Raw genomic sequence first — 72089 nt, forward strand, 5'->3', positions numbered from 1 at the left:
CTGTCAGGCACATTGCGCCTGAACTCAGCAATTCCAATATATCGCCTGACGAAATCTTAACTGGCTTTAGTGTAAGATAATTGATTATTATCTAGTTATTTTCAATTCATACTATATTTAATGCGAAGAGAACCCAAGTAACAAAGGAATATGTTCGTTCATAATTTTCATTAATACATACTTTCATGTCCGTACCTTTTTTCTTCATGTCTTTGGTGTATTCTTTTAAAAACAGAGGCCGAGGGACAACGATGCAATATAGGCTAATTAAATCACGTTGTGGTTTAAGTAGATAAAAATGGTCTTTAGCAAATTGAAAACACAAAAATGAAAAAAATATACATGGCAGCAAAAAGTACAGATTACTCAACTTAAATAAAATGACCTGAGATTTATTTGTCAATGTGATTAATTGGATCTAAGCTGCCATTCCTTCGAACCTGAGACCATTTATGTTTTCCAAATCCGTGAAATAACTTGGGAAAATTTTCAGGAGAGGAAACGATTACATCAATGTAGACGGTTATTTTTCTCCAAATATTTCATCCAGTCCCTTTCCGACTTCGGAAAATACCATTTCCTTTCATTTGACTGCATTAATTCCAATTTCATGGCCCCGCCCGTCCACTCTTCCCAACTCCCGCCTTCAGTCGTATCCACACGTCGCTTCCTCTCCGTATTTCTCGCTTAGTCTCCGTGTTTCTCAGACTCTCCTTCATCTGTCCATAGCAACCCTTCCCCTATCCCTTTCTCTCTCCCCCTTACCCCAATTTCCAATTATCACCGTCATAAAATAATCAATCCTTCTATATAATCTGGCCTGTAAGACCATGCTCACTCTGACACAACTCCAAGGAAAATATTGCGTATAGCAATTTTTGCTAAAACACTTCGTGTGCAGTTGTTCTTATTATCATGCATATCTAAACCATACCATATAATTACAATCGTTTTCATCGTGTTCCTTATGTTCATCGGAAAAATTGTTCCATTCTCTTTGAGTATATACGCAAATGTATATATTTTATTATTTTGTATATTTATTTGTTTACTATTTCAATATAAAATGGGATGACTTTAAAACAGTATTGTTACCTGTTAGGTGAAAATCATAAACTCGTTTAAAGTGTTTTTGAAATAGACAAACAGTAGTTTCTGTTAAAGTGAATAATTTAATGCTAACTTAGGTAACATCTCTATAATCTTAGTATGATGCTTCTATGGCCATTTAATATTATTTAGTCGATGCGATCTGCTGTGTTAGTTATTTTTGAGATTAACGCATTTCTAATGCTTAAACGGATAATTAAATCTATTATTGCCCCTATTTTTTTTATTCTGGAACCAATTTAGATTTCAGTCGCATGCAAGTGCCTATGCGATTCGATAAAAATTGGAAAGCCATAAAATCACAATTAAAAATATCATGTGCTATTCAAAGTAGTAACTGATACATGCGCCAGGTGAAGGAAAATCATACGTACTCAGGACAAAAATATCGCAAATACCCTTAGGAAGCACCTTAAAAAAGGCTGTCCTCCATTGATTATGCCATACCTCTTTATACTTTGTTCTGGTAATACTTGAAATTCAGTTTTCAAGTTCCATAAGTACCTATGAATTAAGCAACGGCCATAAAATAGATAATTTTGAAAGTCAATGCAGTATATTGTTGTAGTTAACCGATAACATTTTTAAAATAGCGGAACAGAAATTCTAAAATATTGTTAAATTTTGTGCACTAGTGTCATTAAATAATCATTAAGTAATCATTAGCTACTCTCGAAAATGCTGTAGTTTTCAGCAGAAAACCTATTATTCAATGCATAATACCTTTTTCCGTCGGAGATATGCATCTATATATACTTTTTCATGTAAAATCCCATCAAGGCACTATAAATTACGGATGAAACTTGTTCCCTGGTTGTCTTTCAAACTTATTTATTAATATAACCAACCATATAATATTTTAATGCAACCTGTGATTTGTGCTATGCCTATATGCTAAAAATTGAAACGCAATTGCTTTCACGAAGATTCATATGCACTCCCTTCCTCTCTTTAAGCAAAGAATCAAATGTGCTCTGTTTACCTAAATCATTGATTGGATTCTAATCAGCCATCAGCGGAGAAACATTTTATCCATTTAATCACGTTAAAGACCATTTAATTCTCATCTTTTTGTACTGTTTTTAAAATGCTCAAATCGTTTCTCTCACGCAGACAGATGGCAGCCATAATTTTTTTGCCGCCCAACCTCTACCCGAAGAATGGATTTTGTGGTGATGGGTGAATGCACGACTTCCTACCACGAATTTTCAATGATAGCAAAATCATTACTTTCCCCGAAATATATTCCTGTTTCAAGGTTTCAAAAGGTAATCCGCTCCGGTCCTCTAATTCCCTCGCTCTGCCGTCCTCTCCTTCATTTTGGAAATCTCCGCTCCCTCCGGTCAGACCAGTTCAAGCAGTCGCATTACACTTCATTCAAATCAGTCCCCCACTTTTCTTTTCATTCCTTCTTCAGCTACACTTCCACGAATCTCTTATCTATCGTTTTCTCTCTTACCCTTCAATATCACCCTCTCTAATACATCTCCCTTCCCCCCTTTCGAGTTTCTTATTAGATTTCACCCCAGACCCTTGCAGCACCTTCCTCCGACCACTTGTACCCTGCCACTTATACCCTTTCCCTAACTACCACCCCCTCACCCTGCCCACAAATCTCATTCTTATTCCCATTCTCCTTCATCCCCCCTCCTCCCCTCCCCAATCTTATGTAGCCGCCTCGCCAATATTCCCCTATCACCTCGCGCCCGTAAAAATTCTTCTTCCCCCTCCCAACTTTGTAATGCCTACCTTCCCACCGTCCTAACCTTACTTCCTTTTCGACTTGATGATCGCAGGCGGCACCCTTGTCTCCCTCAAACCCTTTTCTCCGAGGGAGAGAAAATCTTCTTTCCTTTCTCGTTCCTTTAATCAATGCCACGCGAGTATTGATTATTTTACAATTTTTGGAACTTACCCACTGTTCCTTGTCCGTCCAAGAAAGAGAAAACGAATGATAGGATGAATTTTTGTGCCATTTCTTCTTCAAGAAAAATAAACCGAACGAAACCTTGGGATTGAGGGGTTCCGAGGCTCAAAAATTGTGAAAATTTGTCTAAGATTTAGTCGGCGCAAAATACTTCCTATCCCTTATTTGCAGAGTATTCTATGGTTTGGACTACACTGTATTAATCTTTTCACCTCTCCCATCCCTTGCGATCTTACTTATAGAAATTATTCTTTTACATAGTCAAGTTGTTGCTACCGCGTGCAGTTTATGGAAAAAATCGTCGATAATTTTGTCTGTATGACGATGTGACTAATGTTGTAAAGAGTCTTTTGCACTTTTTTTTTGTTCAATGCGAATAAATAAATAAATAAATGTTGACTGCACTCAAAGGTTTTGACATACTGGTCTGGCTTTTTGGATAATTGCTATCGTTTGGACGTACCGTTTCACCACACCGATGATTTTTTGCATCGAAAGGGGAAACTGAATTTTGGAAATAAAATACGTGGAAAGGGGTAAATAAAGCGAGCACAAACAAAGATTAAATCCAATCTCGCACACCCCTCTCGCTCTTCTGTGGTCATCCCAACCCCTTTGCACCTCTCTCTCCACAAACATTTCAATACCCGCATCCCGTGGCAAAAACCACCCTCTCTATTGTAACTACTCGGATCATCCCATCCCCCTTTCCGTGTCCATCAGCCGGGTGTCCCTTTCTCCAGAACATCCCTCCCACTACTTTTTGAGGTGAGCGCGTTGACTGGCTGCCACCGTGCTCACCTCATACTCCCTTGTCTTTCAACTTTGCTTCCGACCATCCCACACCCTATCTTCCTCTGCCTCCGTCGCCTTCCCTCGGCTAACCATCTTCTATGCTCTTCCTTTATGAGTCAATGAGTTTATTTCCATCTCATAACATTTATACAATAATAATTAAATCTGAGAATATTTGACAACTTTTTCCAGTATTGTGGTCCATGTTACCAGAGTTAAAATAAAAAAATACTAACCATCAACAACATGGAAAGTTAAAAAGACACGAGTGAGTTCACTCTTTATGCAAATAATCCCGCTTCCTGCAGCGGATTTGAATATATTTGATGACATATCTTACATTTTTCCTGATAACACTGAAAAAAATAATTTATGATTAGAGTTGTCATCAAGTTGTCACTTTTATTACAATTTAGTCAGTTAAAAAAATAATTTTAGGAGCAATAGGTTTTCCGAAGATTTACTTTGCTTATCTAAATTTTTCCATCTTAAAAATTATCATGAACATTATACTGAGATACCAAGAAAGGATTTTACTGGTATTACGTAATTTACTGATATCATCATTTGGTCTCTTGCCGCCTCAAATTCTCGCCTTCCCACTCTTTCTCCCTCTCTAGGCCCCATATTCCCCTCCTATCCTACTTATAGCCTGTTTCTATCTCTTATTCTCCGTTTCCCTCTCACCGCGGTCCCTCCTCGCTGACTCCGAGGCGAATATTCTCCACACGCACTCTTGCATTCCTCCACCCCTCCGATCCATAATATAAGACATCCACCCCTTGCACTATCATCCCCTGTGGGTTTGTGCGTCATCCGTGCGTGTGCCCTGCCTTCCTGATATGCGTGTTATCTCATTCCTCTGCAACACTCGCTCCCATCCCACCCTCAACCCCTCTTTCATCCCTTTAACAATTTCTCTCCCGTTCTCATCCCTCTTTGACCACGTACTCACACGCGTGGTTGAAATTCTCTTCGGATTTTCCACAAAGGCGCACGCATTCCTCTGTAATATCGCGCGGCTTGGTCAAAAGAGTGGACGGGGTTTTGTGGCGGGGATAGTTATTCGCTGATAATTGATATCACCTGTGCTCTCGGGTCGAATCGGAAACAATTATATCATTGTGAGTAATGCATGAGGTTAATTTAGGGTGAATACAATGGGCGAGAGGGTTAAATTTAATCGCGAACACTAATAGCACCATGTGCCATCCGCTTGATCGATTTTCACGGGTGAACGAATAGCAATTCACCCAACACTGACTGATCTTCCATAAGATTACCTTTCTGGAAGTTCTATAATCGTGATTTTGAATGAATTTCATATATTTTGTTCTGCAGTTATTTTAATTCATCATATCCGTTTTCTATTGCTCAATAAAATATCGAATGTACCTAACACATTCTGTCCATCCTATCGCAGTATTTATTATTCTGTTAAATGGTGATAACAATATGTTCTTCATGATTTCTCATTCGTGTATAATGCTACATTATTATTATTATATGAGCAGAATAAATATTGAGTTCGTAAACATATTAACGTGGGATATTCTTATGCTGTATGACCCTAACCCCGAGGATATAGATTATCATTTTGAGAAGCAAGAGAGGTTTTAATATGACTTTTTTGACATTGCAAATTCGGGGAAGAGAATCATTTCCAGATGAAACATGATAGCGAACGCTAACCGATGGAATGCAGACAGAGATACGAAAGGGTTTGAAAATCATAGTTTTATTGCAATGGCAGCGAGTAAATGAAACAGCACGAGCCTGGAAGATATTTTTTTTGGAGGGTATGGAGACTAGATTGGAAGTCAAAGGAACGTGATTTCTAAAGAAACACCGTCGAACAGAATTCCTGTAATCAAACATGTGCATGTCTGCCTTAGGAAAAACTAAATTCCGCATATTTCTACCAAGAACTCCACACTTTGTATTTTATCTTTGTGGAGTTGTGGGAGCGGGCATTTTGTCACAATTGCATCGAAATATCCAATGCAAAATTGTGCAGAAGGTTACCTTTATTTATTACTTAAATATCAGAGCATTTATTTAATTTTTTTACGCATTACAGTTTTATATTTCTTCCAATCTATGGTCAGCTAATTTTTCATAAATATGTATACTTTCCTTTTGAAAGTTAATGCGTTTGAAATATTTTATTTTCACCTGTGGGTCAAAATGTCTCGAGTTTTTTTTATGTAGTCGTCTTATGACTGCTGGGTAAATCGCTTGCAATCACAATGTTTGTGCCTTTAAAACAAGATCCACCCGTATCCCAACCGCGTTTCGATCGTCCTGCATTCTGAGCGTACATGCAAGCAATAACGACTTGCACCTACTCTTCATGAAGATGCACGCGCATTTTGCGGAGGTGGGGATATAGGAGGCAGTTATCAATTTGGAGCGCAGAATGGCCAAAGGGTGGCGGTGGGAAGAAGAGAGGCATTTCGTAAAATTTCTGTTTGTGCATGAATTTGGAATATTTTGAATTACATAACTTTATTATGTTTAGTGTACTTTTGCAATGGTTGTATGAATATTCAATTTCATTATCTAATTTCATATTTTAAAAACTAGTTCATGTGCAAAATATGTATTTTTCCGATTTTAAATATATATTACGCAAAAAATATATTTTTTATACCTTTCGCAAATTCAAAATATTGCATTTTTTAAAAGCATTCTATTTTAATATGACTAGAACGATGTTAATAAAATAAAAGACTATTTGAAAGATAAATATATAATCTTTGAATTGATGGTAATAATACCTCTTAACCTTAAAAATTAATTTCATGACACCGCTATAAAAAGTACTAAAATAACGCTAGCACTGAGAGATAGACCTGGTGAAAACTACCTAGCACCCAAAGTGTCACATTCGGGTCCTTTTCCCCTTGTCTCTCGTGAGTGGGGGTTGAAGCCGTGGAAGGGGTGTGTGGTTGTCTGCAGCATCTGAATTCCCTCTCTTGTACTTTCGCGGAGTTCACAGTGAGGGCGCGTGGGATGACCTGCCTCACCCATGACTACACCATCCAGCCCCCATCGCGGAGCCACGCAACAATCCCTTCCGATCCCATTGCATCATCGCGTACGCATCGAAACCCCGCGGCGAATCTAAAATGAAAGAGTGGGTTCAAATTTTGTACACCTAGAGACTCGGTGACACTCAGGGATGCCGACTTACAAAGAATATTGGGGGGCCCAAACCGAGGATCTTGCCCCGGGAAATTCTATAAATAGTGAGTTTCAAGTTTTTTAAGGATTTTAGAAGAGTCATATGATCAACATTAGAACCCTGATCACTCGAATCTCGATATCTGGACACTCCGGGGAAAATCGACTAGCCTGGCACATTTTTTCCTCACACCCATATCGAATTTTTGAGGGGGCTTGGGCCCCCACAGGCCCCATGGAGTCGGCGCCACTTGACCCCTCTCTTCTCCTGCACAGTTCGATCTCCCTGGAACGGCAGTTTTCAAACAGAGGAGAAATCGTCTTGAGAACTTCCATTTTTTTCTCATCAAAAAATAACCATGTTGCAAGAGTAAAGTGTGCCAAGGATCCGCCAAGAAGTGAAGATTATTTCATTTATGTGATTATGTCCAAATATTCCTTACTTAACGAATTGCACCTGCTGTCATTTGACACAAATTTGGGGTCTCTATGCCATGTTTTTCAGACATTTGTTGCCTAGAAATTTGTTGCCTACAGGTTGCATGAACATACTACGAGTGACCTTGATATAAAGGATGAGTCTTCAGGGCAACCATATTTTCGGACGAAGGAAATTTAAAATAATCTTTACAATGAGATTTCCAGTTTGTTTCTATGATATTTGCATTTATTTTACAGAAATTAGTAGCCCATATGTAATTTCCGTTTCCCATTTCCTTTTTCTATTTCCGAACCCATCTCTATCCGTTATTGGGATTATTTCCACCAGTTAAAAAAATAAACTAATAAGTGGATTTCGTTATTGCAAGCTTAAACAACATATTTGTGACAATTCAACAGCAAAATGGAGTTTGGATTTACTTCAAGAGCCTAATATTCTCAGAATGGTAGGATATAGCAATACGGCTACGGTGGGCGAAAATGGGCTAATAGGTTTTTAAGAAAAGTTGATCGCTCGCGTCGCCAACGGGGACGGCGATCCGACTTTCACGGGTAATAATTAGGCGACTATTAACCGAAATTTATATTCAGAGTGATGCGATGTGTCAAAAATTATAATTTTTCTACGTCACTCCTCACAGTTGCGAATAATATGTTCATAAAATATGGAGAATAAATTAATCACTCAAAGCCGTGATGCGGGCATTTCTGTAAGCCGATTAGAATGCATTCTGAGTGGCAATAAAAATGAAGCCCTAACGAATAGTGCCTATGCTTTTTCTATAGAGTCCCCTTAATGTAATCATATGGCCTACCGAACCAATAAATCTCTGAGGCACTCAAAGTTTATTTCCCTAAATACATTTATGCAAAAGCCCAATATGAATAAATTCCCTCTCACCCTACATCAAATCCCTTTTTCTTGCTTCTCTAGCACGTAAGTTCCGTATTTGAATTGCCCATCAATATTGCTTCTTCTCTGAAGAATTTTTGATTCCATTTCAGAAGGCCCTCAGTCGTTCGCCACTTTTTCATAGTCCTCAACCTCCCGTTAACCAACTCGCATCCTCCGTCTTGAGCCACTTTTTCTTTCCCACCATCTTGCATCTGCAACTGCAGCAGAAGACTGAGTTAAAAATAGCTCGGTGAATCCATGCGCCCAGCAAAGCCGCAGTTTTAACCGCAAGGGCATAAACGCGTGCTTCAGGCAGCGGAGAAGCCCCTAACCCCGATTGGTCCAGAGCTCCTGATCAAGGGAGAGGTGGTCTCGTGAGTATGGGGAACATACAGGGTTGAACAATGGGCCAAAATCCTCTCGGGCGCCGAGTTTTTTACGATCAAACATTTTATGCATGGTGCCGTGGCTTATAACTCCGGAGGGAACTTGTGTCCATGGGAATAAACGCGTAAGAAGAGATAATGGCCGTAATGCAGCGACAATGTGGTTTAGTGATGGCGTTGATGGTAAGGATAAATCCTCTGCTTTGGCTGAGTGAGGGAATGGGGATTGTGCCAATATTTATCTCGTCAAGGAGGAGGAAAGAAGTCCAACTTGAACCCTCTAAAAGGGAGACAAGCTACACTCTAATGTGGTAGCTGACTTAGAGAGATGAAGCTATGCTTTTCTTTGTGGCATTTTTTAGTGTCCCCCCACCCCCAGAAATTCCTTCGAACTTCCTCGAACTTCCTCCGAACTTATCCGCAGAACTTCTCCCGCCAAGTCTCCCGCCAAGAACTTTTCGCGCTAAGGTTTTTTCGCGCAAAGGATTTTTTGCGCAAAGGGTCCCTGTAGCAAAGTGTCCTGTCTCGCAAAATCCTGTCTCTGGAAAATCCTGTCTCTGAAAATCCTGTCTCTGAAAACCCTGCCTCTGGAAACAGCCTCTGAAACAGCCTCCGAAACAGCCTCCGAACCAGCCCCGAACCAGCCTACCTGCAATGCAAGACTTATATAGGACTACTGCGGAGAAATACTTCTCCTTGGCAAGCAAGGGGAAATCGGTGCTAAGGCCTTAGTATTGCACTTGGAGTGAGAAGTTTTACCATTGTCCTATCACAAACTCTCTCTCCCTCCAACACCTCACCCCAGTATCTCCTTCCCCTCCATGTGTTCCAATGAACTGATTCCTCTGATGTCTCCAACCCAGAAGTTGAGGGGAAAATTCTGGGTGCTGGCTGTTGTCTCAAAACCAGGGAATGGTGTTTTGTGGAGCGGCCGTTTCTGCAGAGGCTGTGACGCATCAGTGGGCGGTTGTTGAATTCGCCTGGCTACCCCTCCACTCCCTGGAAGAAGCCCTCCCCTCAAATGCTGTCTCGCCTTGCATAGGCAAGCCCCCTTTTCTGGTCCTGACCTGCTGGGAGTCACATGTCTTGTGAGCCATGAGATTTTTAGAGCAATTTTCTGCTGGTAATGTTTCCTTTGGGATCATGAATATACTATCATTGTTTTCTGTAATACTTCTGATTTTTTGAATACTCTACTTTGAATAGATATCGTACGGTAATAACTCGTAAATTGTTTTTGGCTACCTTTTTCTTGTGAGCTGTTTTTCTTGTTTGTGGAGTCTTACCCTGATCCAGCATGTGACCGACGGTTGGAGTATTTCCCTTGTCTGGACTTACGTGAAAAATCAACCAGATTTTACGACGTAACGTCACATTTTGGTAGCAGAGTTGAGGTTCGATTTCCTGTCCTTTCGTCGAGGTCTCCGAGTGCTGGACAATGGTGACAATTTCCCCACTATTTCTCCACTTTTTGCAGTTTCTGGTTGTTTCTTCTCTTAAAAGTGAGTTATTTTATGTTCCATTAAGTGCTTTTTGGTTCGTGTGGGATTACGTGACTAGTGTTGCCGACTTTTCCTCGTGGTCATATGCCATTTGACATTAATGTTCGTAGTGCTTGTAATGTTCTTGATAATTTGGATAGCAGCTAGTTATTCTCGCACCCCTCTTTTTCTATTGGATTCTTCCAGTATCGAGAGATAGTTTTATTTCTCGCTTTTTCTCTCTCTTTTTCTCGTTGTCGTCACTTCACTTTTCAAAATGCCTGGAGGTACTGAAAACCCGTACGAAAAAACTTATTTAACCACGGGCGAGGATCGTAAGGCCAGGGGTACGGCTAATGTGTCCGTAGGAAGTGAAGTTTCTAATAATGAACGGGAATCTTCTTTAGAAGTTGTTCCACCTCGCCCAACGCACGAGGAAAGCTGTGATGTTCACGTCTCTCACGAAATGTCTGCTTCTCAGACATTGCCAGTTTCTGAAGGGTTAGTGATTGTCAAACAATTACTCAGTGATTTTCCGCCATTTGAAGTGTCAAACAGTGAGAATTGGTTTAATTTCATGTTAAAAGTTAATGAAATCGTTTCTTTGTCCTTGGTTCCTCTGTCAACGTTATTGTACCTTGTAGTATCTAAACTACCTGCCAGCTCTCGTCATTTTTGGTTGTCTATGTTAAACTTGAATCTCGCATGGTCTCAAATCACAGAAAAAGTTTGGACTAGAATTGTTAGTGACAGAGAGTTTGATCGTTTGATCACTACGAAAGTTAAAAGATTTCAGTTCCCTCGCGAAACGCCCCACGATTTCGTGTGTTCTGTGCGTAATGCCACTCAGGTGCTGGGTTTGCAGTATTCCGAGTCTTCTATTGTGCGACTCATTATTCAAGGGTTAAATCCTTTAACAAAATCTGCAATTATGTTCTCAAATCAGCCTAACACATTTGTAGAATTGGACTCTGTTATCACGCAGGCTTCTAAACATTTAATGGACTGTGCTGAATATTCCAACACTTTCCATCGTATCTCTAGGAATCCGTCTTCTGTTGCCTCTTCCAGTGCGCCTAGGGAAGTTTCTTTTCCTATTAATTGTTCTTACTGTCATAAACCTGGCCACAAAGTGAACGAGTGTCGCAAAAGACGACGATTTACTCAGCCTGCCGTGAGTTTGATGAGTGTCCGTGACAAGTGTTCGACTCGATTGCCAATATTATCTATTAATCTTCATTCTATGCCATGCCAGGCTCTAATTGACACTGGGTGTTCAGTTTCACTGTGTGATGAAGATTTCTTTGCTTCTCTGAAATGTTGCCGGAGAAAAATTATTCGTCAAAGTGTTGACGTCGATTTAATCACGGTGTCGGGGCAGCCTTTTCATATTAATTCCTCTGTCTCACTCAAGGTTCAAATAGGCAAGTTTTCTTGGAACCACGTGTTTTATCTAGCTAAAATCCCGTTTCCCGTGTTACTGGGTGTGGATTTCATTTGTAATTCAAAGATGATTATTCGTCCGGCGAACGTCAGTTTTGAAATTGCCCCGAATTCTCTTTTTTCCTTTACGGACAATTGCGAAGCGTTTAAATCGGCGCCAGTTAGTAACTCGTCCGAATCACATGTTCTGTCGTCCACTGAAATCACGTTGTGTGATAAGTTGAAGGGTTTATTGTCAAAGTATCCTGATGTGATTTCTCAAGAATTGGGGGTCACATCTGTTATGACCTACGAAATTGAACTGCTAGATTCTACTCCGATTCGATCCCATCCTTATTCATTGTCACCTCCAAAGGCAAATTTAATGAAGAAGCACATCCAATCTTTACTTGATAAGAAAGTGATTGAGGTTTCCAATTCAAACTGGTGTTCGCCAGCTTTTCTAGTGCCTAAAAAGGATGGATCTGAAAGATTAGTGGTTGATTACCGTAAGTTGAACAAAGTTGTTAAATCAGACGGTTATCCTACACCTTCTGTTGAACATGCATTCCAATATCTTGCTGATGCAAAATATTTTACTGTTCTTGATCTCAATTCTGCCTTTCATCAAATACCATTATCTGAGAATTCTAAGAAATTAACTGCTTTTGTGACGCCGTTCGGAGTGTACCAGTATAATAGATTGCCATTTGGTTTTGTAAATTCTCCTCAAATATTCACTCGTCTCATTAATGAAGTATTGGGCGATTTGAAATATTCATGTGTCTATCCATATATTGATGACTTGTGTATCTATTCCAAGTCTGCTGAAGACCATGTATCTCATGTTAATGCTGTCCTCAACAAACTACGCAGTGCCGGTTTGACGGTGTGCGAGGACAAGGTTAAGCTTGGTGTGGAATCACTCACTTTTCTGGGCCATCTCATCACAAATGGAACCTTGCAAGTTGATCCTGAGAGAGTGAGACCAATTGAACAATTCCCAGTTCCCAGAAATGTGAAGGAAGTGGCCAGATTCATTGGACTTTGTGGGTTTTACTGCAAGTTTATTCCAAGGTATTCTGAAATTTCTATGCCACTGAATCGCTTGAAACGTAAAAATGTTCCTTTTCAATGGACAGCCGTTGAAAATGAGGCTTTCTGCCAGTTGAAGAAAGCTCTCACCAATCCACCAGTGTTATCTTTCCCTCGATTTGACGAGGAATTTCATTTATTTGTCGATGCCAGTAATTTGGCGGTTGGTGCCGTTTTGAATCACAAAGTAAATGGTGATTTTGTCCCTGTGGCTTTCGCTAGTAAGGCACTCTTGGAACATGAACGTAAATTTTCTTCTTATGAATTGGAGTGTCACGCAATTCATTTTGGAATTCAAAAATTCAGTGTTTACTTACAAGTAAAACCATTTCACTTGTACACTGATAATGGTGCCTTGACATGGCTTTTCTCTCATCCTAAGCAGTTGGGCAAATTAGGCAGGATGGTTCTTAAATTATCCTCTTATAAATTCATTGTGCATCATGTTCGAGGATCAGCTAATTCTGTCGCAGATTGTCTTTCTCGCATTGAGCCATTCTCATCTACAAATAGTCAATCAGATGTGGAATCTAACACTCATAAGGAGTCAGCTGTTCCTTATTCTTGTGTGTTACATAAATTGCCTTTGTCATTTGTCGACATTCGAAAACACCAAGAAACTGATCTCGTTCTAAAGGATATTTTCAATCTGATTAATAATAATTCCTTGAACGACAAAAACTATTTTCTGAAGGGACAGCTATTATGTTATGGGAATTCTAAAATTAAGCGAGGAAGAGCTGTTTTGCCTACGGTCTTGAGGCCTATGATTTTTCAATATTTTCACTGCTCTAGTATGTCTGCTCACTTGGGCATGGCTAAAACTTATGATAAGATTAGCAGACACTTTTGGTGGAAGGATATGAAAAAAGAGGTTTATGACATGGTCAGAAAATGCCATCTGTGTCAAACTTGTAAACCCAGAAATGCTCCACCTCCTGGCATGCTATCGTCGCACAATCCTTCTGATGTTTGGGAAAGACTTTATATTGACTTTGTGGGTCCTTTACCTCTGACTAAAGGTGGACACCAATATGTACTTTCTCTTATTGATGGATTTTCTAAGTTTTGTTTTCTTGAGCCAGTTCGCAAGGCTACGGCCGGTTCGGTTGTTTCAATACTCACTCAAAGAGTGTTTCCAAAATTCGGTTTTCCAAAATATTTGGTTTCTGATAATGCACAAGTTTTCAAATCTCATGCCGTTAAGGAGATGTGTTTGCAACTGGGGGTTAAGCAAATTTTTGTTTCTCCATACTATCCCTGTTCTAATCAGGTAGAGAGATTGCATAGAAATCTAAAATCTGCACTTGCTATTTTGTGCAATAATGCTCACCATATGTGGGACTCTATGCTTGCTGACTTAAATTTTGCCTTGAACACTGCCTCTCATGAGAGCAGTGGTTATTCTCCTGCCAAAATAATTTTCGGCAGAGAACTTAAGCATCCTTTAATTAATCAGTGGGACATTCCAAAATCTTTATTCGAGAATGATCTCAGCGATAATGACAGACAAGCCTGCCTGAATCATGTTATTGCTAATTTAAAAAAGGCCAGAAACAGGTATAAAGAATCCTATAATAAATCTCACTCCCAAATCACTTTCTGTGTGGGAGATCTTGTTCTCTGCAAAAACCATCCTGTCAGTTCTAAAGGTGAACAGAAAATGGCAAAACTGGAACCTCTGTGGAAAGGACCTTTCGTCCTTAAAAAGTATCTCTCTCCTGTAACAGTTATTCTGGAAGTTTCTCCTGGGAAAGAGAAAATTTGTCATGTTTCTCATTTAAAGGCATATCATGGTGGCATTGCTAATTCCAGTAATTAAAAGGAGAGAAATATCATTGATTTTTTTTATTCTTTTTTTTTCAATGAATGCTAATGTTTGCTCTCTCAAATACTATTTGATGCTTGATTTCGGTGTTGTATTTCTATTGATTCCTAATAATATTGTTTTGATTAATGAATAATAAGTCTATTTCTATGCTTGTAATTGAAATTGTTCTGAAATATTGTATTGTACTTGCTTATTCTCATCTGCTTAATTCACTCATGTAATTTAGTGTTGGTCTACGGTGATTGTGAGATGGGGTAAGGTGGAGGAATTATGGGTGCTTGGAGGGAGAGGACGGGAGATTAACTTGGGGGGAAATCCCCGAGATGGCTCGTTTCCAGATAAGCTGTGGAGGTGGCCCCAGTTATTAAGATTCAATTGTGTTTTGTGTCACCTTTCCTCCACCAAGACTTTATGGACATTCTCACAATTCTGGACAGTGATAAGTGTCGTGATTTGGCAGTGTTCAATATTCTATCGATGGCTGAGTGATTGAATTGATCAGCTGATCTTAAGACTGCCTACTGTGTTTTAGTGTGGCATTTGGCGTTGAGTTGCGACCTTCATCGCCCGACAAGTATGAACTTTCATCTTGTCGCAACCAGCATGTAGCTCTCATTTCTATTGTTAATTGAAGAGTGAAATTTAGAGTGATTTCTTTTGTTGATGCAATATGCAGTTCTTATTTTGTTAGCATCGCCTTTGATTCTTTTTTGACTTGTTTAATTAATACTGAGAGATATATATACACATCTTGATTAAATTTAGTCAGTACTTGTTCAATAGCTGACATGAATACCATATGCCTTGTAAATATTAATAATTATTGGAAAATCGAGGAAATTAGTGCAATCTATTGTCATTTATGTAAATCTTGTTGAATTTTGGAGGATTCTTTATTGATAATTAATTATGGACTGATAATATTTACAAACATGGAGGGTTTAAATGGGAGAAATACTAATGCCAATGTATATTAATTAAGTGAGACACATATTATGCTGAATATTTTTGCTGGTATTTTGATAACTAATAATTATTTAGTGAATAACCGTATTTTTGAATAAACTTGTACTTAATGATTATATAATATGGGGTATATATTTTGTTGGTCGACCCTAACTTTCTCTTGGGTTGCAATATGAATTTTGGGTAGAAGTTAAAACCCATTTTTGTCAATCGTTGATTTTTGATAAGGTGGTTGAACCCAACTAATGGGACAACCCAGGGTTCTGATGAACCCAACTGCTTCACCAACCCAATCTTGCCCATTTACTAAGTGGTTGGTTATTGTATTGCTTTACTTGGTTTTAAAAAAACCACAAAATATCTCTGATGAGAGAAGGAACATTTGAGTTTGGTAAAGATATCCTGGTGTTATACCAATAAAAATCTTCCCAGTTCCTTCTGGTCGCTGATGATAATTATTTGTAATTTTGATTCACTGTACACCGAAACAAGCATCACATTATGACATATTGATTATTAATTTCATTTTCTTGCTATGTAATACTAAATAATCTACTCTATTTCAATTCAGCAATTATTTCTTGTCTCACTCTTGTAATTATGTCATGTTACTCACGTAAGAATTCTGTTGAATTCCAAACATCACTTCTGAGGTTATTATTTACAGAGTGATAAAAATGTATGTTCTTGTCAAAACTATTTTTGAGTGATATTTCTTGAATACTATTGTCTCAATCAATAAACTTTTTATATTCAGTTCAATTCTAACCACTGAATAATGGTTTTTGTGAAATTCATGGGGGTTAAACAGTGGGGGTTCATCCAGTGAAAACCAGTGGACCTGTGATGCCTCGATAAGTTTTCTAGGCATTAATCAGTTCTTGGTGGACGTGTCTTGGTCCCCAAGTTCAAGCAATTTTTGTGGTCATTTTCCCACAGAGGATGTGGCATTTTTTAGTGTCCCCCCACCCCCAGAAATTCCTTCGAACTTCCTCGAACTTCCTCCGAACTTATCCGCAGAACTTCTCCCGCCAAGAATTTTTTGCGCAAAGGGTCCCTGTAGCAAAGTGTCCTGTCTCTGGAAAATCCTGTCTCTGAAAATCCTGTCTCTGAAAACCCTGCCTCTGGAAACAGCCTCTGAAACAGCCTCCGAAACAGCCTCCGAACCAGCCCCGAACCAGCCTACCTGCAATGCAAGACTTATATAGGACTACTGCGGAGAAATACTTCTCCTTGGCAAGCAAGGGGAAATCGGTGCTAAGGCCTTAGTATTGCACTTGGAGTGAGAAGTTTTACCATTGTCCTATCACAAACTCTCTCTCCCTCCAACACCTCACCCCAGTATCTCCTTCCCCTCCATGTGTTCCAATGAACTGATTCCTCTGATGTCTCCAACCCAGAAGTTGAGGGGAAAATTCTGGGTGCTGGCTGTTGTCTCAAAACCAGGGAATGGTGTTTTGTGGAGCGGCCGTTTCTGCAGAGGCTGTGACGCATCAGTGGGCGGTTGTTGAATTCGCCTGGCTACCCCTCCACTCCCTGGAAGAAGCCCTCCCCTCAAATGCTGTCTCGCCTTGCATAGGCAAGCCCCCTTTTCTGGTCCTGACCTGCTGGGAGTCACATGTCTTGTGAGCCATGAGATTTTTAGAGCAATTTTCTGCTGGTAATGTTTCCTTTGGGATCATGAATATACTATCATTGTTTTCTGTAATACTTCTGATTTTTTGAATACTCTACTTTGAATAGATATCGTACGGTAATAACTCGTAAATTGTTTTTGGCTACCTTTTTCTTGTGAGCTGTTTTTCTTGTTTGTGGAGTCTTACCCTGATCCAGCATGTGACCGACGGTTGGAGTATTTCCCTTGTCTGGACTTACGTGAAAAATCAACCAGATTTTACGACGTAACGTCACAGGGATCATGAAAGGAAATAAATTATACTTACGCCCCTTAAATATGAAATCGGTGATTACTAAACGTACGAATTCCACAGAGGATAAATTACCAATCGGGGCCTGACCTTGAATTACGATCTCTTGGCGTTTCGCGATGAGTACGACAACCAATTATTCTTTTTCATTTTTGTTTCTGATGGCCGAAAATTTCACGTTAGGTACTTGAGATACTTGTTGTACTAGAAACTTGTTCTTGTTCTATAGAATCACTCTCGTATCTATATTGGAGGAGATAAATAAAAAACCGTCAGCGAATTGAGATATTAATTAGACTAATCTCAAATGCGATTAATGAAGTTGCGGCTAGTAAAAGTCCAGCTGCATAAGCTCATGCGATGAATTACTCATTGGTCTTGTCGGAGAAGAATTTCGCCTTAGTGCGCCGCCTAATTTCTTTGCGGTTGGATATCGAAACTCGCTCAATGCTGAGCCCTATCTCTCTCTCTCTTATTGTCACCCGAATCGGATTTTGGGACAGCCGCTGATGAGAGGATGATCTGTACGGCAAAGAAATGTGTTTAAAGGGGAAACCCTACGGAACGTGAGAGAGAAAAAGAACTGACGTCGGATTACACAGGCCAACAAAATAATTTTGATTGAAAACTTTTTTATTTTAATAGCTAATCTTTATAGATTTTTAAGTGCCAAATCCAAACCTGACCTTAGTTTTTTGGTATCACCCATAGATTCCAAGCAATAAGTATTTTAATATTTAAAAACTAATTTCTAATTTTAGTCTAATACCACTCTATGGTATGTTGGTAAATCAATGAAACACTGTGTTACATCATGAAATTGTTCGTATTTACTGTTACATTACTTACAATAGCAATGTAGCGTGATAATACAGGGTTCACTTGTCAACTGGAATCGGTCTTTATTAGGAATAGAAAATTTTCCCCTTTTTTTCCTTGAAGGCTCTTGTGTAGCTTTTTCTGCGATGAATCGCTTGCTGAACTTCTCGGTGAAGTACCAACAGTAATCTCCCATTATCTTCGTTCATTAGATCTACTTTTTCAATTTTATTTTAACTGTAAAAAAGCTGTTAAATTCTATATATATTGTTTAATTTCATAAATTTAACTGTAAATTGTGAATAAATGGTGGGTGATACAACTTTTTAAGCATAACATTTGAATCCAGCAACTTAAAAAACATAAGAATAAGGTATTTTCAGTAAAATTTTTTTTTCGTCGTTGGCCTGTGTTATTATTGGAACTATCCGCGCTCTTTCGTTTATACGTTCGCGTCCTGTTACTTTTTATTTTTTTCTCATCAGTTAACACACCGCGCCTTTTCCTCAAATCCTGCCGTTCTCTCCTCCCATTCCTCCCAATCTGCCCTTGCTACTTCGGCGAGGGACGCAGGCCATTGTGGGCCTAATGAATGAGAGCGCGTCCGCGGTGGTCTCTTATCAACTGCGGCATAATACCCACTCTGCCCGCTTTCAGCCGGTGACCGTGATTTCATCCCTCAAAAACCAAAAGAAGTTCCTAGGGGCGCGGGGAGGGGGAGAAGGGGAAGCCGTGCCTTACAAGCCCCTTTCAATTGCTGAACTCCTCAATGGGGCAACGGGGAAGTTATCCATCGGACTGCGCCGGAGCGTATTCGGATATGAAAAGGAGGGTGAGCGATCCCTAAAGAGGAAGTATCAGGAGAGCGACCTCAGAAATACAATGCGAATATTACAGAGGAGGCAGGTGGTAGGTGGTAGTCGGGGTTGAGGAGGAAGATGAGGGCTTGGCATGATCTTAATCACATCTACATATTACCCTGCGAGCCACCTCTAAGGTGTTTGGCAGGGGGTGATCAATCACCAGCATGCAATGGGATTTCCAGATTCACAACACACACTCCAAAAAACGTTACGCATACTAACAAATTAAACTACCACATTCATGCAAAGGCAAAACCCGCCAACCACTCATTAAGGCCGCCGATAAATCCAAACACAAAAAACATGCTCTTAGAAATGATATGAAAATTCAGAAACGTGCATTAAGGTAGACACATGTCAGCAGGATACACAACAAGTCATCTAATCTACTTGTGAGTTCTAATACTGCCGTTATAGTCTCTTATTACTTGTGGAAAAAACGACATTCGAATCTATCTGCTGCGGTTTATCTCTTTTATTTTATTTATGTGATCTGATCTATCGTAGTATATTGGCGTTCGATAGATATGGCTATCTCCGTCGGAAAATAGACCATTCTTGAATTTGCGTGATAGGTTTAATATATTTTTCTAGTCTTAAAGGTGAGATCTGAGGAAGGGAACGATTTAGAAAGTTCTGTGTAGACATTTATTGATGTGTTGAATTCTATGGGCGCACCGCGCACTAATTCTTCATGGAGTAAAACGGATTCTGGGAGAGACACTTTTTTTCTCACGTCACGCAAGACTATGTATAGTCATCGTATGTTAACATGCATGTGTATTACTCTTAGCGCTATAGAAGATCACGTAAGAGCAAACACCGCGCAGTACTGATTAGGGTGGGCCGAAAAATGACTTTAGGACTTTTTTCGGGATCAAATTTGTCCTATGCGGGAAAGCTGCTAATTTGTGTCCCGTTTGCTAATCTCATATCCAAAATGTTTTCAAAATCCAAATAAACCAACCACTTCACCACTTATGTTAACCACTGCCTTCCAAGCCCTGAAGTCTATAATATTGCGAAATTTCAGACTGAATTTTGAGACAAACCCCTGTTGAGAAGAGATTAATATAACTAAGCTCATTTCCTAAATAAATAATGATGGTTATGACTTTAAGAATTACATATATGGAGTTGAAAGTTTATCTAAGGTATTCTTTGGTTCCGCGATGGGTTAAAATGGACGGCAAATATCGATTTTAGGCATTGTAATATCATCCTAATTATCTGGCTGCGTGTGGTATCACTTCAATGAACTTTCCAATTGATCGTACGTCTAAATGCCCAGAGGATCTATTACGTTGGTCAAGGTGTACCAATTTTTATTTTTTTGACATTATAAAGTTTGCAATTGTAATAGTTTGAAATCGTAATCAAGCCTCCCTCGTTGGAAACACGATGTGTGGTTTATGGTAGCATTTCTATAAACGCAGCAGGTGCGCATTACTGGAAAGCTATAATAATTGCTACGCGACATTTTTATCGATTGTTATGTAAAAGATGACACGTGCTGATGTTCTTATAGCTCTAATTTTTTTCTGCATATATACGAGGCTTGTCCGTAAAATAAGTTCCACGGGCTACCGCTGGCGCTAGGATCGTTTCTATGCGCGGCCAGGCAACAAAGGCAGGTTGTTTGGTTCCCTCACTCCAATCCCTCACCAAGCCAGCGTCACTGCGACGTTTGGTCTTGGCTCAGCAGCCGTCAGCGATGGAGCTTCCTCTTGCGTCTCCCGCCAGCTGCGAGTTGCGGTCTGTTATTCGTTTCCTGGGCGCTAAGAAGAAATCGGCGAAGGAAATTCACGAAGAACTTTGTCAAGTGTATGGAGAAGAGTGCATGAGCTCCGGGATGGTGTGCAGATGGGTCAGGGACTTTAAAAATGACCGAACAGACGTCCACGACGAAGCCCGTGCAGGGCGGCCATCGGTTTCCGACGAAACAATTGCCGAAGTCGAGGTGGCAATGCTTGAAGATCGACGGATTACAGTTCGGGAGCTGCGCGAAAAGATTTCGGAGGTCAGCAAAACCACAACTGACAAGATTTTGACTGAACATTTAGGCTATTCAAAGGTCTGCGCAAGATGGGTACCAAAAATGCTCACTGCAGACCACCAGCGGCAGCGGGTTGAGGCGGCCCAAGAATTTCTCGCTTTTCACGGAACAACCGAAGAGGAGTTTTTGGAGTCTATTGCTACTGGTGACGAGACCTGGGTACACTACACCACACCGGAAACAAAGGAGCAATCGAAGCAGTGGAAGCACCCTTCTTCGCCCAGAGCAAAGATATTCAAACAAATCCTGAATTCCAGACAGATGAAGAGGTGCAAAACGCGGTTGTTAGTTTTCTACACGGACAGGCGGCAGAGTTCTATGACTCTGGTTTGAAGAAGTGGTTTCCTCGAATGCAGAAGTGCATAGAACGCAACGGCGATTATGTAGAAAAATAAAAGAAAGACTGAACTTTCCAAAAATGTACTTTTCTTTGCAATTAAACCAGTTTTTTTATGTGAAAAAAATTCGTGGAACTTATTTTACGGACACGCCTCGTATATCGTCCTGTTCATAGTTCTCACGCAGCATTGTGATGGATATCGAGGGTTATGAAAGTTTTTGAACAATAAATAGGCGCCAAATCAATTTAGAACAAATATATAAGGTGTAGGTACTGTTCATAAATATTTGTAGTGGATCACATATTTTAAAAATTAGGTTGAATTGCATAATTAACATGACGTACTTTTGAATTATAGCTTGCATTTATGCTATGTTAAAGATCTTTGAGGCTTTCATGCTTATACCTAAAATTTCGATGACAACATAATTTTACAATATGTTTTGGGAAATATAACTACGGCATTAGTAAACCAAATGTTAGTACTTCATATTGTTGGGAATTTAATTCGTACATGTAGGTATCTGTGTCAGGAGCTGGGGGAAGGGGAGCGGGAGGTTGGAGGAGTGGGTTGTTGATTGTTTTTTCTCACTACTGGTTGCCAAGCACGGCTAATTTTAATGCCGGAGTCCTTGTTGAAATTGTTCTTCTCTTTTTTAGAATTTCGAATGGTTTCTCTGAGGAGTCTCTGTTTAAAACCTTTTACTTTGGCAGCGATTTTTGTGTGGCCCAGCGCTGCGTGTTCAGCAACTGCGGAATTTGTTGACTGCCTCAGTCGCATCGCTCTCTCGTACTCCTCTAGGCGTGTTTTGACTGATCTGCCTGTTTCGTCGATGTAGTTCTTCCCACAGGTCTGGCAAGAAATTCGGTAGACCCCTTCCACTTGTAGTGGAGTTCTATCCTTGACGGTTTTTAAGAGATGTTTTATCTGCACGTGAGGAGAGAAGACTGTCCTTATCTGGAGTTTTTGTAAGATATTTCCTGTTATGTCGGTCGTCCCCTATATGTATAGCAGGAAGGCTTTCTTCTGGTCGCTGAGGTCATTTGTGGATGGTAACGATGGTAGCGTGGACAACCGCAGAAACCGCGAACTCATCGGTCGGGGAACGTTGGGGCCACCCAAGAATTGACGCGGCGACATAGCCCAAAAGTTTTTATTCGACATGACGAGTACCCGCGAAAGTTTTAACGGAGTATATGAGGTTGATTAATTGATATCCTATCCGTGAATATTGGTACTAACGTAAGCGTTCTAACACTACCCATCCCAGCTAGATTGAGTGCTATTAACTACTGCTACGAAATTCCAACCGCTAAATATTCAAATTCTCCATTGAAAATTATTTGTCAAAATTATTAATTTGCATAATCTTTGCATAGATAGTTCCAGAGAGGGTTTTTCTTCACCGGAATTCAAACTGGAATCCCACGGCTTAGACGGAGCATCTGGTGCGGATTTAGGAGATAGTATTTCGATTCGGGATCGAGTTTCGAACAAGGAAAGTAATTTTTCCTCCGAGGAAAGTTTTTACACTACACACACTTGCTCCTTCGAATACCTCGCTGGATATTCTCAATAATTAATTTAATGGCACAAGAAAAATACAATGGTACCATTTTAAACTTAAAGTTTATTGTTTAAGTTATATATTCAGATTATGAGCATTAAGTCATCGATACATGGTGAGGTTTTATATTGACTGCATTCAAAGACATATTTAGGGCATTTTAGCATTTGGCAGGTAAACAAATTATGGCTTTCATTCCCTATCTAGTGCTCTGTTCTCTGTTGCCTTAAAACACATGTGAGATATTAAGTAATTAAACGGGCTTAGAACGATCAACTCATCACATTTTTGAAAGTTTAGCCGCTTTTTTATTGGTCGGTTTGCCTGTCGAATTTGTGATATGCAATGACTTTATGTAAATCATGATGTTCAACGACTGTTTCTGGGAATTCTCATAAGAATTTCAGACAGAAATATGTCATTTTTATTTTCAAGTTTCGGAATTGTTATAATACGCTACTCAAGTTTTTAAAAAAGGAGTTGGGCAATATCCAGTCAATGCATTATCACTGGTTAACAATCATTAGATTGTTTTGACGAAACAGCGCAGCCCCTCTTAATTCTCTTGTCGGCTAATGTTGATTTTTAATTATAATGATTATCAAGGAATACATTTTTTATCTCTTAAAAGCGCTACTTGGAGATGTTATCAGCATCATGAGTAAATTTCTTGAAAGCATAAGTTTAGTGTATAAGTGTATCCCATAGAGAATAGCTGGAAACTATCTTTTGCATATTAAATGTATTCTAATGTTTTTAATGTAATATTCAAAGTTTTTACATTATATTTGGAATGAAAAAATAGTTTTAAAGCATGCTCAAAAGTAAATTAGGATAACACGTTCCAGTTTTAATATGCTAAGAAAAATGAGTTGCAAATAGAACCACTTCAATTTCGAGGCACACAGAGTCTGTTCATGTGAGTATTTTTCCCCGGGATATTATATTTTCTTTTGCGTTGTTTTATCCTTTGTCGACCAGAATTCTTCTGCAGTTGTTTCTCTTATCTAATCAGAGAGTGAATTTTGCTTGGCATAGTAGTTCCATATCTGGGCTCTGGATCAGTCTCCTACAGCTACTCGGCTGTATTTACCAAGCAATGGATAAGCATCAGCTCACAGGATCGTCACGATTATAGTTCTCCACGGCCATTTTGTCTACAGTGGCCCAAACAATATGCCGGCAATAGGGTTGTTCAAGCCTATCAGAACGGTCTAAAAAAACGAATGTATATCACTTCTGATGTAATTTCATTTTGATTGGGATGAATGACAGATGCGTTGAAAAAGTAATGATGGAATTATTAGCAATCAAAATTCGAACAATTTTAAACGCCGCCAAAAACGGTCCGCCATCTTGAAATAGAGGTGATGACGTAACAAGCCTGTACAGCTGGCCTGTACCCTCGATCGCTCGATGCCAAGCTGAGCACTCTGCATGCCGACTGCACATTGACCAAGGTTATTCCTTATTTTGAAATGGCCTATGTTGTGCATGAAACTTCCGGATGGATCAAGGCGACATAAAATTCATTCTTCAAGTTAGGCAGGCAACGTATGTAGTGTAATTGTTGACAGGAATTGAAAGTTTTGTATAGCTGCATTTGCAAGGAAACTACCTACGTGCAGTGAACTTTCATTTTGCCGCTAGTGCAAGTGAACAAAATTTGTGCCCTTAATGTACGCCTGAGTGAATTGATTGCATATAGACGATGAAGTAAAGAGTGAAGCGACAAGTGAAGTGAGTTGTGAATGTAACATCTTCGACGAAATTATTTATTTCTTCCATGCTGGTTCAATCAACCCTATACATTTCGATTTAAGGTATATAACTATTGCGAAGGATATGTTTCATATTTGAGCTAGTTGTACTTAGAGGATACATCGAACGTATATTAATTTTCATTCGTTTGTTCGCCTCTATGTTCTGTTTGATTTTATTACCTATTGCCAATTCATTTGGAGCATTCCTCAGTGTTTACATTTCACGATTTTCGTTGCGCTGTTGTTTGTTTTGGTCACATTTTGGTTACGGTAATAGTGAAAGTGAAATTCGAAGTTTTTTGATGTTACAATAACTGGTTTAGCTAATTTAATAATTTGTTTCAGCCTATTCATTTCATTGTCTTCGTAATGTCAACGTAAAATAACGTTAACTGATTCTAAGTCGTTAGTGATGAGTGGTAAATGAGGTGTGGAGAATCCTTTCGAACTTCAAGGAGTGCAAATTCTTTTGTGTGTGCAGAGTGATTGGAAAACCGATTGTCATGTTTTATTAGTGTTACATAATAGTGTTTTATATTTATTGTGAGCCAAGTTTTTTTATTGAATCAGTTGATTTGGAATATACTGATTATACGTATCAAAAAGACAGCTTGTGAAATGTGTGCGTTGTAGTGCTATTTGTGATATGATGAGCAATAAATATGTACAAGTAAGGGTAATTTTGCTTATTATTACTCTTATTAAAGGATACATTTGGATTTTCTTTAAACACTGATCTGGCGGCAGACGCTGGAGATCTTTAAAAAAAGTGGAATAACCCTGCTGAGCCTCTTCAAACACTGCAGTAGGGCATCTACAGGCTTGTGACGTCACACATCAATTCAAGATGGAAGTAGGGCTTTTTGGCGTAACGTAAAATTTGTCACTGTTTAAATCCTTCTCTAAACATGTACAATGAAGAAAATAGCGTAATATAATTGTCATTGCTCCTTCTGAAGCACGATCTTTCAATTTCTTAAATAAAAAAAATATGGTGAACAACCCTATTCTATTGTTGCATCGCACTGCCTCCTCTGTTTATGGCCTCCGGCAGTTTTCCTCCTGTATCCCTTAGTATCCTCGGCAATTTGACTCCGGTAATTACCCTGGCCGTGGTTCGATACCTACGCTTCGTGGACTAATTACTCGCCCAGAATATGAGGCTTAGCGGCCAGTTATCCGGAGGATCAATGGGATCTTCCTCGTGGTCGCCGTTAGGGAGAGAGGAGAAAAACAAAGTAACGTCGAATTGCGACCGTTTCGAGTTGCTGCGTCCATTATTTTTCCGAACCGATGGTGCTTTTCATCCTAGACCATTAATATTTACAGGGATGCCGACTCACAAAGAGTATTGGGGGGGGGGGCAAACCGGGGATATTGCCCAGGGAAATTTTATAAGTAGTGAGTTTTAAGTTTTTTAAGCATTTTAGAAGAGTCATTTGATCAAAATTAAAACCCTGATAAATAGAATCTCGATATCTGGACAATCCGGGGAAAATCGACATGCCTGACACATTTTTTCCTCACACCCATAACAAATTGTTGAGTGCCCCCTCAGGCCCCATGGAGTCGGCGCATTTATCCCCCTTGAGTCGAATATATTTTTTAGGATACCGAACGTACATGTGTGCTGTCTGCTCACGTTTACTGGATTTGCGCTAGGAATACAACATTGGATACATAAAGGAAATTCTCGTCATAAAGCGTTATCTGGAATTAACCCCTTGCGCTGTAATGACGATTATATCTCGTCATGAACTTGCGATTTCAAACCGCGCAATGGCGAGTGTATCTCGTCATCGAATTTTCATTGGTTTTGCACTATTTAGAGGAACAATGTAATTATTTTGAAAGCTCAAAAATATCAAAACATACATAGTATAAATAAATAATTAATATTTCATGAAACATGATGCATTGGAAGGATTATATTGATTTTATTCGAGTAGCGTTAGCCGTGTTCTCCATGTTTGCGGTGACTCTAGAAAGTAGATGGATGTGGGAGCAAGTTTTTTCCCATCTTATCTAGGCCTTGGTTTTGGCCAGGTGCGTCTTCATTGGCCGGTTTGTAGAAGTGTTCCTTCCACGCGTTGAAGAGCAAGTCGCTGTCTTCTCTGGTGAAAGTGGATAATTTGGCTATTTCGATAGCCTCTCGTCTGAGTCGGGGAACGCAATGCTTCTCTCATAACCACCGTTTTTCTGTGACCCAGAGATCCCTTACCTACCGGCTACATCTTACCTACAATTACATCAAAGCTCTTTCTGTTGATATAACATCATCAATTTCATCATTTACGACCTCCACCAGGAAACTTCCTCTTTAAATCCCTCTTTTCTTTCTCCACCCTTCCCTAATAACAAATGAGCGGATGAGGCGTTCATAGAAGTGAAGTATTACGTGATATCTGAGTGTATTTAATAATGTTTTTTGTTGTTATTTCTTGTTACACTTTATTATTTAACCATTTGTTTAAAAATCCAATGCAAAAGGTCTCATGTACTGTTTTTGGGTTTATTTCAAATAAATAAATACTCTACACTCTATAGTAATATAAACGCTATGGCTTCTCTCCAGCGATGAGTCTAGCACTTTCGAAGTGCACATTGTATGTTGTCCCTTCCCATGCGTGCTCAGCGACGGCGGATAAGCGAAACTACTTATTCTAGGCGGCCCTTTGGTCATTCTTGATTCTGCATTTCATTGCTTTTGATGTTTAACCAACGTATAAATTTCAGTAAGAACACTTTTGACTTCTTATATTCCTCTTTTTATGTCCAATGGTATGCCTTGATGCATTAGCGGGTGTTTCCGAATGGAAAAGGCCCCTCCCTCCTTCTCCTCAAGCTTTCTTCCTCCCTTCTCTCTCGGCCTCTGCTCCCCTCTTGACTGCACGAGAATCACTTCGGGGACATGAGTGCCTTCGGGGGGTCGAGGGGAGGACGGCGCGGTGCGGCGTGACGGGATGACAGGGCATCGCGCGGGAGAAGTAGGTACGGGTGGCATGATTCAGGCAGAACGAGGTTCTAATCGTTCTGCATCACATTGCAACATATGAGCGTCTGATGGAAAAAAGAAACGGTACAGTTTAACAAATTGCGGTCCGATGTCGTACACTCTATTTGTTTCCACTACTAGTGTTTTTCACTTAATTTGTTTCCATTACTAGTGTTTTTCACTGTATTTTGCACTTAATATTTGCATTTTCAAGTGGTCTTTTTTTTTTACTTGAGAAAATCTGGACGTTTCTGTATGCCCCTCCTGAATTGTTTATTCATTCAATGTATGGCTTAATACGCCATCCTCCAAATGCTGAGAATAAGTAACAAAACTACCAATAATTATCAAGTATAAATAACGTATCTGGAATTTAGGTTCTTGCGGAAATATGTCCATTCATCGAAGAAAAGTATGAAAAAATTATTACAGTTATTGTACACGCTGCATCTTTTAAAACATTCCGATCATCAGAATTTACGAGAGATTAACAAGTATTTCGATTTTAGCCACAGAAAATACTTTATTTTCATCTGAAACCCATCTACCTGTAAGAGATACCCTCAAAAACTATCTAAGCATGGTTTTGGAAATACTGGCTTGAGTTAATCGTTAATTTCCTGATTCTCTAACTTGTTTTCTAAAGAAAATTGAAATACATTTACCTTTAGGGGCTAGATTTTTCCAATTAATATAATTTTGGTTCAGAAGTAATGTATGTTTCTGATTTCCGAGCTGCACGAGATATGATTCAATTATATTATTATTAACTTCTCAAACAGCATATTTTAGGCTTAAGCAGTTATTCAGAAAGTGGATAGTTATTTTTTACTCTTCAATATTAATTGGGTTTTAATTTTAATTCTTGCCATTAGAAAAAAACACACAGCATCGAATAGCGTCACTCCTGATTTAATTTGTGCCGTAATGTTGCTTTTATGAATTCACTCTACTTTTCATATTTTTAGGGTATCTTTCGTATTCTACAATGGATTACAGGTATTTTAGCCATCCGAATGATTCCTATCAAATTCAAATTCCAGGCAAATCAAGGTAACTCAAAATGAAAAAGATCTGCACCTAAGTAATAAAGCATTACATTAGAGGACACGGATTATCGTGGTATTAATTTCATGCAAAGTTAAACTATGCAGTTTGTTGATTCTTTCGCATTTTGTGACCCAATGTTGTTATCTGGTAAGTAATATTATTTATTTATTTCTACTGCAATGGTGGCCAACTTGCGCAGTAGTCTGAGGACCTCAGTGCTAGTACTAATATAGTTCTTACCTACGTAGACAAATTACGGTCTATAAGCATTGAATGGGCGTGAAAATATTATTTTTCCTTCGTCTGCGTACACGATAGCTTCTAATATGAATAGTATGTTCCCTCTGGGTTGTCGACATATCTCGCTTAATGTCATGGCCATTACTGCATGTAAAGCTCTCCACTACGGGAGAAAAATATCCCTGTGGTTGACTAATATGAACTCACCTTTAAATTTCACAACAGAATCGAGCGCAAAACGCAACGTGACTCAAACAGAGCTCAGACCTTCACGTATTATGTGAGGCGGTTTGTGGTGTTCCTGGAAGATACGGAGTAGATGGGGGAGTGTTTCGTTGGCCTGTACACTTACGGGCGGGAGGAAGTGGGAGAGGATAGGCCCCCCTATGTGGGAAGAGAGGGTGTTTGGAGATTTAATTGGAACTGGGAGGATGGGGAGGGAGGGAGGGTCGTCTCCCACCTCCCCTCCCGATCCGCCCCTCTTCCTCTTTTGCTTTCGCCCCTGCATGCCTGGCATTAGGTTAAACACTCAAGAGAGAGCAAGGGTCGCGGTTCGATTGGGCCCCGCGAGTGGGTGGCGGGCGTTAAAGGGTGTGGAAAAATCACCCGTCTGTGACTCAACAGCTCGGAAAGTATTAAGTTGTAAAAGGGATGCTCACCCTTTACGAGTGGGACTCGTGCAAATCGCATAAGAAGACAAAAGTGGCGCAAAGTTATTTAATTTAATAAATTTAAAGGAATGAATCCAAAAATTTAAATTCAAAAATAAAATACGTGCAATGCGCTTAAATTTCATTTCCTCATAACTTCACTCCGCTCGCCTTTATGAGCAAAATGCTATATCATTAAAAGGTTCCAATTTCAATCAAGGCGGTGACATGGTATCCGTTTTCTCTACTATCAGCAAAATAATTTGCAACAATGAATCGGAAAATTAAATTTCTTGTTGCTGACGAGTTCATTTGAAGATCCAATTGTTCTCCATCTATTGTCATTTTCAATCGTAAATACAGAATAATCCACTGTGATACTTAAATTGGTAAAAGTCACGCGCTCATTATGCTGGGGACTCATGAAAATTCTGTAAGCCTGCAAAAATGGCATGAAATATATTCAAGTGTTCTCTCATTTATATGTACACAAGGATACTGAAGCGACATTTATTATGGGTGGTGCATGCGACTTGTGACTTCTTGTTAAATAAATATTATTATTGTCTCGGAATATTATTGGAAATTATCAATTTTCTATAAGTCAAATACTTATTCTTTAAGCAAAGTTTCAATCATATTTTAAATATTATTCAGAGGTATGAAGTTTTATTATTGCCCCCTAACTTTCGAATTCTACCCTGTTAAGTCAAGCGACTTCGTTCATATTTCCTCCGAGAATTTTGGATGCGCAAATAGCATAGCGTTCCATTGTGCGACCTTGGGGACAAATTAGATGGTTATAATGCAAAATCAGCTGAATGCTCAATGTGGAAAGTCACAGAGGGCGCAGTCGGAATACGGCGCTTGTTGGCGAGTAAGGCGGGCGACTAAGGGAAGTGTCTGCGTAGGGGGCGCAATGGTCGGAAGGGGGATTTACACGTACTCGCCATGAACGATTGTGTTGTCGTCTCGCAGTTGAGAGTGACTACCTCATTTACGTTGGCCTTGCTTATTTGTGTGTGAGACTCGACCTCTGAAAGTCAACCGTTCCATTTTAAGGGTTCTTGGGTCCTCGCCCCTATTTCCCCCACCATCTCCTCTTGCTCCTCTTCACGTCGTTTCCCTCCTCGTATATTTATTTCTTCGTGGCAGCGGAGCACTCCTGTGTCAAGTAAGCCAATTGAACAGGAAGCGTGTGAAAGGGAAATAAGGGCCGCGCCTAGTCTTGGATTGACCGTGGATATTTGGAATTTACATTAAGAGGACAAATAAAATCAATCGATACCGGAGTTGGCATGCAGAACTTTATTTTCATTTGGATTTTCGTTGTACTTCATTTATTAAAGCTAACCTCCAAGTGTAGGGCATGCCAATGCGGTTATTTACTTGGGTTAATAGGTGCAAAGAAATTGGCGCAAGCTTTTGAGAAATAAAGTCATTGATGGGTTTCGAAATTATAAATAGCTTTATCTTGAAAATAAATGTCACTCTGAAGGTAATTTCCTGACCTGAAATCAATAATTATCATTGTGCCCATACTATTGTGCCAATAATCAATGTGCAGTTTAATGGGAAAATAAATTCCACTCCATTATTGGTGAAATTTGAGTGAATAAAATCAATGCACTGAAAAGTTTCGATCCTACAAAATTGCCGTTATAGGAGACTAAGTCAGTTACACACCTTGTGTAACCGAAATCTGTCGATATATTTGGGTTTATTTGAAGAACTACTACTTAGATTATGGTACGTCGAGCGAGTAATTTTGATGAGATAAGAATGATTAATTTAAATAAATTACTGGATATGATCAAACTCATATATTGGTAATTCGCGTAAATATCTTAATGCAAATATAATCTGTTATTGAAAATGAAACCATATGAATGTCTTCTTGAGAGAATTACCGAAAATTTTAAAAATATATAAAAATATTTACCCAGAACGTTTCCTGGTTGTATCCTTAAAATTACCATTATTAAATTGATTTTTTTTCGCGGTCATTCCTAGAATTGTATTGCGGTTGTGTCAACGCAGCGCATAACTGGTTTATTCGGGAAATATATATACTTGTTTCGGTGGTTTCAGAGGCAGAGATATTAATCTTTAATTAATTAATAAATCTAATGAAACGCCGGCAAGGTAAAAATATAACTCCGGACGCACGCACCTCACAGGATGCCTGATTTGTATCCTCCTCGGGGGAAAGTCTTATAAAACGCGGTTAAAGAATTGTTTCACTGGTTCATTTTTGGGATATTCGACTGCTTTCTGCCAAGTGGGTGAATAAAGGCGAAAGTCGTGAATGGGTTTACGAAAGTAGCGAGAGGCGACGTTCGTAAACCCATTCAAGTGCGCGGTGGGTGACAACTCAAAAAGACTTCGTCTGATGAATCCTCCCTTGTAACATTCTTGGTGACTTGTAAAGGCTAAAAACATTTAGGAGGCAAGAATTATGAGTACATTTTGGTGAGGAGGGGTGGGAAGGGGAATTAGAGGGAAGGGACTCCAGATGAGTGAGAGTGAGAGGGAAAGAAAAAGAGAGAGAGAAAGAAAATCCATCGGAACGAAAGGTGGAATGGATGCGGAAATAATAGTGTATAGTAAATGTTGTACAGTGAAAAATAGTTGAAGAGCCAATGGGTGATATATTTATCGGATTCCTTAATATATTTTTTCTAGAATGCAATCAATAATTCATTTATGGGCGATCCAAGATTCCCCCTCCTTTCCCAAGGAGAATAAACCTAAAGACGGCTCGCGATTCATTCGAAGAGGCATAAGATGAGAAAATGGAAAGAATGCGTTGGTGCGGAGGGTAACCTCTCATAGCTCACAAACTCATCGAAGAATTAAATAAATTGGAAAAAAATAAATGCATCGATTTGGATCAAAATCCGAGTCACACTGATCACCAATGTATTCCACCCCGTCCATGGCGTTAGTCACCTAAACCCTGTCGTATATGTACCGACTCTATGTGTTTATTTCTAAAATAGGAATCTTGAGGGAGGCCGAGTCGTTGCCGAGTATTGCAACCCGTTATTTCCGCTACTGGGAGGGGGTGAGAGGTGGGGGAGGGGAGGGTTAATGATTGGAGGAAATATTATTGCTTAGATTTCCTTTTGTTTTTGCCTTCGAAGGGGTGAGGTCGCTAAAGAGAATATCCCTTAGGAGTTATCTACGCATTTTTCAAATCCCCACCCCAAGATTCTTTTGTCCGCAGCATCACATCAGCGCAACCCTTACTCTTTCATCCCCTCTAAATTCCTCATTTCGCAGGGCGCAGAGAGAGAGAGCATTTTGCACATTCCTGCGGGCGTTAGACAGTGCGGCCAAATCTAAAAAAGGTAGCAATAATTAGAAAAATTTAAGTTCAGATTTATGACTTCTCATTCTACTGTTTGGAGGACACTTATTTTAGCCGCTGAAGTTTGAAAAGCGAGTAATAATGCACCTCTTCGAAAAAATCACTTGCTAATTGACAGGTGCGCTCCTGGGATGCATAGCCTCCATTTCGCTTCGAAATATTCCGATCTTCAAGACTGCTCTACAGCTACCCAATTGGCTCAATTAGAAATTTAAAAAATAGAATCGATGCAGCAGTATCAGTAGATTTGAATTGTTGTTTCAACATAACATAACTCGTAATTAGTAATTACCCTTTTCTAGCAAGAAATCTAATGTTTTAGACATAATCATAATTTTTATTTATATTTCAATATCATATTCGGTATTAGCGACCTGGAAAACTGTTTTATTCCAGATTTCAAACAGATTATACGATATTTACTTATTATGACAACCTTTTCACCATTAGGCCCCACTGTGCGTTGGTCAAAGTCCCTGTCTTCAGAATTTCGGAGGAACGTCGAAAAATTGACAAGGCAATACTTTAATAAAGAGAAGAATGCTGGTAGTTAAGGGCGTTGGAGATGTGGTCAGAAAATTGTATCATTAGTATCGTCTGTCAACTCCATAGCTCCTTTGCATATTTCAATAGGTACTTTCGTAGGTGAATAGGTACCTATAATGTGTGAAAAATTTTCTTTTATTCATTGGCGAAAAAAACATCCAATTCTCCTCATTGTCGCATTAAATTCCTGAATTATGGGTCTCTACAATTTTCTTTATTTTTTTCTCAACATTTTGAATCATCATCATCATTGGTCAACAATCCTATGATTGGTTTGACGCAGCTCTCCACTCTATTCTCCTATCAGCTAATCTTTTCACACCTACGTATTTCTTCTCTTTCACATCTCTCTTCACCTGTTCCATATATTTTGTTCGAGGTCTTCCTTTTCCATTCTTACCTTCCACTTGTCCTTCTACGATTGTCTTCATCAGGCCATCATGTCTCAGGATGTGGCCTATAAGGTTGTTCCGTCTTCTTATTAAGGTTGTCATGAGGCTTCTCTTCTCTCCTACTCTTCTTAGGACTTCCTCGTTACTAACTCGGTCGATCCATTTGATTTTCATCATTCTTCTGTAGCACCACATTTCAAAGGCCTCTATCCTTGCTTTCTCCGCTGCGGTCATTGTCCATGCCTCACTTCCGTATAGGAGCATACTCCAGATGTAGGATCTTATAAATTGTTTCTTTACTTCCATACTTAAGTTTCCTGCTGTAAGCAGGTCTCTCTTTTGGTGGAATGCTCTCTTCGCCTGGGCTATTCTGCTGATAATTTCTTTCTTACTTCTCCCGTCACTAGTTATCTTGCTTCCCAAATAACAGAATTCATCCACCTCTATCAGTTTTTGCTTCCCTATTTTAATGTTAGTCTTGACTTCTTCTCTTCTGCTGCATACTAAGATCTTGGTTTTCTTCGTGCTTATTTTCAGTTGATATCTACCCATTACCCTACCCATATTAACTAGAATATTTTTCAAATCCGTCTCAATTTCTGCTATAAAGGCTATGTCATCGGCAAATCTTAGCATGCTAATTTTTTCTCCATGAATATTCACTCCCAATGCATTTTCTTTGATTTCATTAATGGCTTTCTCAATGTAAACGTTGAAAATTACGGGTGACAATGTACAGCCTTGTCGCAATCCTTTCCTAATTCTTGCTTCTTCACAGCTGGGCCCTGATTTTATCACCGCTACTTGGTTTTTGTGTAAACTGTGGATGATTCTTCTGTCATTATAATGAACCCCGATTTCCTTTAGGATTCCGAGCATTGTGCTCCAATCCACGTTGTCAAATGCTTTCTCTAAGTCCACAAACGCAATGAACGTTGGCTTGTTCTTTTCCATTCTCTTCTCTATGAGCAGTCTTAGGGCCAATATTGCTTCTCTTGTGCCTTTGTTTTTTCTGAATCCAAATTGGTCCTCATCCAAGTACTCTTCTGCTTTTCGTTCTATTCTTCTATAGATGATCCTTGTCAGTATCTTCGACGCATGTGTAGTCAGGCTAATGGTCCTAAAATCTTCGCAGTTCTCCGCTCTTTTCTTCTTAGGGATAGGGATTATAATGTTCCTCTCAAAGTCCTCTGGTATCTCACCTGTCGAATACATTTCACTAATGATTTTGTATAGCTGGTTCAACGTCTCCTCTCCTGAATTTTTAATTAGTTCTGCAGGAATGTCATCAATGCCAGACGCTTTATTTATCCTGAGGTCTCTTACAGCCGCATCAAATTCCGATCTTAAAATTGGGGCTCCCATGTCATCGGCATCCACTTCCCTCTCGTTTTCGATGGCATTCCTTCTGAGGCTGCTTCCATTGTACAAATCTTCCAGATATTCCTTCCATCTCTTCCCTTTTTCTTCGTTTTCAATCATTAGTTCTCCGTTTTTGTCCCTTAGGGTATTACATCTTACGCCCCTTTCCTTAAAGTGGTTCCTCACTATCCTATAGGCGGCCTCTACTTTTCCGTGCTTAAGATTGTTTTGCACGTCTTCACAAATACTTTTCATCCACATTTCTCTAGCCTTCCGCGCTTTGCGACATATTTCATTCCTTATTCTCTTGTAACGATTCTGTCCTTCCTCTGTTTTGGCAGCCTTGTATTTTCTTCTTTCTTCAATGAGATCTAATACTTCCAGCGTGATCCATGGTTTTTTCATAACGACTCTTCTTTTACCAAGAACTTCCTCAGCTGCTGCCTGCAGCCCACTTCTAATGGTTTTCCAGCTCTCTTCCATTGGTTTGTTAACATTTTGAATAGGGATTAAAATTATGCCAGAAGAATACATGATCGTTGAAAATAGAGAAAACTTGTCCGTGCCATCATTCCTTTCCATTATGCCGAGGTCCGCATAACATTTGAATGGCTTAGACAGCCATAATTTAATTTCATTCTAGATAATTTCATTGTACCCCTTGAAATGAGATAAGAATTCTATAACTGAGTATATAAAAACGCGAACTTTGCGTTCGACGCTGTTAGCCTGCAAGCTCTTTTTAGACTTGGTCCCAACGCAGTAACTCGAAATTGCGTGAAGTTGCGGAAAAAAAACTTGCAAAAACGGACCAAAAACAGCCTGCCCACAAAACATGCAGTAGCAAGCCACAATTAATTCCTGTCTCCCCACTGGAGGGGTTCTCCATTGCGAAACTATAGCAACCAGCAAGAGGTGTAACACTAACATAAGACAGGCAACAGCACCTCAACGATAGGCGACAAGGCATCGACTGGTAGTGCAGCAGAATCAAGGTGGCTGAGGAACAGGCAGCTGACTGCTAGTACGAATCATCATGACCAGGGGCGCAGCTAGGAATTAAGGCTAGGGGGGGTTTTAGGCGCAAATAGACCTGGGGTGTGTGATATACCCGCCAGGATAAGCGGAAGGTGCGGGGGCCCTCCCCTAGAATTTTTTTAAGATAAATGGTTGAAAATGGTGAGTTTGGTGGCTTTCTGAGGGATATTTTATTAATCCTTACCTTCTTCTGTAAGTACATTAATCAAATAAAGTAAAATGGATCCAAAGTTTCTCTGAGATCTGGGGGGTTATCCCTCAAACCCCCCCCCCCTTGATCATGACTGCTAGTGCGAATCCATTATTATGGGGAAGTCATGCCTTAAATGACAATAATAAATTTAACGTGAAGCAGAATATCGTCAACAATGGCCGCAACGTAGGGATCACGTCGCAGGTACGGAAAAAAAGACTGTGACGCTTCGTTAGAACGGAAGTATTCGCAGCAGTGATCATCCCAAGCCTCGCAAGCGGAAACACTTCACAAGCACGCACTCGACTCAAAGGAAACTTTGCGAGGGTTGAAGGGGCCTCGCTGAGGTTGCTTCGATTGAGATATTTTTCACTCCACCCTTGGGCTAAATATGTTAGATTCTTAACGCAAAGTTGCAGAGGACACTTGTTTGGTGTAAGTGAAAAATATGACTTCAACTCAGGACACTTAATTTAATTAACATCAGATTAGAAAAGTATTGGAAAAAAGAGGAGTAATAATAGTGAACCTGATATTTATTTTCAATATGGAGAGGTTTCACAAAGTCAAACCTGAAGTTCAGAGTTCTCAGTTATACAGAAAAGTATTGTGGCGCAGAGTAAATATAAATAAAAATATTTGGCAGCCAACCAACGAATATCTGAAAATTAGAAATTACAACAAAAAATGGAGCTGTATTTATGGACAGCTATTTCATTTTATCGCCAGAAGATGGCGCCCAATCTTTTGGACTCGAATGGTAGAGTCTTCATTAGTTTCTGTGATTTTGTGAAAGAGATGTCACGTAATTAAATTCATAAAATTAAAAACTTTTGAATTCAGCCTCTGTCTGAAAAACGAGTGACTGCTAATGAACATAATTTCCTTAAGTCAACGTTGAATAGATAAAATTCCTCACCATATGAAAACCAAAAAAACATACCTCTGTGGGTGGTATACATATATGTTAATGCTGTAAATTCGATTTAACTGGAGTATTTCAGCAATGAAATCATAAATTTATACATGTTATCGATTGATATGTGACATACACATAATACAACGAAAGGATGTCAATTCGATTATTATATACAAAGTAAGAATACAAAACTTTATTAAATAAATAATTTCTTCTAGTACGATATCACTTTAGTAATGGTTGCCTAACATATTCAAGCTCTATCAAGAGATAATGAAATATAAAAACGTTTTTTTGCAAAATGAGTAATTAACATTTTTTTAATAATAAAACGTTATTGTACTTTTCCACACGATTTAATTAATACGACCGGTTTCGTCGCAGAGGCGACATCATCAGGTACAGAATCCGTTATAATAACAGTTATTTTGTTCTGTTATTATAAATAATAATAATAATAATAATAATAAATAAAAATAACTGTTATTATAACGGATTCTGTACCTGATGATGTCGCCTCTGCGACGAAACCGGTCGTATTAATTAAATCGTGTGGAAAAGTACAATAACGTTTTATTATTAAGAATGGATTTTCACAAAGTAAAGCCAGAAACAATTAACATTTTTTTGCCTAATTTGAATATTATAATAGTATTTCGGCTACGTTTCTATGCAACGTCAAGTTACTCATAAACTAAATTCACTCCGTAATCGAAGAGGAAAACACGTTTTGCGAAGTGCAGTTCGAGAAATTTTTATCCAGCAAGCGAGCTTCGTCGTTTTGAGTCCTTCGGTACAGTGGCGCAGCAAGGGGGGGGGGGTTTGGGGGATAAACCCCCCCCCCCCAGGGCTCAGAGAAATTTTTAAGTTTAATACATTTTACTTAATTGGATTGATATTACTAAAAGAATAGTGTAAGGATTAATAAATTATCCTTCAGAAAGCCGTAAAACTCACCATTTTGAACCGTTTATCTTAAAATTCCGCAATTTCTTAATCTCGCACCTACCGCTTATCCTGGTGGGTATTCAATATCCCAACACTCCGCGGTATGAGTTGCACATAAACCTCCCCAGCCTTGATTCCTAGCTGCGCCCCTGCTTCGGTATATTGTCGATACAGGGATAATTAGCAAAAATATTACTATGCGATATTCCATGAGCTTGGTTTGTTTTAAATTTATACGTTTTCACTTGCTGCATTTGGGTGATGAGGCATCCTCAAATCCAGGGACACGACAATATGTGGTGATAATTACTTAGTAATGGGCCCCCGTCTCCTCTGCATTTTCGTTGACGTAAACATTTCGTTTATATGTAGTAATTCCTCTCTCTATCTCTTCTAGTCCAGTGTGACGTACACTTCGGTCGAAGCAAGGCAAATCATACTCACCCTCTTACGGTATCGGTCCCTTAGGGTTCCTCCGTGCCCGAGGCTGTTTCCTCATGAATGGCATATGAGTTATGCTGCAGTATCACACGTGAGGCATGCACTGAATTCGTCATGAGGCCGTCGGTTTATCGATGACGCGTGTGAATCACTCAGTTGACACAGCAACTGGCCTGCACTCCAGTTCGTGCTGGAACCTAATGCCAGGCCCGTGCTGGGACAACCGGCCGTAATCCGGTACGCCCTCTAGCCACGAAATCTAAGGCGCCCTCCAGTTCCGAAACTGGCATATTTTACTATCGGAATACCAACATTGAGCAGTTAACTCGATTACAAAGATGTCTCATTTAAAAGCATAATAAACACTGCATTGCGTGAAGAAAATAATTACAAATAACACAATTCAATCTGCTGAGATTCAATTCAATTTCGAGAGGGTAAGGATTAAAATTTCAAGATTTATTTATAATATTTCACACCCCCAGACCTCCCGTTAGTCGTCCCCCCGCATGGTGCTGGCCACCTCTGACTATCCACCACCCTTCCAACAGGGCCCTGCCTACCGCTTACCTACTGCTTCAATCCCTGTTGAGTCTCGGGCTGCACAAAATTTCAGAGGAAGGAAACGTGCTTAAATTGCGAAAAATTTTCTTTGCGCAAATGCCGATCACTCGAGGTCTGAAATCGATTACTTCGAGAAGTTATTGTTTGTCCACGGATAATTTTTTGGAGTAGTTCAAAAATAACTTTATCTGCTTAAGTTTACGCATTGTTTTCTAAGAGAAGGCGATCTAAAATTCCTAAATTGAAGATGATAGTTGAATGGAAAGGATAGCCATTGTTGATTCGTTAAAACGTAAAAGTGAGGCGAAGTGGAATTTATTGCGGGATAATTTAATTATCGACGGGTAAAAAATTAAATCCCGTTTATAAAACCTGTCGAGATTTATTGTAAATATTCAATGGATTTCAAATTTGTGGAGGAGGCATTGTGTGCATTGTGAGCAATAGTCTTCTAATTGAAGGGTCTAGGGTTCAAAGCCTTTACCGTTCAAGCCATCTAAGACTGCCAAACCAAAGTTTATATGACGCGAGAAGACTATGAGTATTGAGCAATGAACTGTCTTATTTCCCAAATGCGAGATATTCACATGCCAATGGCTTAACACTATACGCTGAAAACTCAATTCTTCCAGTTTTTTAACAAAATGACGGATATCTAATTTTGTTGGAATATTTTAAAATCGCCGCGGTGTCTATAGATACCTTTCATTAGGATTAAATTGAGCGGAACTCATTTCAGTAATTGATACTGGAGATGCATTACAGATCGTGTCTTATGGCCCGATGAGAAATATCAATTTCGGCTTTGTTTTTCAAAGATTAATTGCTCAAAATTAATTCAAAGATTGCTGCTGGTCATCTCAATTTAAAGGAATTATCTTGGTGATGCGTTTTGTGGATATTTAATGACACCGAAGCATAATTGTAGCGGAAAATTAGAAGTCACTAATTAGAAATTTTGGAAAATGGGTAGTTTATTTTGAGTTTGCACCAACTGGATAATTTAGAATGACAGATATTTTATGGTTTCTCAATAATAACTTAGACATTTTCAAATGCATTACTAATTTATATGAAATTCGCTTATCTGACTAGGCCGGTTAGGTCACTCACAGACTCATGCTGAAGAGACTAAATTTACCTGTGTGCGTACCTGCATGAAGTAACGCTTTATAGGAATTGCAGAAAGCATTCGGGCAGCTCTTGTTTCTAGCTAAAATTTAGCAAGACACAACCTTTCAGGGATCATACTGATGGCCAGCACTGCTTCTTTTAAGTTAATTTTTTCTTACACTTTTAGAGAATTAAAACTATTTTTATCAATTGTTTTTTGGGGTTTTCATTAGTACACGAAATTAGTACACGAGTTAGTTACACGAAAAAATCGTATTTACTAATACTGGGCTTGAAAATAAGGTTAGGTAAATCCCGCTCTCTCTCTCCATTATAAGGTTGCGCCCTAACATTTACAGCTATAATTTTTTTCTTAAATTACATTTTTCGTTGCTCTGGCAGGGAGATAAAATGACTCAATCGATAATTTTGTTTAGTAGCAAGCTTATCAATCAGGACGTTTTCATAGAAATAAGTTTAAAAGAAAGAAGTGGGCAGGAGAGGAAGATGAAGTTTGCGGATGGATAGTTGTCCAATGCAAATGACATTAGCTTGGCCAGGGAGTCACAAACTTCGTCATGCTTTAAAGTATAAGAGTATATGCATTTACCATACGTCTCTCTTCTCTTCCTTTTATCGATTCCTATGTCAGTGGGTCATCGGAGAACAGTTGGATCTCTGAACGGCAAAAAGGGGAAGTGATAGCGAAACTTCTGAAATAGGGAAAAATAAAATGGTTACCTCGTTCACCGAAAAAAAGGAAAGGCTATCAATTGGTCGTGCATGAGTAGAAAAGTCCATCCTTGAAGTAAACGGCAGAATGGTAGTTGAACAGTTTTTGAGGGTTGGGAGGATATGTGAGTGAGGGTCAAAAGGGGATGAAGTTGAAGGGTGGAAGGTGGCAATGGGGAGGAGAAAGAAGGGGTGGGGAGGAAGGAAAAGTGAGGTATGGGCGCAGTGGTCTCTACTCTTTTGCTCAGGGTCAATTAGGATGACTCCAAAGAGAGATATGCATAAAGAGACTAGGAGTCATTGCACGGCCAATGATGTGACATTGAAAGGGGAGCAGTGGAACGGTGCGGTGCTTCTGATACGGAAGTTATAGAGGCGATCATGGAGAAAGGGAGGGGGAGAAAGATGTCTCGAAAAGAGTGATTGCAGAGGACAAGCGAAATTCTCCGAGTGAAAGTTGAGTGTTGGGGGAAGCGAGTGTATTGCTACAGTCACTTTCAAAAGTTTAAGGACAAAGTTTGCGGCGCCACTTCTGCTTCTGGAGAAATTTTAGTTTCCCTTACTCTTTTTGTTTCCCTTGGTTACTCACCGAAAATATTTCGTTTGTGGGTGAAGATATATGCACTCTAAGGGATATATTACGTAAAAATCGATAATTTTGTTTCGATTTAAGCCGGATTTAATGATTATTTCGTGTGCATTTCCTGCGTACTTGCCCTGGTTTTCATTGTTAGTTTGTATTTTACGCATTGTAACACCTCTCATAAGAAGCAGTTGCGGTGGCGTAGTGGAGTAAACATGCAACTGAGACGGAAGTGAATATGAGATCGAATCCTCAAGGATGAAATTATTGTTCGTGTATTTTTTTCAGGTTGTTCACTCGCTTTTTTATTTCTTTAAATATTTCAAATCATTATGCATTCGCCGCAACAGCTTAGTTCACTTTTAATAAGCCACACAATAGTTAGAAATAGTTAAAGTGTGGTCTTCCGTTTTTTAAGAATGGCTTCAATTAGAGGTCAACGAGGGTCAGCCAGAGGGTCGGTAAAGGGCGGATGAAAACCTCGCGTTAGCGTTATTGAATAGTTCAAAGACAGAGTCACACATTTCGTTTTATTACGAGAAACTTATTAATCTTTTTCTTTTAATATTGACCTAAATTATTTGCTAAAATTCATTTACTTCGCACTCTTGTCAGTTTTACCGGTTTGGCTGTTAGATTAGAAAACTTATTTACTCCTTTGTGGAGTTGTTAAAAAATTTTTTTCAAGAAAATATGCAGCTCTTGATGTTTTTGTTCTAGCTCTTAATCGTATGGTATTCGGAGGAGATGATCGACAGCTAAGGTTGTTTGCACCATGGAGAAAGGATGAGGAAGGAAGGGTGGAGAGAAACCCGGCGTCGGTGTAATCCTCCACCTTGACGCAAGGCGTCAAAGGGACATCGGATTAACATTCTATTCGATGGACAGATTAACCTCCACAATGAATTGAAGCAGGAATCGGGAGGTCTCTGATTAAGTTCTTCTTTTATCTATCTCCGATGGGATATGAACCCAAACCCACAGAGAGGGAAGCCAGCACTCAAACAACCGCACTAACCCTATCCCTAGAGCTCTTGGTTTTGATTTGCCAATGTTTGTTGAGTTTGATCCTGCTTACCAGGAAATATTAGTAATCTCAGTGCGATTGAATTATGAAATCGATGAAATAATTACAATAAAAACAATAAAATAATATTTATTTCCATGATACAATTTGAATAGACAATATTTCAAATAAAATTATGTGGAATTTTAGGTAAGCTGTGTTTAGACTACCATCAATGAAATTAAAAAGCATTCAGTTATACAAATTTTTGAGAAAATACACCACGCAATAAGAAAGAGACACCATTTGAGATAATAACCTGAAAAGATAAAATACTACACTTAGGTAATATTTACCAAATACGAAAATTATAATCACATGTTCAGAGTATCAAATGTAACCCTGACTACAAATGGTTTTAGTGGGGGATAACACAGTCTACTTCTTCCTCATTTAGGTTGGGCAACCCATTCCTTGAGCGTATTCTCCATCATAATGTAACTTTTCTCCTAAGAAATGCAATGTGATGACGGCGGAACTTGCAAACTGCAAGACCCCAGGCTAATGCCTCGTTTATCAGGAATTAAATAATGGCCTGTGCACCACGAGATACATTTGGAGAAGATAAGTCGTTTGAGGTCGAATTCCTATTGGGACACTTGTGGTCGCACGCGACTTCCTTAGGGTCTAGAGTACAGCCTAGTATATCACATTGTATTTCTTAACGCCCTCTATCACTGAGTGAGTGATAGTGGGCGTACTATCTGAACACAACGGGCACTGGCGACCTAAGTTTGTACCGAAACCCACGTTATAATGGCCTCTTATATGAAATACCTCGATAAGAAACCTCGCCTATTGCGCGCTGTCATAAGATTCACTGTCGCGGAAGGAATTTTTGAATTGGTTTGGTTGGTGACAACTCAAACAACTCTTTATTTATATTGCCCTGACTTGGCGTCCTCACGTTTTCATCTTTTCACCTTCCTGAACACTCGAATGAGTAGAAAAAGAATTTCAACCGATGACAAGGTGAAACAAGAGGACTGTAAGTGGGCGAAGGAGATGAGGGGAGAGATATATGAGGAGGGAATCAACACTCTAGTGCCACGGCTTCATAATTGAATAGATCGTGAAATGGTGACTGCTTGGAAAAATTTATTAGCGCGTGTACCTTCAATAGCATATTATTAAAAAAAACAGGTTTATTTTAAATAAAAAAATCAGTATTCCTTCTTTCTGTATCCCTCGTATACTACTCTAATAAAGGGAATTTTACTTAATCAAGTTTCGTCGAAAGAAGACTCGATGTTCTCTCACCTGGTTGCAAGTTTGGTCTCGCGAATATTACAAAAGACGATCCTCAGGTAGGCAACCACCCGAAGCGCATTAAGATGAGTCTATAAAAGCCTCCAACCGTGTTAGTGGGAAAAGCAATCGGAATATCACGGAAAAGAAACTGTAATCAGGGTTGTTTACCAACAATGACATTCCTCATTATGGCATTTATTAAAATACCATCTGGTGATTGCAAATACATACTAGACTGAAACACATTGAAAATAAGGGATCGCTCTGCACCCATCTGCTGGAGATATTTTTAAAGAGCGATTAAAAAGTGACCGAAGTGGCAAAAAAAATCAACTTTCTTTGGGATCGAATGGGGCTTCCTCCACGTAGTCTTCTTGTTTGCCGCGTTTCCCAATTCCCTGAAGGATAGAATCTCGGAAAACAGGTTGCTGCTGCTATGGTTCTCTCCGCATACTGAATGACGGGGATCTTGCCTGCAACTCCATGCAGAGAGGTCAAACCCCTGGCACATACGGCATTTGCGGTGGGCTGGCTCGGAACCTCCTAGGGTTAGCTTGTCCTACGAGAGATGATCCTCATGGTCATTTTGATGTAATTCAAACCCCGCAAAGTCCTCGCCTTTTTGGATGTCTTCTTCGGTGGTGCGTTGGTCCACACCCTCAAGACAACTGAAAATGAAGGAACAGTAAGTTTATTATGAGATGACAACTGTGCTATACCACTCTCAACGACTGCGGTGGAAGACCGGCTTTACTGGTGGGCAAGTTTCCTCATCTCCGATGTTCGAGCTACTTGCTACCTCATGACCGAGCCTTTCTTTCTATATGCGAGAATACAGAACCTCAGTCGATCAGAGTTGAGAGAAGACTCCAAAATTTACAACCGGAACAATTAAGTAACCGAAAGATGGAGAAACTAGTATCTAAACACCTTGGCAACCTCGTTAGTCGTATCAACATATAATACCGCAGCCTTCCCCAGTAGGTGGGTTGTTACGAATAAAGCCGTTAGAGAAAAAAGAATTATTTTTAAATATAAAGAAATTGGCTGCGCGTAGGAGATATTTAACTACTGAATTCAACCTAGGATTAATTCCATTCCTATACTTAATGGAAGAATAAAAATTATATAGCATATCATTGTGCAACATATCCCATCTATATTATCATTGCCGTTGGACGTAGAAAAGTGGTGAGGTTCTCACAATTAGAGAATGTTATCTGCACCCATTACCTCGTCTTAGCCGACGCTGTTTCGTTTCCTCCTCCTCCTAACCAGATAATCCCTCCCTTACTCACCCAACGACGCCGTAACCCATCCAAGTCGGCGCGCGGTCCGCTGCGGCGGTGAAGTTTTTTTTCTGCTGAGTAGTCTCGAACGCATAAGCGGACCCCGCTGGGACTCGGAGCCGGTCCTTTCTAATGCCGAGAATTAGGAGATCCCTGTCACTCGGAGGGATAAAATGATGCAACCACCCGCATAGTACCCAGCAATTCGCCTTTCAGGGTGTGTTGTGGGGGTTAATTATTTTTATTCATCATCCTGAAAACAGCACTATTTGGCCTTTATATCGGGATCTTCAAAAATGGACTATCATAAACAGCCAAGCCAACTGATTGGTGAGAGATACCAAGGCGGGACTCAAACCCACGGCCTTTGGTCTGGTGGACAAGGATTGTACCCCGCCGCCCCTGAGCCTGACTATAATAAGGTATTATAAGATAAGGTAGTTGGGACTCCAGCTGTTAATAAAAAAATATTTAAAAAAGTACACGTTGGAGAGTATTTTACTATGTAGGTACTGATTTACATCTTAACGTTAAAAATATGTTTTTCTGTCCTATATATTCAGCAATATTCATTAGAAAACATTTATTTTAATAGGAATAGTTTCAATAACTTTAACACACATTTCGGTTGGATAAAGAATTTAGGATAAAAAATTACTTGCTAATTTCATTTAATAAATTGAAGTTACAAATAAGTGTATGCTAAAATAGTATATAAATTCACCAATGAAAAATATTAAATGCTTATTGTGTTTCAAATTCATTATTCCTGTCAGAGCTGCCCTACTTATGATTAATTGTTTATTAAAATATGAAGTATAAAATATTCTTAAGTTCCACCGAGATATTAAAGAGGCCTACCTTATAATAATCATCTTTATAATGTAAAACGATGCGAGGATTCCATGGACGCAATTAATGATATGGATTTTCAGAGAATATTGATTACCACTGCGATTACCATGAACATAGTAGGAGGTAGAACCAAGCAAGATAAACCCCTCAAAAGTTATCTCTGGGTGATTATAATTTTCCAACTTTTGACTTCCCAGTCTGCTTTAGTGTGAGAGGTCACGGAGGGCCATCTTGTGCATGGGGTGTCGCGCTGAGTCCCCTTCGCCTTCGCCGAGGCCCTCCACAAATCCCCCGACTAGAAAGCACTAACTCCCTCGCTTGCTCACCCAACGACGCAAAGCCAACCGTATCTCCCGTCCGCTTTTTTGGTGAACTGGGTTCGAAATACAAAACCCAACATTTTTGACTCTGCCTCCGGCTATTCGTCGCAGGCACCGTGCATTCCTTCGCAAGTCTCCACCCTCCATTGAGTCTCAGGAGTGAGTAGGTAAGTATAGGGTAAGAAGCAGAGCCCCTCTTATGGTTTTCCCCTTAGTCTTCATTCTGTCATTGTCAAGTTCGATTCTCTCAGCTGTTCGGTTAGTGTTGAGAGGTGGATGGCTTGTCGCTGAGGAGTGCAGGTAAATCTTACGGACGTGATTGATGTGTTATTCCATGTTATTTCTCTATATTTATTCGTAGTTGTAGTTAATTTTTGTGTGAAAAGACTACATATCCTTTAGCAGTAAGAATGTGTTCATCTGAAAACGCGTTATTTTACCACGTAGAGGGTAAATTATGAATGTATGAATCCGATAATGTACGCGAAAATACTTCTTCCAACTCCCACGCTTTTTCGAACGTATGAAAAGGATATTCAAATTGCTCAAAATTCACATATGCTTGGTGTCATGAAAACGTTGAAGAAATGAACTTGAATTAGCTACTGTATCATGAATACAGACTTTTTAGAATGTTTTAAGTTGGCATACATATCATGAATTTCCGCTGTTACAATTACTTTTTGTAGTATAAATAAAAATTTAGTGCCGTACGGGGAATTTATTTTTAGTTTTATTGGTTAGGGGTATTTCTTTTTATCTATATCTAGGAAAAGTGAATTGAATGATTCAATTAACCAATAGAATTAAAGTACACGCTAAAATGTATCGTTTATCGCTTTCTTTCAAGCTTTCGGCACATCCCTTGGGAGTATTGTCATCGGTAATTATTAATAGATTGCATGTGTGACCGAAGGAATACGATGGTACCCAATGTGCTCGTCAATGGCATGAGCGACTGCAAATCCAGCCATACAGTGAAGTGAAAGTGTCAAGTGTTTGTGAAAAAATCCATGTTCGATGTGTTGTGAATGTGAAGTATGAGTGTTGGTGAATTTAAGCATTTCGGGGTATCGAATATGGACAGCTGAGCTCTGCCGCTGGTGGACGTGGCAGTGAACAAAAGGTAGGGAGACTTCTCCTCTTGCAGTTTTGTTCAGAGTGAAGCTGACACATTTATGCATTAAGTGTTTTAAAAGCAAATTTAAAGTAACACCCTAATTTTTCTTATCATAACTTACGTTCTTTAAAGCTATGTGGTGCATTTTTAAAATGTAGAATTTTCAGGGTGGCATGACTCTAATATAGAAGGAGACAATTAAAAAATACATTTCCCAGATTAGTTCAAATGTTATAAAATAAAAATTTGACCCCGTAATTTTTGGTGACATTACCACTAATTTTAAGTGGGTCTTGTTAGTTGGATTACGACTCCATTGAATAAGTTATATAATTGGTAATATTAGAATGCATTTATTTTACATTCTATAAGGTTCAAGACTCAGACGTCATTCTCAGCGGTCGAAACTCTATGAATATGTCGTATGTTTCAATTACGTGTTGAGCGAATTCTCAGTTGGTATGAGTTTAGTGAAAATAAAGCGAGTGAAAAAATTAACTTACTCAACAATTGAGAGGAGTGATCAAACGCGAAGAATATATTTATTTCAGGGAATTGGATTAGTTTCTCCCCCATTCAGAATGCGCCGTTGAAACATGAACGTGCAAACCCATATTACACGGAGATGAAGCCCCATTTGACCGGACCTTTATTAGAGATCACCGACGCTGGTGTTAGGAGATAGCGAGGCAACGCAAGTCATACACCCTACCTCAAGATATTTGCTTTGTTTACTTCGATTTGTTTTTCAAAGAGAAATCCCGCCCCCTTTTCTTGTTTCAAGACGCAGTAAACAGAAACTGGAAATTTCGTAAGCGTTTTAAAACGAAAGCAAAATATGTGAAAAATTTCCAGGAGTACTTTATAACTCATTATGGTTAAAGTAAAATATTTATCAGCTTGATTGTTATTTAAGGTTTAGAGACTGACCGAAAAAAGTTCTATCTTCTACTTAATTTCCGATAACCAATGTGATTGGGAAATACAAATTTGACGAACAAACATCACATGTCAGCCGCTCTTGTGTTACCGATTAAAATTCATCATCATACTCGTGCATTAACATGCGTCCATGAACACGTTATTTATGCAGTTAAGAATGACCAATTTACGCATATTAAGAAAATATGTTAAAACCTACTCAAGATGCCAGTATTTATGCGATTAATGGATAATAATTCCAAATGAAACTCAATTAAGGCTATTGATTTTACACATGAATAACTGAATAATACAAATGATTAAGAGAGGACCTACCTTTAGAAACATAAGGCGTTGAACAGGTTCCAATTATCTTGTAAGCCGTTGCCATCAGTACTTCCCTGCATTTTCCCATTAGTTGTAACATCGCGTGTATATTATATGTTTAGTTAGGTAAATAGGCTCCAACGTTGATCGCAATACACTGGGACATGGCTGTTCGGGATCAAATCTGCAAAAAACCATAGAGAATATAAGACTGTGAGTTATTTGTACACGTCATTCACACAGATTTTTCACTTTATTAAAAATACATGAGATAATAACGGCATGATTATCCAAAATTATAATGTTATTTTCAAGGTAAAAAAGTGTGCTAGCTACCAACAATTGCTGCTTTAAATGAGGAAATGCAAAACGGTTAGAAAGATTTAGCGATATTAGTGGCATAGTGAAAGAGGGTGGGTGGGTGGCAAAATTAATTCAATATCTTTTTAAATATCCTGCCGGGGACAAGAGATCTTTGCTGGTACTGAAGTTTCTGTATTTGCACGGTTGAGATTTGGCTGTGTATAATTAGCTACATTGGAATTACTGTTACAATAACCTACATTGAGCTATATCATTGATGTATCAATTGTATATTCTCACTTACCTAAGCCAATGCGGCACTTCCATTCTTCATATTTCTGATAATAGAATTTAGTCATCGTTGTCCATCTCCGTTGCCACGGATTGAGACGGTGACTTCAACGACCGAATTAGCGGCTGGAACAAACGAATAAATTAGCAAAATAACATCTACATCTACAAATTACCCTGCGAGCCACCTCTAGGGTGTTTGGCAGGGGGTGATCAATCACCAGCATGCAGCATGCATTTGGACTCCCACATGCACACCACACCGTCCAAGAAACGTCCCGTATAATAACAAACTATACTACTATATGCTGTTAGAAATAGAATATAGAATAGAAATTCAGAAACATGCAGTAAGTTTTACATAGGTTAGTAGGCTACATTACAAGTCATGCAATCTATTTACGCGTTCTATTGCTGCCGTTATAATCTCTTATTGATCGTGGAAAAAATGACATTCGGAATCTGTCTGTTCTGCAATCTATCTCTCTTATTTTATTTATATGATCTGATCTTCCGTAGTACGTTGGCGTCCGCAAGATATGGTTAACTTCGTCAGAAAAGACACTGCTCTTGAATTTATCTAAAAGGTTTAGTCTATTTTTCAAACTACGGTCCGACAGAGATTCCCATGCGAGTTTATCTAAGAGGTCAGTTACACTAACAAGACTATCGTAACGACCTTTCACATACCTGGCAGCTCTTCTTTGCACGCGTTCTAACTCTGTTATTAAGCCTTTTTCATGAGGGTCCCAAACACTGGCAGCGTATTCCAAATGTGGTCTAACGAGGGAAAAGTAGCTAATTTCTCTCACTTTGTCGTCGCACTTTCCTAATATTCTTTTAACAAAACCCATTTTACGATTAGCTTGACCGGTTATTTCTCGAATATGTTTATTCCACGATAGATCATTATTGAGTCTAACCCCTAGATATTTCACAGATTCAACTGCCTTTAACTGCGTGCCCCGAATGACATAGTTACGCTGTAGGGAGTTATTCTTCTTCCAGAAATTCATTACGACGCATTTTTCGAAATTTAATTCCAACTGCCAAGCATCGCACCAAGCTTGGATAGCAGCAAGGTCATTCGTTAGTTCATCTATATCTTTGCTGGAACGAATTTCTCTGTAAACTACAGCGTCGTCTGCAAATAATCGTAACTTACTCTGCACTACTTCGCCAATGTCGTTTATATAAAGAAGGAATAGAAGTGGGCCAATGACACTACCCTGAGGAACGCCAGAAGTGACTCTAACCTCATTGGAGACTGCACCGTCTAATACTACTCTTTGGACGCGGTCGCTCAAAAATTCTCTACTCCAGGAAATGACATCTTCGTCTAGACCATAAGATTTCAGTTTTATTATTAACTTTCCGTGGGGTACTTTATCAAATGCCTTTTTGAAATCAAGAAAAATCGCGTCTACTGGAATGTTGTCTTCCCCGGAGACTAAAATATCGTGGGCGAAAAGCGCTAACTGAGTTTCGCACGATCTGCTTTTCCTGAATCCATGTTGATTTCCCATTAATAAGTTTTTCGCGTCTAGGTGTTTCATTACCGAGCTGACTACGATGTGTTCAAGGACTTTGCAAGAGATGGACGTTAAAGATATCGGCCTGTAATTTGATGGCTGTTCCTTGTCTAAAGGTAATATAATGGTGACTGCAAGATTAATAACTGCTAATAAGGTGACTGCAAGATTATTTCTAAAGGACGGTTGGTGTGGGAATGGGAATGCGTTTCGTTTTTCACGTCAGGAGGGGAGGGGTAGGAGGAGAAGTGCTGATTTCGGAATAACAATTGAATGCGGAGAGTTAATAAATAGTTCGACTGATTTTTTTCTATATAAAGTGAAGCGGCGATTTCTTCTGCTACAATACTGACCTTCTCAGATGACTGGAATATTCTAGAAAACTTGTGCTCGTGGATTAGGACCGTTTGCCGCCTATGAAATTTCTTGCCAATTTTGTAAAACAGCGCCACCTTAAAGACAAATCATTTATTACCGCGAAGAATTGGATTTGTATTTAAGAATACCGAGTAACACAGAATTTATTACCGTATTTATTTGATAAAATTTCGAATTACCTAAAATTTAATATATTCGTAAGTTTTAAGGGTTTTAATTGGCTTGAAAAGATTTTTTAAATTATCGTGACGTCATAGCTATTCGTCATGTGACTGGCGTAGTGTCGTACGTCCCTCGTGTGTATCAAGACTTCATTTCGCGGCAAGCTCTCTTGGGGTTAAGAGGTGAGTAACTTAGATGTAATGTTAGTGTATCGTTTTCCTATTAATTTTTATTCACTTGCAATGTCCTGTAGTGGTTGATCATTCACGAATGCTGTATATTCAAATATATTAAGTAATTTAGATCGTAGTACTATCATTTTCGTTAAAATATTTTATTACCCCTTCCATCTTAACGTTCCAAGTTTTGGTGCCACGTGAGTGATATTACTGAAAGCTGAACTTTGCATCCGTCCAGTATTTTTAAGGAACGCCAGTGATGGAGACATCCGTATAAAATATAAAAAAATCGCTTTTACTTTTCAAACTTGTGAATTTCGAACTAAAATAATTTCTTTTTTTACAAAGAAATTTCATACTTGGTTTAATGCCGAAACTATTCAATTTGATTATCCCTCAATTTTTCAAATGCTTTGTTAGATTTGGATTGTGTATGCATTCGTTTCGGAATGCAATGTGCGTGGATTCTCAGAATCCTTTTTAAATCCGTGAATTCGTTTCGGAAATCAATGTGTGAAAATTGTATGCATTTCGCTCTTGGGTGTCGACATTTGAAAAGTGAATGTGTTGTGTGAGTGGCTATCTCTATCTAATCACAGTATTTCAAACTAACGACACCAATGACAACGGTTAGTGCGCTAGTGTTCCCAGCCTTTAAAATTGCTAATTTTGTTTTCATTCTTTTCAGATGCACGTTCAATATTTGGGTAGCCAATCAATTCCGTGAAATGGGTTGGGTTTTCTGGGGAATTGCGATGAGGAATTTTTCTGGGGAATTGTGAAGGAAAGAAGAATTTCGAGGGAAATAAGGTGAGTCAATGTCATGAAATTTATATTAATTATTTAATAGATCTTAAATATCCCCAAACATTGATCTTCAGTTTCTCTTTTTGTGTCTCTTACTAGCTATAGGTGACCTAAAACCTGTTTAGATCGGAATAATAAAGTGTTCTTTGAGATGATTTCCATGAATTAAATTACCTTTCCTCTGCTATTATAATACCAAAAAGCTCACTAGGGATGAATTAAGGTTAATGCGAGTGAATGTTGCTGGAAAAAAATCCATAGTGAATACGTAACGATGTCGCGTGGAGAGCGATGGATTCTCGCTAACTATTTTACCTTTCTACACAAGACAAATTCCATTTATCTTGGCGTTAGTGAGATCTAAAATTGATGGTATCAAAGTGATAAGTGTCTGAAAGTCTGCACATTTAGCGCAAGATGAGTATTTTTTGAGATTTTTTCAGAAATATCACCCGTTGTACTTCGTATTATAATTCATAGCCGGAGTAGTTCATCAGATTTCAGTTGCTCCCATTGTCTCCTTCTTGGCCTTGCTCTCGGTTTTCGTCCGTCTGGGTTTGCTTTTATAATTTCCTTCATCTTATTTCAGTTTTCTTTTCTCAGTACAGGCCCAAACCGTATTATTCCTATGCCCCTCATTTCACCAATAATATCATTACTCCTGTAGAATTCTCTGACCTTCTGATTCAATTTTATTTTACACCCCCTATGTTCATGGGCGGTCGATAAATCTTATATAGATTTTCAACTACTATCAATGATTTGTCCTCTTAATATAAGACACGGTCTCCGGCGTTACTTTGCGGAAATGCTTCATCATAAAATGAAAATACTTTGTTCTATTTCACACTTTATTTTAAATGGTACGACCCGGGTTTCTGCATATCATGCTATCATCAGGTATCCATAATCTATCTATCGTCATGCTACCACCCTTTCTTCAGCAATTCAGCTGTTATTTCATCTGTTCGTGTAGGTTTGTTGTTTTACAAGTTATTTACCTCATCCCTAACTTCTCCCTGGTTTGATGTCCTGTGTTAGGGTGGACTTAAAAATAGTTGGTCTCGCTGTCTTGATTTGGTATGGTGATTTCTTCTTCAACGTTCAGTAGTTCACCGAAGTACACTATCAATCTCTCCTATACTTTCTGGTTTTGTGTTACCTCACGTCCTTCTTCATTATTTCCTCCATATGAATTTGGAATGTCCCTTTTAGAAGCTTATTTTACCATAAAAATCTCATGCATTTTCCTCAGTGTTTTCTTCTTTTTCTATGTTTAGTTGGATATTTATCTACATTAGTTTTTTTCTTAATTCGCATTTTTTTATTTATTATTTGTATCGTAAGGTAAGACTGCCTGTATTTTGTGCTGTTGACTTAAGCTAATTCAGCCCATTTTTCTGTTAGCTTGTTCTATTTATGGCTGTTTATTCTTCACAAAACTATGTTTTACTGTTCCTTTTTTCCTGGGACAAACTTCCTCGTGTGTGTCTAAGATTGCCCTTTAGAATGGTTGCCAGTTTTTATTTTATATTTTTGTCATTTTTATCTTTCTCTTGTAGATCCACGGAACTGTTTTCAAGTTTGATTTTGAATTCCTCTGCTGCACATGTTGCAGCGAGATTCACCATATCTTTTTTCCTATTGCATTTTTCTTCTTTCATGCGTTTCTGAATGACTATTATTTGGGTCACATTAACCAAAATAGTGCGTGGTCAGTCCCACATTCTGCTCCCTTTATGCATCTAACATTACTTGTGCCAATGTTTAACTTTTAAAGAAAATTGTGCCTTTGGTCTACAAGTTCGTGATCAATTTGGGGTATTGTGACACTAATTGGGGTTATCCAAGTATGTTTTCTGATGTCTTTTCGTTGATACAAGTACGTTTAGGAAGTGAAGGTTGGATGCATTTGTGTCCTTTTCCAGTGCGAAGAATTGCAGGATGATTCGTTGTTAAGTCATTATGTAGGCTTCCCTTCCTCACGGCCGGTTTCAACGTTTCTTCCCTACCGACTTCTGCATTTCCTTCACCTATGATGATTTTTATGCCATAGATAGGCAATAGGGTAGTTTCCTTCATCAAAGAAAACGAAAGGCATTGATTGCGATTCGTTACCCACATTTAGTGCATTCATAATATACAAATTATTTGGTTTTAGAAATACCAGTTTAGACGAACTTTAATGGTCAATTTTTATCCTCATTTGAAAAAGACCAGAATGGCGCCCATGCGATGTCACTCCACGTGACGTCACAGGGACCTAGTTTCTATACGATTAGATAGGAGTTTTACATCGTCTGAGATTACCAATGCATGCATGAAGCACAGAGCTCAGGGAAATATGTCTTAATAATCACCTATTAAAACTGGCTAAGGTCGGAAAGTTTTCTTCGTTTGATAAGGAATTAATAATCCTTATTTAAGCAAAGTGCTACCAGCGAGCATGGTACTCTGCTACCTGCTAGCATCCTGCGTTGTATCAGCGCTCAAAGCTTCGGCCCAAGGACACCTCACTTGCGGCAGCGGGAACCAGAAATACGTCACACGGAGTTTTCCCGGCATTCCTACTCAGCCGTCGCGTTTTCGCGCGCTTGAAAATTTTCACTTTTCAATTATTCTAATCTAAAAGCGTGAAATACGTACTCCAGGAGTAATAATCTTTCAATTTAGGCAATAAAAAATAATAGGAAACCACCCTATTTTTCCACCTGGTCTACAAGAAGTTCATAGGTCTTTTTATTCATCGTTCACCTCTTACTTGGTGCGTAGAAAGTGACTAAGGATATACTGTAAAACCTTCTTGTTCTAATATTGCATATTGTTTCTTATGCCTTCAATAAGTATCACAGATTCTGCAATTCTTTTGCTTCGTACGAACACTAGTTAATTAAATATTTATTGGTATTAATCCCCCTGGTATATGACCATCAAGTATCTTTTAGTTCCACCACGTCCATGTGGTTTTTATCTAGGTATTCTGATAGTACGTCTATACTTCCACGTACCGCTGGTGTCCTTATGTTCCATGAACCAAACCGTAGTCCTTTTGATCCAATCCGAGTCGTTATCCTTATTTCCTTTTGTTTTCGAGTCTTTCTCTTTGTGATTCATAACAAATTTGTTTTCGGGGTGGGGTTTGTCAGCCAAGCGCTCAATACCCAACCTGAGGGGCTAAGCTATCTGTTTTTGTCTGACTGCTACCTCGAAGATCAGTCCGTCAAGGGAAGCCCTGCCAGTAGCTATGGTAACGCCGCGCAGTGGGCTGAAATCGGAAAAAGCTGGCCAAAAATCAAAATATCGACTTTTACATTTCGAACCGGGAATGCTATATTATAATTTTAGAAGGTCCAGGGCATGTAAAACCGTGTTTAATTTTCTGTCAACATTTTTTGTTTAATTTTTATAGCTCGCCAAAAATCTATGAAATCGTGAGTGCGCTATTTATACGTAAATGTTCAACGTTTGTTCCCCATGCAATGGAATACAGTTAATAATTCGGAATTTTTGAGGATATTTATTGATAGTACCACCTTTTTTAGCTAATTAAAAGCAAACTTTTGTTTTAGTAAATTGCTATTTATTAACTTTATGAATTGTTTAAAATATCACCTTTTTTCGTTAAATGTTTACCTTATGCTAGGATAAAAGTAGTTACCGATGCTTGCCACTCCTAAGATATTTGCACCAATAGTTAGACTGAAGTCTATATTATTAGACGGAAAAGAAAAACCTTGCTCCAACTTGCTTTCCACCGATTTTTTCGTGGTAAAGCAAAATGATGTCGGGTGGTTGTCGCGCCCCATGACCCGCAATACACGGCGTATGCTCTCGGGAACTTAGGAAGGCATGCGTCGTAGTCCGTTTGAGAGACTGGACTTTCCCTAAAGTGTGTGCATAGTACTCAACTACTTGTTATTTGCTTTTATTTATGATTTGTACCCTCTACTGACGATTATACCCCTGGGTCTTTCCGCGGGGGCCGCGTGCGGATGGCAAAAGAACTAACGTTTCGAGCGTTTTCCAAGCACTTTGTCCTCGGCGGCTAACCCTATGCACCCAGATTTGTTCTTTTACTATGAACACGTGCAAGTGCTTCCATTCTACAAATTGGGTTTTCCCAAAATATGCCGTCTATGCGATTGGCGCGCCGCTATATCTCTAGAGTCGCTGGATCACACAAGCCCACCCGCCACGTCAAGGCGGGGTTACTGGGGGTTTGACGTCATAGTTTCAACTCATTATGTTTTACCGGAATTTTCACACACATACTCAAACAGTTTTTAATATCCTAATGTTGCCTCATGGAAAATTTCCAGTAACTTTAATTTTACCATACTTGACTCGATTGCTAGTATTCCTTGAGATAAATTCTCAAGCGACTCAATTTTTGAAATAGTAACACAAGATTTTTGAGTCTGATATTCCCCAAGATTTTCCTAATTTGCAGTTAATTTTTATTCTTCACAAATTTCAAGATGCAACGAATATAATAGCCTTTTCTTTTATCTCATTAATGGATTCCTCGAAGTTATCGTTGAGCCAATGGGCGACAGTGCACAGCCTTGTCCCGATTATATCCTGATTCTTTGTTTTTCATTGCTGATTACTCCTAATTTTATCACCGCTAGCTAGATTAAAAGTATTATTCCCAATCCACGTAAAAAAATAGCAAAGGCGAAAAAATATTAGCACAGTTTGATTGTAGTGTTGACATGTTATCATGGTTAATCTGACGGCGAAAGTAACATGAATTCTCTTTTCTCTTCTTTGCAGAATGTAAAGTTGCGTGAAACGAGTATTCGGAACAACGAAATGTGAAATGGCCAAATGAAGAAAGTCTTCGGCAGTTGTGAAGATATCACCCCCTGCCTCTCTGAGGGAGGGGATGACAGCCTTTTCTTCACTGGGGGTCTTCGGCTAATAAGTGTGATATTTTGTGCAATGCCCTAGGTTTAAGTTTATGCGCCTATACATGTAAAGTGTACACATACATTCACATTTTCACACTAATTACACATGGTATGAACCAAGGTATGAAGGTATACATGACCTCCATAAGTGAAGAGGTCAATAAAATGAACACATGCTAAGAGTGAAAATGACTCAAAGGGTAAAAAATGAATACCCAAGGTAAAATGTTGCAACAATTGAAGGTTATAACTGGCGCCAAATCACGTGAAACATCAAAAAGGCAGTGGCCTCAAACAAGGTTGACAAAATGATGAAAAAAGCGCTTAAGAAATGGTTCCCCAATGAATACTAAAGCAAAAGGCCTTATAAACCTAAATATGGTTTATTTAGATTATGAGCTCAATGAACGTAGGTAGGGGTGTGTGTGTGTTATGGTAATTTTATCTTGTGTTTTGGTTTTATTTTGGAATGGGGTTGGGAGGGAAGTGTTATGTATATTTTTGTATGTGCCTACTAATCCTACCTCTCCACAGAATCAAGTCATCGCTGGATTTGAAGAAAAGAGGACAACTGTCGAAGAGGACAGCAACAAGAAGACCGCGAAAGTGTTAGCTTTGATTTGGGCCCTTAGGGTCGTATAATTTGCGTAACGTAAGGCTAGGTGATTATACGCGTGGGTTAATTTTAGCCTTTCGAACCATGGTTTTGTATGCACGCGAATCCATTGCAGCGTACAGGAATGGGACTTTGTTACTGTGGTAGTGCAGAGTATCCCCCTGTATGTTGTGGTGGAGTGTATGCGAAGCTATGGGGATTTTTTTATTTTATGTATGTGCCTACTAATCCTACCTCTCCCCAGGTTCAAGACATCGGATTTGAAGAGCAGAAGACAATGGTCGAAGAGGACAACGCAAAGAAGATAGCGATGTGATCCCTGGATTTGAAGAAAAGAAGATAGAAGACCACGATCGAAGAGGACCGCAACAAGAAGACCGTGAAAGCGTTAGCTTTGATTTGGGCCCATAGGGTCGTATAATTAGCGTAACGTAAGGCTAGGTGATTATACGCGTGCGTTAATTTTAGCCTTTTGAACCAAGGTTTTGTATCCACGCTAATCCATTGCAGCGTACAGGAATGGGACTTTGTCACTGTGTTTAGTGCAAAGTATCCCCTGTATGTTGTGGTGGAGTGTATGCGAAGCTTTGGGGATTTTTTTGTATGTGCCTACTAATCCTACCTCTTCCCAGGCTCAAGACATCGGATTTGAAGAACAGACGTTGGAAATGATAAAGCATGCTTCTCCGCATCCTTAGGAATTACGAATTTGGCGCCATAACCTTACAGTAAGATTTTGTAATATTTTAAATTTACATTCATATGTTTTGCTACCTATTAGTTAATTGATTGATTCAATTGGATAAATCAAATGTTTTTATGAAAGTTTTCCAGTAGAATATTGTTATTTTGTTAGCAAAAGATGTATGTTTCATTTTTGCTGTCATAATAAACAGTTCCAGAGTAAATATAACGTAAAAGAGTCAATATAAGTAACATATTTTCCATGTTAACATTGCCTTTACCTGTGTTATCAATTAATTAAATAAATTTTTATATCATTTTGAGATTATTTGAGGATTTGTCTTTCATGGCAGAATCAGTTCATAGTAAATTAATACCCATTATGGTTTTTCATCTGAGCAGCCGCATTGATTTGATTTGCAAGTTCTATTTTTTAGCGTTTTTATTGTTGAAATGCCCAGTGTCTTTTAAAATACTCTTTTTTTCTATCTTTACAGCAGAACCTCACCCCCGGAACAGACGTAAAATCTGGGTAACAAGACAGTCGTGGATAGTGAACACAACTATAGTGGATAATGAACACAACGATTTGGGCGAAATTACATCATGGTAAGAGTTGTTTCTTTCTATTTCACTGATAAATGTTTTGACCATTAGCATTGCATTAAAAATTATTATTCTGTTTAAGGAAAGTAATGACATCTCATAATAAAATTTTGCGTTTATATTATTTCTTCAATGAGTTATGCCTTTCCAATATGGTATCAAAAATTTCATGTTTGTTTTCGTGAAGTTTTCTTTTTAATAGTATCAATTAGCTTCAAAATGTATTCTTTCACTCATGAGGCAGTCGATTCCCCTTTAGACATATTTATCAGAATCTATTTTTTTCGTGAATTACTTTAAGAAAACGTGTACTTAGCTACTCCATTAGTATTGTGGTTATATTAAAATCCATTCTAATGTGTAAAGTTGTTATTATGATCTTATTTCTTAAAATACCAGGCAAAATTCATTTAAAAAATTAAACATCTAACATTTTTGTCGTATCTGAATGATTTGTGATACTAAATATTTTTTGTGAAACATAAATACAAGAAAATTTCTACCCCCAGTTATAATGCTCATGCATTACAATCCAAATGTTGCAGCAATACTCCAATTCTCAGCTACATACTCTTATGTGTTTAAAAACTAGCATATCGGGGTACGGAAGTAATTGCAATAATTTTTGCAGTAAGCCATTGCATTACAACTTTATTACATTCTCATAGTGCAATCATAAACTCATCATTCATTCAAAGGCATATATTTATTCACGGCACCTAAAAATAAATACATTTTTGCGTATATTAGTAAAATGAATTGTACGGAATAATCCTGTACTCCGTGAGATATCAATATTTAAAATATTTTCAAACGGAGGAGCAAACATCGATACAGTTGATGGCTTTATCATGAGTGCAATTTGTTCCTTTTATTGCCACAGGTGACACCGTTGAATGCTGTGTTGTCATGGAGAAGAGGAGCATGACAGTCAAGAGCTGAAGATTGAAGAAGATGGCCTGGAGTCGCGTTGTATTCAGCAGTGGACTGTGAACTGTTTGATTTTTCTTTTTATTGTTATGTGCTATTGTAATTTGTTTATTGTATTGTGTTGTTTTTTTCAGCATTGCGGTAGATTTAGGCAGGAGAGTAGGAATACGGCTGCAATAACATAAGATTCTTAGGTCGTCAAAATGCGTAGTATATCTACTAGGAAATTATGTAGTTCCGCCTTATTACCTAGATCTTCGAGTTGCGTATCTTAGCCACGACCATTATTCGTCAGACTTTTAGGGATCCGGACTTTTTAGGTTCTGGGGGCTGCTGGGAAGGGTCGAGTGGTGTGTGAATGATGTATGTTGCTTGAATTGAGTGAGTGATTGAGTGACTAACATTTGTATGCTTGTGGTAGTAGTAGTAGTACATATTTACTAACACTAACTGTCCATTCCTTCGCTGACATTACCTCCCCACCCTCCCTCCCCCTCAAATCCATACTGCTCCCTCTACGTGGGGAGGGGGAGTAACAGAGGAAAGTCAATTCTATGGATATTTCACGATAATAAATTATTTTTTAAATCTTGATTTTATTTGTGATAAGTGGCTTTCCTCTGGCTAAAGCAGTGTGGTAATCTATTGTATCATCTTGAATTTTGGTATGTTCTGTGTACTGAGATAATGTATAGTGACAGAATTTTATTTATATTCTATATTATAATAATATATGTAAATTCACATCAGTTTTTGCCATTTAAATTGGTTGGTTATATGTTTTTCATTAGTATTTTCTTATGATGAATACTACTTTTTATTTATTAAAGATTTTAGACGTGTCTAACATTTATTTCACCATTAAAAATTTTGATTCCGATAATTTTGGTTCAAATTTTCTTTTCATTGTACTCAAAAAGGCGCAATATTCAGTGATTGTGATATTTAACGTTATGTTTTAAATACACTGATAGTTTTGTTTATGATTATGAAGTGCATTTATTTCTAAGTATGCGTTTGTATACTTGGTCGTTTTAGATTTTTTATTTGTACTTCGGATTATTTTTTAATACTGAATTCGCTATGTTGTATATCAATAGGTAATTAAGATTTAACGGTATGTATTATTTTTGTAAATACATGGATATTTAGATACATGGACTCATTATCATTAAAAATTGGAATTACTGCGCTTTATCCATTTCTCTAACCTGGCAATGGTCCTGTAATGATGTTTTGTCTACCGTGAAAATTTTGATCATATTGGTATCCAAAATTTAGAGAAAAAGAATATTTTATATTAAAATCGTCAACTGACAAGAATTCCCCCTCCTGGAACTCCCCCCCCCTCCGGCTACGCCACTTGAAATTTGGTGTCTCTCAACGCCTACGTTGTTATTCCTAATTATTTCCGAATAACTTGCAACTGTTACACTTTCGCAGCGTTATTATTTTAGAATATTTTCCCGGAAATATTCCAAATTCCTCAAACCACCCTTGTATGCCACGGGTACTGTTAAAGGAAAACGTTTTGGTGGAAGCGCCTTCGGCCGGGGTGGTGAGAGGCGCGGGTGGTGTAGGAAGAGAGCAGGTTGCCGCAGTAGGAGCCCACTTGGTCGGGCGGTCGTCCGGCGTCGGCGATGCGTAGATATGCGGCGGGTGAGCAGGTGTCGAAGGGGGCCTCGGACGAGACGGTGGGAATGTTGAAGTGGCGGAAGGCGATCTCTAACACGTTCCGGGGGTCGATCATGGGAGGCTCCAGGCGGTACACGCAGTGCATTGGCTTTCCCTCGTTGCTTATCGTGATACGAGGGCTTCCGGTTAACTGGGAGGTGCAGATAGTCTTGCTACAGCCTGCGAAGGAAGAAAAGATGGCATCCAATTTATAGAAGATGCCGAAAAGTATTCCTTTTAGTGTCGGGGTGCAATACTTAGATCAACTAAAACGTGCATCTAATCATCGATAGCTTGTTTGGAATTAAATATTGCGGCAGATGCGACAAGTTGATTGATATAGCGATTTTACGCATTGAATTTCTGTTTCGCAATTTTATTTTCATAAAATTGTTATTGTCTCTTCCGCAATCAATGTTAGTACGTTAAAAATATAATTGTAATATTAATAATATTAACATGTAGGCAATATTTTTCGGTCGACATAAATCTCCCCTGAAAAATATTAGTAACTTAAACGACGGCAGGAATACCGACTAGGCATCAATAAAATAATATGGAAAATTTCCATAAAAATCATGACCATTTCAAGGCAGCCATCATGGAATCGTAGACGTAATGGATTTTAATGGGATTATTTAGTTATCCCTCATATTATTTAACTTCTCACTTCTTTTAAAAACTCACTATTTTGCACCTATTATAGGGAACATTTTCTAGGGGAGGGCCTCCGCACCTTCCGCGTATCCTTGCGGGTAGTCCACACCCTCATACACCCCAATATTTTGCGTCTAAAGCCCCCCTAGCTTTAATTCCTAGCCGCGCCCCTGGTTCTTCCAGCAGTTATAGCGGTCGACTGGAGAGTGTGCTTGTTGTATGGCGCGTAAGGGTGAGTGCAGGAGAATGGAAAACACGCCGAGGGAGTCAAACCGAGTGGAGGGAGACACTTCCTCACCTTCGCCTCTCGCTCTATCCCCAAGGCGACTCCACTCACCCACCGCCCCCTTCCAACACCCGTCCCTTTTCCCTTTCATTTCAATCTGTGAAACGAAGCAATCGAAGCTGGGACGTGGGACTCAGTAATCGGGATAGGTGGGCAATGGCCCGATCACTGACCCCCCACAAATAAATCTAACCACCCCACAGATAAAAGAACATGCACTACTTCGGATTCTCGACAAAGCGCACGGAAGGGATGGTTAGTTTTTATTTTTAAACTCTTTGAATTTATTAGATGCATTGATGATCAGAGATGTTACTCAATAATGTTTTATTGTTCACACCATCGGCTGAGAGTGAAAGCAAAGAGTAAGCTAAAAATATAGTAGTAGGGGAGGATTTCTGCCTATATCGCAAGAAGAGCCCTTTTGTTATCGTTTAGCCCGCGGAGCCATTGCTCCGATATTTTTCCTCGCATCCTCATTATTTTTCGCGAGGCAGATAAAACCGGAAGTCAGGGATTTGGAACCACAGTGGCGGTTAGAGCTGAGCTGTTTGAGAGAAATATTCTGGTGGGCTGGAATTTCTCTCCTGCCTTTTTGCAAAAGAAAGTTTGGCTAAAATAGAAAAAAATTGAATCAAAAGGGAAAGAGAAACGTGCGAAAGATGGATAAGAGTCGGAGGAGGTATACGATAGAGAGGGAGAAAAGTGGACGGGTTATGCAGACGGGGGAAGGTGAGTTTATGTAATGGGATGGTGGAGTAAAAGGGGTGAGTGGCAGCGAGTGGGTCAGGCGAGGAGGATAAATAGGAGAGACACGGGATTTCCCAAAACAGGGTGGAGGGGTTCAAGGGAGAAAGGATAGGGGAAGCGTAGGGGCATTGGGGAGGCTAGGGCACGGCTGTGGAAGTGGTCAGGGTTTAAGAGGGATTGAGTTTGAGAGGGCGGGGGTGTCTGAAGGACTCCTTAGTCTGGGGATAAATAGTGTAGGGGTTGCCAAGGAGTCGAAGATAAACGAATGAAATACGGCCAAAGGAAGAAGGGCGGGGATGGCTGCTATCAGTGGAGATTGTGAGGACGTAGGTACTAAATAGTGTTGGGCAAAGCAGCACAGAGTACACGCGGGCATTGCTGGGGTGAAGTGGGAGTTTAGTGGAGTGGGTTGTGCTTGAGAATCGTTACTTAGTGGTTGTGGGGGGTCAGCGTCTAATGAGTGGGGAGGAGGGGATGAAGGATGCGGAGGTGAGAGGGAGAGTCGCTCATTGGGAAGTGGACGGGTCACTTAGAATTAGTGAAATGATTTATCTTTGGGAAACTCCTCCCTCGAATTATGTAGGATTTGGTTATTCTATTTTCTTCATAGCTACTTTTTCTTAGTTTTTCACATTTGTATTTTTGTGTCAGTGATGCAGGAAAGAAGATGTTTCCTCATTTATCCAACATGTAGACAAGGATGCCATGATTCCTGTCTAAACGTGGAATTTCGTCGTTGTCAGATTGCCTTTCCGCTCGTAACGGTTAAGGCTCGGGTGGAAGTGGTGTAATTGCGAGTACCAATGGAGACAGAAGTCGAATGGGCGGTCTCAAATTGTATTATGAGCCTGATAGGACGCTAGGCAGGCTGATTTAAAAAGGGAAAGGCAAGGGAATGATTGGACCATTAAAGAACGCGCTTGAATTACTTTTCTCGTTTTTTCTTGATTGAAGCCTTCGTGGCTCGTGGTGATTAAAGAGAGACATACGGGTGTATGCCGCGTGATGTATCGGAATTGCCCCGACGCTTCGTGACCGACTGCTCGTCACCTCTTCAAGGGAATAATCCTGTTGGAGTTTGGTTCTGCTGCTTTTTTTATTTCAGGTGGGCGGAGGGGGTGAGGATTGAGGACTGGAAGGGGAAGATGAAGAAATGTTGTGGATGACTGGGTTCTATGTATTACTAATTCTCAATCCGGTATCTCTATTGCAATTATTTTTGTTTTTCTTTATCTCTATGGCTTCGCGAATGAGTCGACCGGATTGAGAATTAGCAATACATGGAATCCAGTCATCCACAACATCTTCCCCCTCCAGTCTTCAATCCTCACCCCCTCCGCCCACCTGAAAAGGCAGCAGAACCAAACAGGATTATTCCCTTGAAGAAGTGACGAGCAGTTGGACACGAAATGTCGGAGCAATTCCGATACATCACACGGCATACACCCGCATGTCTCTCTTTAATTACTTTTCTCGTTGTTCACTAGAAGTCTCGGGGGATTAATCGGGGCACGTAAGACCATAGTCTGGTTTTCCGTGTTCCTTGCGCCCCGAACCTCCCATCACCCCCACCCATCTCTCCAAAGGACCGATTTCTCCTCTGGCTGGGTTTGTTGAAGGCCATGGGGGATGCGAGAATTTTGAATGGAAATTTGAACAAGGAAAGTTCACGCGCCGCTAACACGTGAAAGTTCCCTTCGTCAAAACACGAATGTTATGTAGTCACAGGCTGGTAGGGTTCCTAAAATTAACATTTCACTCTAGGATAGATACGTGTATCATTATTTTTTTTGTAGGAGATTTTGAGAGAAAAGATATTCATCATAAATTTTGTTGCCATGTTTTTATTTCATGCACATGGAAACTATTTTTCACCAGCTACTTATTCCTTTCGTTAACGTTAACTGTATCCGATTTTCGGAAAATGTCTACCTTCTAATGAGTTTAGACAGGCCTGTTTCATCCAATGTTAGCGGAGCGCAGAATAGAGAGGTGGGAATTTGAGAAAATTTTCTGTTTGCGGGAGTGCGTACTGTTTTCATATGAGAGAAAAAATTGTACCAGACTCTACTTTTCGTCTTCCTTTATTTTTTTCAGCTTGTGTACTTTCTGCGTCCAAATTCAAGGCGCGCTGCCGGCAGCTTAGAAATAAATTTTGATCCCATGCCATCCAATATCTCGTTGCCTCTCCTGTAGAGAAGTATTTCTCTGCGTCACAAAATCTTGCTTTGAAAAGGTGTATGTTGTCTCTCGCATGAGATTTTATCCTGTCTTTATTAATATTCCCCAAATACGAATTCTGTTTTGCAGAAACGAAATTTTTAAAATATATATAAAAACCTACCCTTCAAATATTAAATCATTTTCATTTCTTTCAGATGGAATATCAAGGTATTAGAGAATTTTATACTTCTATTCATATAAAACAACAGGAACTTATCAATTGATTTAACCTAGACTTACGATGAACCATTTTCATTGGCCAGTGCTCTTTGAGGTGAAACGCATGCTGTTTCGTAAGATATATATTTTGATTATAGGGTAGTCATCAACGCAGAGTAGTTAGAAAGGACATTTACAAAGAAAATACAAAGAGGTAGATTGGCAGATGCAGTTGCATTTCACAGTCTTGATAATAATTGTATTGCTTTCAATCAGTCACTGATAAAATGGTTCGCTAAATACTGGAACGTGTTCGCAATAAGGACGATTTTTCTCTTTTAAATTTACAGAATGAGGCTGATTAACCTCCGATAATATTTCAAATTTTTGTGAAAAAATTCTGCATTTCTGATCATGAAAGAAAATATTTTTTTCTCAAAAGGGCCTGATTGCTTTTTTTATATGCCAGTCTTGATAGTATTATTTAAGGGCAGTAGTTTGTTTCATCCTGCTTTGCTCAAGAAACACCGCGCATGATCTCTTCCTGTTGTAGCACCCATATAATATTATTTGGCATACATACCTCTAAGTATGAAAACTTTTAAAGCCGTATTCATCCTTTACTTTGTCAGTGGCGGCGGCTGAGGTTAGACGTGTTTTTATGAGTCCGGTTATTTTCGACTCACACTTCATCGCTTGTTCGTGAATGTTTGGCCAAAAACAAAACTGTAATGATGTTCCAGCCTCTATATTCTCCAGACATTAACAATAACAGACATTACCATTACCATAACCGAAAATATCAATTATTACCTATTGGGAATGGATTTTTGAGTGATGGCCTTTATTTTTAGGTAAGTCTTTATTTTGTTCAGGTTTATCTTTTACTTTTCCGTTGCGTAGCGACTAGTTTGGGTACACAAAAAATGAAACTCGCAATCTTAATGTAAATAATTTCGTGAACTTCATCGTAAATAATGATTAGATGACTTCGGTTTTAAAAAGAATTAATAACTTCCAGCGAGATACAACCATGCATGATATTCCGTATCTATTCAATATCGTGGAGGGGTTAGAGAAAGAGGCGAAAAAGAACGGAGAGGGGAAGTGGTGACAGGATCTGACGGAAAAATATTTGAGATGAAGAATATTCATTGTATATGGTCACATTAGTATTTTGATTTTACATTAATATAGACCTATTTAATCCAAAGTTATGTCAGTCAAAAAAAAATACTATGGCAGTCTCGTAGGTTTACTTTATCCACAGTGAAAAACTTCTATAAAAGTTTACTCTAATAGGCTTTTCCTGCTTGTAGAAATATATTAGGTGAAGTGCTTTTCAAATAGTAGTAGAAACACATTCATCTACATCTACATAATACCCTGCGAGCCACATCTAGGGTGTTTGGCAGGGGGTGATCAATCACCAGCATGCAATTGGACTCCCACATGCACGCCACACAGTCCAAAAAACGTCACGCATACTAACAAATTATACTACCATATGCTGTTAGAAATAATAATAAAATTAAGAAACATGCATTAAGTTTTAATTAGGTTAGTAGGCTACACTACAGGTCATAACAGTCTTCACACTAAGGTCATTAATACAATCTCATTTTGAATTGCTTGTACCATCGAAGCTCTTTAAAACCCTCTCCCACTACTGATACAATGCCATGAGCAAAAATACGTAATTTTCGTCCTCAGAGCGAGCACAACGCACGATTTTTTGTTTCACTCAAATGTGAAAAAATGTACTGATATAAGTAAAAATTCTGGTTCATTAAGGCGTTCTTTGATTTACTTTGAGATTTTTTAAACTTTTGCCTTCCCTCAAAATCAGCTGTTAGGAAACAGAGGAGGGGGAGGATATCGACTCGAAGCAAGTGAAAAGCGAATGCGTGTCTTTCGGAGTTCGCCAACACAACGCTATCTGTGGCAACACAACGGTCTCTTTGTTCAATGTTTGGCTCATTCTCCGTTGGGAACAGCTCGTCAGCCTTCAGCCTTTTCCTCAAATAAAGCAGCGGAACAAGCAAGCGATGGGAAAAAATAATTCAAGGAACTCGGTGAGGGGCAGACGTAATCCACACGACACCCTCAAAAATTTTCTGCTGCTTATGCATCAACGATCGAACCCATTTTGGACGTTCGTACATCCAGAGATTTCTGGCTAGTTTAATAAATGTGGTGACCACGCTAGGAGCAGAAAACCCGAGGCACATGAACGACTGCGAAATTAAGTCAAGTAGGTATGGTAAAAATCAGAAACACAAAATCGCGCACATCTATTTATAATTGAATAGTAACTACCCCCTTTAGCCGTTCGTACATCCGGATAGGTCACTCTGTTGGTGGCATGCCAAAGTAATGTGACGGCGCAATCAGAGTTTTCGGGCAGTGGAGGTATGATTGTGTGCAGTACGTGTGTGAAAAGAGGCGTGATACGGGGTTGACGTGTGTTGAAGAGGAAGACAGAAAGCAAGCGAGAGAAAGAGAGGACAATGCGAGAAGTGTTGGGGGGAATGGGCAGAGGAAACCGAAGAGGGTGTGGAGGAACGAAGGCAGAAGGCTAGATGCATTAAGAGTTCGTAGATGGGGTTGAAGGTAGCTGGAGAGGGGATTTGAGGGGGATAACTTCCCCCTTCGTAGCACAGGGTGTTTCCATGCCATTTTAGGGTGTGCGCTGGGGGGTAGGTATCGTGGAATTTCCGGGAGGGTTCTTCGCCCGCCGAAGATTGATATATTTTAAAGGCTTTGCTACCCTCCTCTCCATTGTCAACTGCATACCGTTCACACGATTTCGAAGCCCAAGAGTGAGAAATAACAACTCTCCTACCGTTTTCCAATGGTCTGGAATTTTGCATCTGTGGGATACGCGGTGGCAAAGTAATGTCTTTCTGTCGCAGAGGCGGCATAGATGGATTAATAGTCTTTGACACCTCCATGAAAGAGGTAAAAGTGTCTGACGGAAATATATCGAAGTCTGCAATGTTATTCACTAAAAAAATTAGATTTCCGTTTATCGTCTGATGGATAATTTTTATGGCGCAGATTGAATGGGCATTGCATTACAATGTATACTGCGTAGAAGGGTGAACTTAACGTGATTACTGGAGCAAGATAAATAGTGTTACCTTGCGGATGAACTGCAGTGTATATATTTCAATTGTTCTCAATAGTGCTCTACTGCGTTCGTAGTGGTATCCTACGAACAATCCACCACAGCACTCGGTAACTATTAAGAAGAAAATATATTTTTTAAAATGATGTTTCTTGGAGTTTAGGTCAATTGAAACCAAGTTATAGCCAACGTTTCGATTTATGTAAAATCATCATCATGCCTCTTAACTTTGTACATATTTATTAATGTACATAAATTTCAATATTGGTTTGAAGATGTTGCTTAGGCTTTTTCTATTCCATTATCATTATTTAAGGTTAGAGTGGATATTCCTATTAAAAATTGCGTTTGAATTCAGTTGAATAGATACTTCTATTTATTTGCTGTAAAACATTATATTTATAATCCAAAAATTGATAAAATGTTACGCATACTTATTTATAAAGTATATTAAAATGAAATTAACTCGTTTTGGTATTTTGATGGCCATATACTTATCAAGGATTGGGAAAACATGGGGACATCGTAAATTACAGTACAGTTAGTTTATCTGCAATTAATGTTGATTAATTGTGAAATGATGCAATGTATCTCTAGAGAAAATCTCATTTCTAATTGTATGTGATGTAGAGCAGCTCTCTCTTCAGACGACTTATTTACTCACAGAATGCCCAATACTTCATATCTTCATGCATAATACTTCATATCGACCGTTTGATGTCATTACCTACAGTTTTATGAGCCACTTGAATTCATTCGATGCCAAAAATGAATGAAAATATTTATCATTGCGATAACATAAGCGGTAAGAGTAGTAACCTATGAATATGAATATTACACACCTCATAACTCATGGCTTGACCAGCAAATGTCTCTAAAAAGTATATTCCCTTTGGCTCCCTTCCGAAGGAAATTTCTGTTATGATAATACGTCAATTAAATCACCGCTGTGAATTCAAGCGTACATTTGGCAGTGCATCCATATTCTCATTTTCGACCGTATTATTCTCGTTGCCCAGCTCAACTTGGGTGATTCATGGCCGTCCGGATTCTTCAATTCCCAAACCGAAATATAAAAGTGAGTGAAATCTCAAGATTTTCGAAAGATAGTTAAAGAGAATTCCTTTAGCAGTCAGTTTCATTTGAGCCATCTCTCCCTTCTGTGTCGATCCATTCCTGAAAGATAGGAACGCGAAAGAGAGGAGCATTGAATGGGGGGACGGGTGGATGAGAGACAGGTGGGAAATTAAACGGAATGAAAGGAAAAGATTGGAAGAGAGAGGGAGGGAGGGAGGAATGGAAGATAGTGGAAAGGGGTAGGTGGGACAAGGGGATGTTTAGGCATGGAGTGGCGAATGATGAGAGAGATTTTTCGGAAGCAAGAAAAAAGGGGAGGGAAGGGTATGGTATTGGAGGAGGCGACCGACAGCTTAGGTCATTTGCGCCATTAGGGAAGGGTAGGTAAGGACGGGTGGAGAGAAACCCGGCGTCAGTATTAGCCTGCTCTTAACGAAAGGCGCCAAGGGGACCACGGCTTAGCGTCCCATCCGACGGACGGAGTGTTGCGCTTGAAATGTCCTCCACACAACATTCAAGCAGGGATCGGGCAGTCCCTGAAAATTCTCTGCCACCGCCGGGATTTGAACCCGAGCCCGCCGGGTGGGAAGCCAACACTCTAGCCTCCACACCAATCCGATCCCCCGGGAGGGAAGGGGATCGAAGGATAGTGGCGCCGTCTGCGCCGTGCGACGCGAAGCAGAGTGCGATAAAGGAGTTTTGGGTCAGAGACAAGCGGGGCAAGTATGGGTGCGAGCGAAGGTAGTAGTGGGAGCAGTGGTGAGGAGCCGTGCGAATGTGTTTGGATTGGAGTGATAAAGGATGGAGGAGAATACGAATGAAAGGAGGAAGAAGTGCTGTCCCATCTTCAGAGCATCAGTCCAGCTGATTTGAATAATTTATTTCCGGTTTCATCCGCGAAAAATTTCGATTTTTTCCTAAGTACTCTGAAATAATTCAGCTTCTAGTCTCCAAATATTTTTTTACGCTAAATATGGTGTTTAAAAAGGTTATGCATGTTTAATGTCCCAATTTAAATTTCATGCCGCACTGCAGAAATAAAACAATGTTGCTCAGCATTAATTTAATTTCTGCCGATTAAAAGATTCATATTTTCTGCTGTGACTTTTAATATTTGTTTTAAATAATATTTTGTGAAGTATTTGCCATTCAAATGACGAAGATTACCATCATATTTAATTTTCTTGAAATAACAACATGCTATCCACAACATTATCCAATGGCATTATCTCTAAAGAATTGGGAAAACATTTGTTGCTACTAAACTAAAAAATGTAACTTCTTCAGAGGTAGATTTCAACGTTAATTTCTACTATTAAAGTCAGTGTTTAAGAAAGCAGTACATAAATTGACACTTGCTGACACTACTCGGGAGGTAGGCCTAATTTACCTATTTTGAAATTCCCTCTCTCCTTCCTTGGGCGCAATCCGATCGTCATTTGGTTATTTTGACATTCTAAAGCAAGGGGACTGAATATAGGAGGTCCAATTCCATTCTATAGCAAACTGATTTCTGTTGTCACATTCGGTCGCATTTTAGCTGGTTTTCAAAAATGTAGGCGGCGCGGTGAT

Source organism: Ischnura elegans, chromosome 1, assembly GCF_921293095.1.
Source record: "Ischnura elegans chromosome 1, ioIscEleg1.1, whole genome shotgun sequence".
Classification (NCBI taxonomy): Eukaryota; Metazoa; Arthropoda; class Insecta; order Odonata; family Coenagrionidae; genus Ischnura; species Ischnura elegans.